This window comes from Gossypium hirsutum, chromosome A05, assembly GCF_007990345.1.
Source record: "Gossypium hirsutum isolate 1008001.06 chromosome A05, Gossypium_hirsutum_v2.1, whole genome shotgun sequence".
Classification (NCBI taxonomy): domain Eukaryota; kingdom Viridiplantae; phylum Streptophyta; class Magnoliopsida; order Malvales; family Malvaceae; genus Gossypium; species Gossypium hirsutum.
The window spans coordinates 41743318-41815406 of NC_053428.1; the positions used below are offsets into that span (position 1 = coordinate 41743318).

The window sequence follows — 72089 nt, forward strand, 5'->3', positions numbered from 1 at the left end:
AATTGCGGAGAAGCAATTTTACTTCAAAATCAGACAATAGCCTATATTTATGAAACAGTAATCATGATAAAAACAAAAACAGTGAGGTGCTAAGAAGAGGCATTTCCTAACCGGACATAATAATGCAGTTTAATCAGTGGTCAAAGCAACTGACGAAGCTGCTGGTTTTCTTTCCGGAGAGACTTAACCTCTTCCATCAGCTCAGCTTGGTTCTGTAAAATGGAGCGCATCACACAAGACATCTCCATCTGTTTGGAGATTCCACAAATTAGAGCTGCAGTTATTTATGAGAAAGCCAAAGCAATACAAAAACAAGAGATCATAGGAAGATACCTCCTGCATGTGGAATTGTCTTAAGATTTCAATATGAAGGTTCCTCATATCTCCATGAATGGATTTCTGAAATGAATCAAGGGTTTCTTCAAGAGTACGTTGAAATAGCTGAAGAGTGAAGTTACTTCCTTGCTGGGGATCAGGTTGAGGAGCCTTGTGGAGTTGTGTTCCTCCCTGTTATAGTTGGAATCAATGAATCATCATGACCAAAGAAAACTATGGAATCGTAGAAGTTCATTAAAAAACATTCATCATGGTTGACTTCACCATTTCAATGTGTAAATGACAGTAGAATATTGAAAACAGTGAAACCATCCATGGTAACCTGACCAAGCAGGAGGATTCCTCAAGCAAGACCTCCACTCTTAAAAGCAAACTGACATATAAGAAATTAAGTATAAAAGCCAACAATAATATAACCAAACCAGGTTTCATACATTCATAGCTGGAAGAATTCCTGATTCTGCTCCAGTAAATGAATCAGACCTCAATAACAAGCTATTCAACAGCTCTTCTCTGGTTTCAGCTCCTGTTTTCTTTGTTTTGGGGGAAACCACCAATTGGGAAGTTCCGTCACTGAAGGCAGATGTAGTACTAATTCTCTCAGCATATGTTGAAAACCTTCGAGGCAGCCCTAAAGATGCTAGTTTTGGTGAGTCGAGGCTGCCTGCTCCAGTAATGCCTTTTGAACCAAGAGACAAAGCAGACAAGGAGCTGGCTAAATGTTCAGGAAATCCTAGTGACGTCTCCTGACTTGAAGAGACATCTTTTGTGCGCAAGTTTTCATAGCTTATGTCATTACTTGTTAATGAGCTAATACTTGTCTGACTGAGCATTGAAGATTGAGTTTGTCCAGAATAAGTAGAGCTTGTTGTCAGACCACCAGAAGCCTCCATCCCAAATCGAGATGGCAGATGACGGAGGTGAGCAAATTTATCAGATATCTTATCACCACCCCACGCTTCAGGAGGAGTAATGGAGGCCTCTTCACTCTTGGATGATGGTGTAGGCATAGATCGTAATGACGTCAAAGATCTTGTGTCATCCTGCACTAGTACGTGGTATAAAAAAATCTTTATGTGGGACAGAGACTGGATTAAGCATGAACAACAGATCTATGGCTAAAGAGCGTCCGATATAATAGTCTGAAATAAGTAACTGATTACAAATGAACATTGCAGAAACAAGAGCTCTCTGCGGTGAATAACTAGTCTGACATTTTGTTCAGTAGCAGAAATTCTGTTTCTTGGATCATAAACTAACTCTATTCAAAAGAAAAAAGGTCTCATATTTTAAATCTTAGAAATACTTAAAACATGCCAACCCAATTTGTTAGCAAGTATTTAGAAAACGTGTGAGCTATTTTACTCAATGAAATGCACACTCAAAATGCTCCAAACATACAAAACAATGCACAAATGGACAATTCACATTCTATGCAAAAATGAGGACTAAATAGTATAAGCACACTAACTTAGAACATTAGCATGAAGATTTTAGACTAATATCCTGTACACCAAAACCAAAATAAATAAGCCATGCAGCAATGTAATGCATGGCAGAAGATGAAAAAGCCAAAAACCTGTTGAGATATTGAACTGGACTTCCAATCAAATATTGGGTGATCACCAGCTCCATCATCAGCAAAAGCAAACCTCCTGCTAGAGGGAAACAGAAGGGAGGAGGGCCTCTTATCAGCGAGTAGATGCTCTTTTTTTGCACCCTCATGAATATCCCACAACTTATCGAGTGAGGATGTAATCAGTTGAACATCCACAACAGGGGAAAACACATCCATATCATCCTTGAGACTGTACTTAGAGTGAGGAGCATGTAATCTCGTCAGTGTTCCACCAGGCCACAGATGGCTTCTATGTGGTGTTTCCATGGAAGAAGACAGATTGCCTGTGCTTGACACTGATTCACTCCTACTTGTAAGAAAAGATACTTCTGCAGGGCATGATCGGCCACCAGAAATTGCTGTGGATACTGAAAGGCTCGATGATGTCACAGATGGAAGTGGGTCAGGCATAAGAACTGAATCCTCCACTGGACCCCCCAAGAGAGCAGTCTCAGCAGCACAAGTAGTCTCATTAACAATTACTGGTTTTGATCTTTGCCAGCATAAACTTGAAACAGCCTGATGGATTCTATAAACACTTAGGATTTAAAATGAATAAACAAATAAAGGTTCTTAACTTTCAAACTTATAACCTAAAGATAAGATTATCACTAGTATGTTAAATTTACACAGCACTCTTTAAAGTTGGAGCACGAACAAGCAAGCAGTGAAAACCTATTAGAAATCACTTGTTCCATCATAGAACACGATCCTTGATAGCAATACGATTCATTATTATACATCAAGCTTAAAGTTCTTATGAAAAATAGAAAGAAAGTAAAAACTACGGAAACTTATCATGTCTGGACCATATATTAAAAGGTGTGATACATAGAGGAAAAGAGAACTGACCTCAGAACTGCTATAAGCACGAAGGAAAGTAAAAGGCTGTAGTTTTCCCCGAAGATCATAGAACGCTACTCTACCATTATTGGTGCCAGCTGCCAGTGTCCAACCATCATCTCTAAATGCCAATGAAGTGAAAGGTGCCTCATGAGAAATGAAAGTAGAGGGTCTTCTAGACCCAGTATCATAGGTGTATAGCTTCTTATCCAACCCAACACTAGCAATTACCTGTCAAAATGGAAAAAGAAACTTGAAGCATCAGAACATTTAGCAAACTTTTGAAAGATGTCCTAACCATAAAAACAGCTCACTTCATTTTGAAATCCCAGAAGTCCCAACCTTTTCCTTTAATTAAGCCTGGAAAAAGGAGGAGAAGAGAATGAAAAAGAAATAGAGACCTTATCATTGGATGGTGAGAAGCTAATGCCAGTTGTGGGTGCAGAGTGCTGCTTCAACCAGGAAACCTGTAAAAGGCAAATGGATTAATTATGTATTTGAAACAGCAAGAATATTGAGATAGAGAGAGAAGAAGAAGAAAAAAAACCTTTGGGCTACGACCAGTGGTATCCCATAAATGGATAGATCCATCGTCACCAGCAGTCACCAAAATGTGTCGGCTGATCCGAGAATAATCAAGTACACTCAGTACCTGGTCTTAAATTCCATCTTAGGATTAACTTGCAAACAAGAATTAGAACTTAACATAAGCACTCAAGTGCAACAAAATAAACAACCTGTTCATTAGGATCTTTTAGTTCAGCAGCCCTTGCCCCAGAAGCAAGGTTATGAAGAATGAGATCCCCACTTTGGCTGATGGAGGCCAAGTGCTCATCTTTGCAATTGTACATAACACCTGTAATTGTGCTAGTATGACCCCTTAACCATTTGATGCAACGCTTCCTTTGCAAATCCCATATCCGTACAACTTGACCACTTCCCCCTGAACATATGTATCTGGACCCCTTGTTGATAAAGCTAACAGCTAAAATAGACTCCTGCAAAAACATGGGAAATTTTACTTGATAAATTAGAGTGTGAAGGCCCATAGCAGTAATTGTATCAAACATCCGTAGCCTTGGAAACTGATTAAGGACAGGGATTACCGACGAAGCAAGTTGTGGTCTCATTAATAAATACTCAATTTAGGATGCGAATAGTAAAAACTCGAGGGACTTAATTTTGCAAATGAGAGCACAAGATTTTTTTTCGTACATCTAAGTTGACAGCCAATAAACAAAGGATGCACATCTCATAGGTAACTTCTATTTCATCATGTACATATCTGCAGTTAAAAATCTTATTGCATCGAAAAATGTAGTTAGAGACATAACATAAATAAATTTGGAATTTACAAATGATCTCAATAAACATTATATCCAAGTCCAAAAATTTATACTGCAAACAATCTATCTATACGTACTACCACAATATTCTATATTTTTTTTCTTTAACAATGTACCAAACCTAAAGGAGGATTACCTCAATGTTATCTCCACAATCAGTCCCAGCAACCGGAACTGTCCACATCCTCTGCCCATTTTTCCGCCACAAAGATATCTTCTTATCTTCTCCGGCACTCGCTACCACTAAGTCTGCCATAACATCAACTCAGCTGGAATCAATTCAAACAAGTATATAAAGAAAAAAGAAAAAGAACTGAAATTCTCTGCATAATTGCTAATTTAATAAAGTTCTAATAAGTAAAAATATGAAGTGAAAAAAAATCACAGCAACCGAACAGATCGTAGCGAAAGAAATGGGAAGAAAAACAATGTTAATTGAATAGAAAAAGAAAAACAGAGCTTACTAGTGTGGTTCCACCTAACCGAATTGACAAAGCAACTCGGAGAAGGTGAGTAACTTAAAACGCAAGGATCGTTCGGTTCGAGCTTAATGTCGAAGATTTTCACGGTGTCGCCGCCGCTCGCCGCTAGTAACTCCAGCGACGGATCCGGTCGATTCATCATAATACTCTTATATATATATAAAGAAAGAGTTTCCTCCAGGAGAACTTTGTGGATGATTAAAAATTAAAGGGAAATGAGAAATTAGAATATTAAGAAAAATCAATTAAAAATGATTTGATTTTAATCAGAATTCGATGGTTAGAGAAAGTGTAAGTAAACCCTATGGAAAGCAAAAGGAGAGGAGAGGAGAAGAGAAGAGAAGGGACGAATTCTTTTTTTTAAATTGTAAAGGAGTAGCCTACCCATGGCCGAGCCTGGCGATTCTGGTTCAGTTCGAGTTAAATTCAGATTAATAAAAAATTTATTTATTCATATTCTATTTTGATTAAATTAAAAAGGCAAAATTATTCCGTCGATGCTAATTTTTCTTTTATATTTTTCTCATTATATAGGGCAAATTTGGGTCATTTAAGAAGAAATTTCGTCATCCAAACAGCAGTTCCACCTTCATTTTTGTTACGCGATGACTCATGGTTACCCAATTTCTATTTCACTCTTATTTTGATTTTCAAAAAAAAAAATTGATCTAATGTTTCATTCATAAATTTTAAAATTGCTGCGAACTAAATCCAGGTTTATTTTTAGTTAATTTATGATGATTTTTTAATATAAAAATATTTTATATATTAAAATAATAAAATTAATTTAAAACTTGAATGTAAAATCTGATTGAGTTTTAACTCAATTGGCATGTATATTGATAGAAGAACGTGAGTTCGAATACGTTGAAACTTATTATCCTCTTAATTATGGGTTAAGAGGATTACAGGTAACTTTATGTATATTATGTTAAAAAAGAGTTCAAAACTTATGATAAATTATTATAAAATATTTTTTATATAAAATCTAAATTAAGAAAAATGGATAGAATTCAATTTGAATTGGATTGGTTATTTTTTAAATTCGATTTAATTTCTATTGAAAATCAAAATACTTTACGATAACTAAAATTTTTATTATTCAACTAAATTAATTCCAACTACGCACAAACCTTATTTATTATTATTTTTTACCCAAAATCCTTATTTATTATTAGAAATTCTATTATATCGGTAAAAACCACTAACATATAATTATGTTTGAAAATAATATATAATAAATAATAAAATATATAATTTTAAATTAATTAATAATATTATATCAAATATGTATAATAATAAAATAAAAATGATAAGATTAAATTTTGATTAAAATGAAATTTAAATATATAAATAGATCAAATGAATAATACTAAATAAATACAAATGTTTATCATATGTTATTTTTAATCTTGAATTGGTATTGAGTTAACTTATGACACTAACTCAACCAATAACATTATTAATATATACAACTGACAGGTGGAGACATTGGCCCTGGCCACCCTAAAATGGAAAATTTATATTTAGGCCTTAAATTTTTTTTAAAATTTTAAATTAATAAAGGTAAAATTGTACTTTAGCCCCTCTAAAATTATAAAAATTTGATTTAATCCTTTAAAAATTATAAATATATAGGCTATAAAAAATTAAAATTTTGTTCGGCCCCCCTAAAAATTTCTGGCTTTCCCCTTGACAATTGATAGAAGTAATAAATTGTACATATTAAAATAAAAATGTATAAAAAAGATTAAAACAAAGGTTTAATTAAGTAATAAATTTAAGGTTTTACAATTTCAATTGGGGTGGGTTTAAATTTCACTATATGTATATTTTTATTAATTTTTATTTAAATAAAAATTTTAAATATCCTTAAATAATAAATTTATTTTAATTATAGAAAGTTATTTTCGTAATTTTTTTAATTGAGTTACTGTCCAATTGACTCGCGACATCAAGTCAACGAAAGATTAAAATAACAATATGAATTTAAAAAATATATTTTTATAATAAAATATAAATTAACCAATTGATAATTGAACACCACCGTACCAAATCAAATCTAAAAGTACTCATACAAAGCCCGATCGTTTAGCGGCACGCAAGCAAAGGTTTTTTTTTTTGTCTTGACTCCTTTGTAGTTATTCTTTGTAAAAGTTGTTTTGGATGTATACAAAGAAACTGAGACGGCCTTCTAGTGTCAAAGGATGAAAAAGCCATATATATATATCAAGCTTAAATTCGATTATAATTATAATTGAGGTATCTCATTTACTTCGAATCCGAATTCAAGACACCATCTCTTAAATATAACTCGTATAATAACAAAACGATTAATCTCCGCAACTAATTAATAGTTGCCTATGGGCGTTGATTGCAATCAATCTATGAAGATCAAATCAGAGCAAATCACACGGTAAACCAGTGTCGGGAACGGCAGCAAAATGAGATAAGCTTCTGATTTGGTCAAGGCTTAGGGACACACAATATCTTATTGTCTATAAGAGCCAAGCTAATCTTTTTAACATTAATTTCATTATACCTTAATATATGTTTTTTTTATACAATGTCTAAAACTATCAATAGTCTCATTTTAACTCTTAAATAGGAGGATAATGTGCTATAACGTACTCGAACCTATAATCTCCTACACTGATAATAATATCAATACAAATCATAAAGCCTTTCCAAAGTTTTACATTAAAATCGTTGCTTGCATTCATAATAAAATCCATATACCCCAATAATAGATACGTGTTAATGGTTTTTAGTCTTATAAGCGGGTAAAAGACATATCGTTTCCAAACTCTACTTTCCATGCATGATCGACAATAGCCGCCAAAAAACAGGTCATTGGCATTTGGAGGAAAATCCTGTACTCGAACAACCTTAACAAATCACTATATTCATCGTCCATATATGTCACCTAAAAGCACACCAAATTTTTATATTCATCGTCCATGTATGTCACCTAAAAGCACACCAAATTTTTACATTGAGAAACAATCAAATGCAAGACACCGATACTACCCTAAATACATATGAAATACTTAACTTTCCCTCAAAACCCATAAAATATTTAATAATAGTCAACTTTGATGCAATTTGTTTAATAAACTTGTTGAGAGATATTTTTCTATTTGGTACAATGTGAAGGAAAAACTCCTAACTAGGTTAGATGAGTCCAAGCCATTCCAAAATAATAGTCATGCAGTAATTAAAGAATTTCATCTGGCGGTTGCATATATATTAGCTTGTTTAACGGTCTTGAGGATGCCATTTGTGCCAATCCATCTACTACCTTGTTACCTTCCCTAAACTCATGTTTAATCTGGATCATCCAATCAAGTTGCAAGAGACCTCTTATAGCTCGTAGCACCACAGAATGATGTTGTTCAGTTGAATTTGTTTGAATCAACTGAATTGCTTCAGTACTATCCATCTCAAGCAACAATTTTTCAATCCCTAAATTCCATGCTAAATAAAGCCTATCAAGATCACCCCAAGCTCTGCATTGATAATAAAGTAGCAACCAATATTTTTTGAAAACTCAACAATCCAAACTCCATACTGGTAACAAATTAATCCCCTTGTAGAAGCAATTATTGACACATTATTAATAGCACCATCAATATTTACCTTATGCCATTCATCCTCAAGTAGAATCCATTTGACTGATCTGCAAGTTTTGGAACATTTCTGTCTCAAATGATTCACCTTGATATAGTTGGATTGAAGATAGTTATCCATTATCTTCAACACACTCACCTTTAATGAATTCATCATTAAAAACAAAGTTATTTTGTAACACCCCTAGCCCCTCTCCGTCATGGATTAGGGTTACAGAGTATTACTGTTCAAACTGAACATTTAACATACATTTTAAATATAATCCAATACACATTATAAAACAATCATTCACATACATATCGTCCCTAAATTGAGCGCTTGGGGCCCAAAAATTACCTTAGAAATGATTCGGGACTAATTTGAAATAATTTAAAAAGTTTATGCAAAATTTACAAAATTTTAGAAACAGGGGTCACACAGCCATGTGCCTCACATGGCTGAGACACATGACTGTGTCTCAGGCCGTGTAACCTTCAAACTAGGGACACACAATTGTGTCCCAGCCCGTGTATCTCACTGAGTAGGGTCACACGGTCGTGTCACATGTTCATGTGCCAGGTCGTGTAACTCTAGAGATAGTCCCACACACAGGCCTTGTGCTAGGTTGTTTAACTAACTAACTTGCACCCTAAGCACTCAACAGATGACACACGGTCATGTCACCAAGCCGTGTGTCTTACACGGCCGTGTCACATGCCCATGTCTTTGGCCATATAGACCCAAAATATACATTAAATAACAAGTTTACTATTGCAAGCTTACTTGGGCTTTAAGCAACTCAAATACCAATCAATTAACCTATTCAAAATATGATAAAACCTACTAAAAACATGCTAAAACAATCATCTTAGGTGCCTAACCAATGTACCATCATTGGTATCACATTTTATATTATTAAAACGCATCAAAAATGCATCATCCAAATCAAAGTTTAAAGTATGCTAAAATCACTCAATTTAGCCTAACATATAGCTACCTAAGACATCAAGTTCAAAGTTGCACAAACATATCAAGCCTTGGGTCAAAACATCATACCAAACATATGGCTTCAAACACAAACATATACTTATATACAATGACTATCATTATACTTATAACTCATATTTACATCACATTCACAAAACATCTATCAACCAAAGACCTTCTAGGTACATTCCATTACAAAAATAAACATTACAACACTTGAGTTCGGGATTTTTGTTAGATGTTGAGTCAGCAATCAAAAAAGAAGTGCCTAACCTGCGCACGAAAAACAAAACCACACGCTAAGTAAAACTTAGTGATATTTCTATAATCTGAATATTTAAAGACATAATATGATACATGAATGCTCAAATTAAATTATACAATCATATAACTATCTAAGCATGCAATTACAAGATATCACCATTTCAATTTCATACATGTTACCACATTATTTCATACTATGCTCGATTTTCACAAGTATTCATACTTAGTTGGTTTTAACATATATATCAATTCACAACACTTGTTATATGAATAAATTTCATAGATAAATCAACAATTCACTTATATAATGGCAAACACCAATCCATGTTCAATTCATGAGTGCATCACTCATATATTTCATTTATGTTCACAACATAATTCACATTTCATTTTCCAATCCACTTTTTCATTTCCAGTTCACCTACTTTGACATTTTAATATAAAGTACATAACTTTATTGTTTAATTACCCCTATTAACATGATCCAGACTTGGACGGATACACGGATCCAACCAACACACCAGTTTGGCACCCAGTGCCTCATCGGATAAATCTAAAGTAATAACTGCACCCAGCGCTATATAAATTGACACCCAGTGTCTCATCGGTTAAATCAAAGAAAATTGGCACCTAGTGCCTCATCGACTCGAAGTCGAAAAAATCCCTGAACTCTTCCTATCCTACGGCATGCCATCTATATTCGACTTAGCCCGAAACAGTTAATAGGGTTCCATTTCACTTACAATTACATCCAATATCCAATTATCATATTTGCACATTACCGCATTTAAACATATATTCATTTCAAATTCTATATACTCAATACATTCATAATATATACCAAATCAATCTAATTCAATCAACTATAATTTCAATTCAATCTGAAAGTATTGAAGTATTTACCTCAACTACTTACCATAGGTAATAATTCAAAATACAATAATTAACAACTTAGTTTGGAATATAGAAATACAAACCGTGGATTCCGAGCTATTTGACATTGATTTTATCCTTCCCCTTTTTAGTTGAGGATTCTGGTACGACATTAGCTACGGAATTAAAACAATTAAAATACATTAATACTACATAATTCAATTCCACATTGAATATTTCAATTTTCACACAATATTTGCTTACATTTCAATTTACTCCCTAAATCGAGACTAATTTTTAATCTTCACATTTAACTCTATATTTTTATACTCATTTCACTTTAAACTAAATTTAACTCTCTATTTTCGATTATACCCTTAAATTTCTAAATTTTCACACTTTAGTCCCTATTATTCAAATTCAAAAATTAACTTCACTATTTAGTCCCTTTTCACTATAAACTTAAAAATCTATCAATTTAATCCCTAATATTTAAAATATTCAACAATAACAACATTTAAAATCTTAAGCAATACTAAAATTACAATATGGGTCGGGTAGCTCTAAGTACCGGGATTCTAAAAACATAAAAATTACAAGAAAAGAGACTAAATTGACTAACTAATTGAAGTTGAAAAGCTAAAATCCCTAGGTTTGATGTCCACTCTTCTCTTCTTTCTTTTCTTTCTTTCTTTTATTTTGCATGAAAAATGTTTCATCCTTTCCCAGTTTCTTTTCATTTATTTTACTTTAATCTTATTATTATATTATAATACATATATTCATACACTTAGTTTTTAAGTTATTAATTATTATAACATATATATATACATATATAAATATGATTAGTTTACATATATAATATATATTATTCCTTAATGCCATCCATTAAAAGAAAGTAAATGTATATTTGTCATTTTGGTCCCTTTAATTTCTTTAAACTATATTTCAACTTTTAACTCATATGCAATTTAATCCTAGTTCTTTAACAACTCTTAATTTCACAAAATTCACTTAGCTAAAATTTAATTCACTACTAAAATAACCTCGTAAATATTGAATAAAAATATTTACGGGTTTGTTTTACGGAAACGAAATCCTGAACTTTATTTTTTGACACCCTAACTATCAGGTCGTTACATATGCTTCTTGATCTAGAGCTGCCAGCAAATAACACCAAAGAGGGTTTGCTAATCATTTATACTTCTAGCAAAATAATCTAGATTTGTTAGGTTAATCTCAATCCACTCCTCTAGTTTGATAGTGAAGAATTCATGTCTCATCTCTTTCTTGATTACTGCCAACCATGTACTCACAGCTGGTGTGCATAATCCCAGGACATGGCTTATGCTCTCTATCAATAGTCCACAAACTTTGCATCTAGCATCAATAGTTAGATGCATTCTTGTTCTGCTCTCATTAGTAAGGACCCTATTTAAAAAATTTGACCTAAGAAAAACTTGTACCTTTTGAGGTCTTAGTAAATGCCAAAACCAATGCCAGTTTTTTCCACCCTAGCTGTTTCCACTCTATAAATGAAAGAATAAGCAGATTGAATTGAAAACTTGTTATTTTTATTCTTGCCCTATCCAACAAAATCACCCATATCACAAACAAAAAGAGGCTTATAAGATGTAATGCGTGAAACCATAGGTGGTAAAAACATATCTACTATCAACTCCCAGTTCTAATCTCCACTTGATGAAACCATTTCCATAACAGGAACATGTTCAATGGGTATAATTATAAGTTGTGTACAAACATTCATTAGAGGACCACATTCCTTCACCCAAGTATCTCTCCAAAAATCAACATCTAAACCCTTTCCAGCATTCCATACAACATTTTCCTGTACTTTGCTCCAGATCCTACAAATACCTTTCCAAAGTCGATAAGCATTACCAAGATGTAAGATAATTGGCACCTTGTCCATCCATTTATATTTCAAACGAAGAACCTAAACCCATATCTACTCAGGCTTTCTGATAAGATTATAACCAATCTTCATAAGGAACGCATCATTCTGGCAATCAATTTTCTTGAACCCAAGATCACCATTTTTTGTGCCTTTGTAGAGATCTTTCGACTTGACAAGGTTTATCCTTTACTTCTCATCAGTGTGCCCCCAAACAAAATTAAGGATAATTTTTCCATCTCAAAGAATAATCCTTTTGGAATGACCGTCGATTGCATGATATACATGGATATAACTGTTAAAATTAATTTCTCTAAAGTAATTCTTCCTGCCAGCAAGAGCAACTTAGCTTTTCACCCAGATAGTCTTTTCCTTATATTATCCACCATATAATAAGTATCTTTATTCACTCTCTAATGTAGAAGTGGGATAACTAGATACTTATCCAAATAATCTACATATGAATAACAAAGGCCACAACTAATGCTCCCTTTCAAGTCATTAGGAATATTTTTAGATGTTAAATACGACTCCTATTTTTAGTCAAATTTAAAAAATAATCTTTCAGTTAAACTCTGTTTACTTGTTTCAATCAAACACTAATTAGTTTAAATTATTTTATTATTATTTGACCTATGAATTTAGCCTATAAATAGGCTCTTTTATAATCTTAGAAAAATACACCCATTAGAGATTAGAACTCATAACACATTTAGAGAATTTTGTGTTTACGTTTTAAGGGTTCTTTGTTTTCAGGTTCTCGGGGTTTAATCTTTATCTCCATCTTTTGTACTCTTTTTTCTTTTTCCATTATAGTAAAATTATCTTTGCCCGTGGTTTTTTATCCTCTTTGGAGGGTTTTTTTCACGTTAAATTTGTGTGTTCAATTTATCAATTTATTCCACTATTTTTCTTGTTCGTTACTTAATCGGGTCGATTCTAACAAGTGGTATCAGAGCTCGTTCCATTTTCATAGATCAGCCAATTCACAACAACAAGGTTTGAAATTGATAAGTTCGATAGTGTGACAAATTTCAATCTGTGGCAAGTTCAGACGATGGCAATTTTAGTTTAATCCGGTTTGAAAAAGGTTGTTACAGGGAAAAAGCCTGGGAATCTAAATAAAACAGAATGGCAAGAGCTTGATGAAAAGGCTTTGTCTGCAATCCATTTGTGCCTTGTGAATACGGTATTGCAGGAGGTATTGATGGAGAAAACCTCATCTGCCTTATGGAAAAGGTTAGAAACTCTTTCTGCGACTAAGTCTCTCTGGCTAACAGTTTAGTGTTGAAACAACGTCTATTTACGTTTCGCATGAGCGAAGGTAAGCTTCTTAGAGATCACATCAGTCAATTCATTACACTTTTAAATGATTTAAAGAAAGTTGAGGTTCATATTGATGATGAAGATCAAGCTATGCTATTATTGTGCTCTTTACCTCCTTCATACAAGTCTTTCAAGGAGATCCTGATTTATGGAAGAGACAAACTCTCGTTCGAAGATATGAAGGGTCATTTGTTGAGTAGAGACAAACTCAACAATGAGCTTCATTTGGATAGCAAGATAGATAGGCAAGCTTTCGTTTTGGTAGCATCAAAGAAACGAGAAAAAAGGTGTCGCTATTGTAAAAAGTTAGGTCACGTCAAAGTAGATTGTTATAAACTGCGAAATAAAAGAGTTGCTGAGAGTAACGAGGAAGATGTTTCTGGTGCTAATTTGGCCGGTGAAAATGGTGATGATTTCTTGTTAATGTCAACAAGCGATAACTCCAAGTCACGTCCGAGTTGATCCTAAATTCAGGATGTTCTTTCCACATATGTCCCAATGGAGAATGGTTCTCCACATACAGTTCGGTTGAAGGTGAAGTTGTACGCATGGGAAACGATTCATCTAGTAAGGTAATTGGTATTGGTACTGATGTGATCCGACTCAGTTGGTTGAGTCGAATTTACGTAGTTGCCCGATCGTAGACGAGAAGAGTCGTTCGTGCCTCAGTTTTGGAAGTAGAAGTGAATGGATAGGTTTGAATAAGCGGAAGGTTTCAATAAGTGTAAGAATAGTGATAGGTTCGGCTAAGGGTAGAAAAGATGGTTGTTTGAAGGGTGGTTCAGTTTTGGTAATGAAAGAAAGAATTTGGGAAAATGGGGATGGATTAACGAACTTAACGTCAGGAATGATTCAACACTAAAAAGTGTCACCCTGGTTCCTATATTGTTAAGATGGAAAGATGGATAGAAGGATATGTGAACGCCACATCAAGAATGGTGATAAGTTCAAACAAGGTCAATTGACGCCACTAGCACAAACTAGATAAGTCTTTCGAAACTTGTACGAGATATGAGAGGAAGCAACCTCACAAGAACAATGTTCATTAACAAATTGGCAAAAAGTCCTTTTACAATGAAATAAACAAACTATTTATAGACTATCATATAGTAGCCGAATGGACAAATTAGCTATCTTAAAGACTAAGCAAATTCGGCCATGAACTAACTAGAATGTTCTAGAATGAAAACATTAATTAGCTAAGTCTTGATTCGGCTGATGGGAGTGTATTGAACAGCTTCATCTATAAGTAAAAGTACTTGAATGTATGTGAAGCTTTGGAAGCTAAATAGATTGTCTAGGTTCGGCCATGAGATGCATGTAGCTTCCAAGAGGTGTCTCTTGGCCAAATAGGTGCATAGAAACTCTAAAGGTCCTCCCACATTCATTCGGCTATTCATGGAACTTGAAAGGGAGCTTGAATCTGGCCACACATGAACTTGTATTAAATGGCATGCATACATGCATGTGTGCCGTCCAAAGGAGATGTATTCTTCATATCTATTGCATGCAATTAATTCTCCATGTACATGAATATAATTCCTCCAAGCATTGAACTGAACCATGCATGAACCTTCTCATTCAATGAACAAACCCGTACATGCACTTAGCCATTAATGTACCTCTACATTCGGCTGAACCTAAAAAGAAATAAAAACACAATTAAATAAAATATAATTATTCATATAATCATAATTTAAACAGCAACTAGACAACTTAAATGACACTAACTAAATTCGAACATATTAATTAAAAGTCAACTAGCATATTAAATTCGGCTAGCTCAAATAATCAAAAATACTTAATGAACTAATTTGAGCTAGGGAAATCGACATGAGCTGTAGAATATTTAATTAAAAACAAAGTTAAAACTTAGTTTATTGAAATGAAAAAGAAATGAGCTGAAACTAGCTAAAATCAAGCTCAAACGAGCTAAAACGAGCTCAAATGAGTTGGTTGGAGCTGAATTGAGCTGGGGGAGCTGGAGAAGAGCTAAAGTTGGCTTGCAAAAGAGTGCATTGGGTCTTCAAAAGAGTGTCCGTAGCCTTTCCAACGTCTAGGGCCTTGTTCTCTTCCAAAATGCGCATCACCAAGGCTGATAAAGCGTTTTGAAATTGCTTGGTTCGAGCTCGAGTCATGGGGCCTTTTGGAAGCTCGATTAGTTCTTAATTTGCATTTGAGGATGCCTCGAGCGTGCTTACATTAGGTACTGTTAAATTAAGATGCACGATGGGACGATTAGGACACTCTCAGATGTCAGGTATGTATCTGATTTACAAAAGAATCTCATCTCCTTGAGTATTTTAGACTTGAAAAGATGCAGAATTAACATCAAGTCGAGTGGTATTAAAGTATCTCGTGGAGCTCTCGTTTTGTTAAAAGGTAAAATAACCAACAGTTTTTATATTCTGGAAGGTTCTACAGTGACCAGTGAAATCGGACGTCCCTCGTCCGTTACGGAGTTGAAGTCAACTATTTTGGAGCAGAGGCAACTTGGTCATAAGAGGGAGAAAGGTATGACCGTTTCGTTGAAGAGAGGTTTTCTTTTGAATGTAGGTTTTAAAAAGTTAAGGCACTGTGTTCTTGAAAATCAGACCCAGGTTAGTTTTGATTTGACAGTGTACAAGTCGAAGGCTAGAAGTCTTCCAGTTTCTAAGCATAAATTCAACTCAGTTAATTCACTGCATAGTTCAAGATAGGCTCGTGGTGGGCTTTGGCAAAGGTGGCATTGTGGAAATAAGAGTCAAGGTGGAGATTTGTTAAATATGACTCCTATTTTCAGTCAAATTTGAAAAATAATTTTTCAGTTAAACTCTGTTTACTTGTTTCAATAAAACACTGATTAGTTTAAATTATTTTATTATTATTTGACCTATGAATTTAGCCTATAAATAGGCTCTTTTACATCCTTATAAAAATACACCCATTAGAGATTAGAACTCATAACACATTTAGAGAATTTTGTGTTTACGTTTTGAGGGTTCTCTGTTTTCGGGGTTTAGTCTTTATCTCTATCTTTTGTACTCTTTGTTCTTTTTCCATTATAGTAAAATTATCTTTGCCCGTGGTTTTTTATCCTCTTTGGAGGGGTTTTTCCACGTTAAATTTGTGTGTTCAATTTCTTAATTTATTCCGCTATTTTTCTTGTTCGTTACTTAATCGGGTTGATCCTAACATTAGAGGCGCTTTTAGTATTAATGTTTGGTTCATAGTATTAATGTTGGAGTCAAGAAAGGGGGTGGAAACCTATAAAAGTACTCTCAAGAAATGGACCTTGTATCTCTCATTTGTTCTTTGTTGATAACTTGGTCTTATTTAGTGAGGCGTCCTTTGACCAGATGTTGATTATGAAAAAAATGATTGAAAGTTTTTGAAGCAGTTTTGGGCACCAAGTCAATGCACAAAAAATCTAATTTTTTTCTTCTAATGTTAGGATCGACCCGATTAAGTAACGAAAAAGAAAAATAGCGGAATAAATTGAGAAATTGAACACACAAATTTAACGTGGAAAAACCCCTCCAAAGAGGATAAAAAACCACGGGCACAGATAATTTTACTATAATGGCAAAAGAACAAAGAGTACAAAAGATGGAGATAAAGACTAAACCCCGAAAACCTGAAAACAGAGAACCCTCAAAACGTAAACATAAAATTATCTAAATGTGTTATGAGTTCTAATCTCTATGAGCCAAACGCACCATATACTAAAATTGACTTTTAGCGGCGTTTTTTAAGGTCTTTAGCGGTGCTTTTAAGTGTCGCTAAAACTATTTGCGGCATTTTTACAAACGCCGTAAAAAACGCCGCTATAGACAGCGCCACTAAAGTTTGTGGCGTTTATTTAAAAAACGTCGCTAAAGGTCATGACCATTTTCCCACAAACGCCGCTAAAGGTCATGACCTTTAGCGGCGCTTTACCCAAAAACACCACCAAAGGTAATGAAATTTTTTTAAAAAATAAAATATTATAAAAGTCATAAAAATATAAAAAAATTAAAATTCATTATCAAAATATTGAGAAGAATAATATCCATGATATAAATATAAAAATTTTCTATTAAAATTCATTATCAAATTAAATTTTCTATTAAAATTTTAACTAAAAATATTAAAATAAAAATAAAAATTTAGAATCAAAACTAAAATAAATAATAAAAATTAGATTGAATATAAAGATATCAATGAAATAAGGACTTAAATCATAACCATGTAAAATATAAGATATTATCATCAAGATTTACATCCTCATCTTGCTCAAATTTTGGTGGCTTGTACCCTTTATTGAACCATTCTTCTTGTAGAATTTCAAGAATAGTTATACGCTGCCAAAAAGAACATGCAGAATTTCAACCAAAATGCACGCGCTAAAGCTTATACTGTGATCAAAGATTGCATGTGTAACTCCCCATATCCGAGACCGTTGCCGGAGTCGGACATAAGGGGTTCACAGACTAAATTCGCTTACTATCGCAGTCCATTTAAAAAATTTCTAGGCAGTTGGCTAACTGCGTCATTGTCACCTTAAAAATCATATCTTGAGTTTCACAACTCGAAAATCAATTTCGTAATTTTTCCCTGAAACTAGACTCATATGCCCATCTACATATTTTTACAGCAAGATCATTCATTCCCAAATCACGTACCTTCGGAATTTAACCAGATATAGCTACTCGTTCAAATGCCTTCGGGACATAGCCCGATTATAGTGACTCGCACAAATACCTTCGGGACTTAGCCCGGTTATAGTAACTCGCACAAATGCCTTCGAGACTTAACCCGGATTTAGTAACTCGCACCAATGCCTTCGGGCTTAGCCCGGAATTAGTAACTCACACAAATGCCTTCAGATCTTAGTCCAGATATGGTCACTTAGCACAAAGCCTTCGGGACTTAGCCCGGACATCATTCAAATAACCATGCACATTTAACAATAAATCATGACACATTCGTATTTCATTTTCATTAGCAAAACTGAAACACAAGACACTTATCATTCTTGCAATTTCGGCTCAATAGCCACACACAAAGAGCATGATTTTGATTTGCTTAAAACATGATATAATCAAATCATAATTTAAGCTCTATTACTCAAGAACTTACCTCGGATGTTGTCGAACGATTTCGATGGCTATTCGACCACTTTTTCCTTCCCTTTATCGGATTTAGATCCCATTTGCTCTTGAGCTTAATTAAACAAATAAATTGATTTAATCATTTGAGCATCGAAAAGAGGAACACTAGGCACTTAGCCCATATTTATACATTAGACATTAAAGTCACATACATGTGAAATCATGCATCAACTCAACATATTAACCCACACTCCCTTTTAGCCGATTGTCCTAACCAAGATATAGGCATCAATATGTTTGCCTCTAACCGAATGCATGCAACACAAATCTTCTTATGTGGCCGAGTATGCATGTATATGTTAAGGCCAATTATATGCTTAATACTTCCCACAAGTATGGTTACTTGTATTAGTTATATACCGTTTCGTTTCAAATTCAAAACTCGGCTAATACGCATTTATACACTAGTAATTAAATACTAACATTTTGCATTTTATCTTACTACCATTTCACTTCTACTTTCTACCATGGCCGAATGCATCAAGACACCATTTACCCTTGCAAGGCATAAATTTCATCATCAAAACTAATAAGCTTATAATCCCATGACCGAAACTTCTAACAACACCAATTAAAATACTTCATGGGTTTGAGGTAAAACCAAGAAAGAAACTCATGAATATCGAGATATAAGCACTAACATTGTTTATCTAGATTTAGCATGACACAACATCCATCACCCTTATATTTACCATAGTCGAAAACCTTACTCATTCCAAAAATTCAAATTTCAACTTGGTCACAAAAATAACTTGGTATCTCACCAACACAACATCAACACCAAGCAAGAATGATGCATCCATGGCCGAGTGTCATTTCCATCACATAGCAAGATTTAGACCATGGGCTAGGTAGAACTCAAGCTAACAACTAAAACATGCATGCATCTCATGGAACATCATCAAACATACCTTAGCCTAGTTACATGCATGGCCGAACCTCTTCAACCTTTCTTCTTCCTTCCTCCTTAAAATTTTCGGCCAAGGATGAACCAAAGGATGAACACTTTTTTTTTGTTTTTCTCTCTAGTTTCGGCAAAATGGGGGAACAACCACACACTTTTTGCTTTTTTTGTTTTCATCATATTCCCTTTCATTATTTTATTCCCATGCTCCTTATTTTATCATACTTCCCATGAAACACTAACTTAACATGTTTATGACATGTTCTTGCCCATCACACTTGGTCTACCATACTTGTCATGGCCGGCCACTACTAATTAGGGGGGAAATTGACATGCAAGTCCCCCTTTTTATTTCATGCACTAATAGATCCTTATGCTTTGACCTACCACATTTCAAAATTTTCTCACATAAATCCTATTTACTAAAATTCACCTACAATTAAACAAAATTCAAATATGAAATTTTCACACATGCATATATACATATAATAAGCATCAAATATGACAGCTAATTATTTTTGACTCGGTTTAGCGGTCCCGAAACCACTTCCCGACTAGGGTCAATTTTGGGCTGTCACAACTCTCCCCCACTTAAGAAATTTTCGTCCTCGAAAATCTTACCAGTAAATAAGTTTGGATATCGTTCTTTCATGACATTCTCGGTTTCCCAAGTAGCTTATTCGACTCTGTGTTTGAGCCATAACACCTTTACTAACGGAACCCTTTTGTTTCGCAACTCCTTCACTTCACGAGCTAGGATACGCATCGGTTCTTCTTCATAACTTATATCGGCTTGAATTTCAACCTCTGATGGGCTAATTATGTGCGATGAATCAGATCTATAACGTCGAAGCATCGAAACATGAAAGACGTCGTCAATCTTTTCAAGTTCAGGGGGCAAAATTATTCTATACGCAACCAGACCAACTCGTTCGGAGATTTCGTACGGCCCAATGAATTTCGGGCTCAACTTGCCCTTACGGCCAAATCTGAGTATCTTTTTCCAAGGCGAAACTTTAAGAAACACTTTATCTCCCACTTGATATTCAACGTCTTTTCGTTTCAAATTCGCATATGATTTCTGACGATCTGTGGTTGCCTTCAGACTTTCACGGATTACCTTTACTTTCTGTTCGGCATCTTTAATCAAATCAACTCCGAAAATTTTACTTTCACCGAGCTCGGTCCAAAACAATGGTGTACGGCATTTACGACCGTACAAAGCCTCGTAAGGTGCCATCTTAATACTTGATTGAAAACTATTGTTGTAAGCGAATTCAATCAAAGATAAATACCGTTCCCATGAACTACTGAACTCGAGGATGCAACATCTCAACATATCCTCAAGTATCTGAACTATCCGCTCGGATTGACCATCTGTTTGGGGGTGAAAAGCAGTGCTAAAATGCAGCTTGGTACCCAAAGCTTCTTGCAATTTCTTCCAAAATCGTGAGGTGAATCTCGGATCTCTATCCGACACGATAGAAATAGGTACCCCGTGTAATCTCACAATCTGAGAAACGTACAATTCAGCTAGTTTATCCAATGAAAAATTCGTACGCACGGGGATAAAGTGAGCCGACTTAGTCAGTCTATCAATAACCCAAATCGCATCCTTCTTACTTGCTGACAATGGCAGTCCGGACACAAAGTCCATTGTGACTCAATCCCATTTCCACTCAGGTATCATGATCGGCTGAAGTAATCCTGAAGGCACTTGATGTTCCGCTTTCACTTGTTGACATATTAAACATCTCGAAACAAAGTCGGAGATGTCTCGTTTCATACCATGCCACCAAAACCGACGTTTCAAATCGTAATACATTTTCGTACTCCCCGGGTGAATTGACATTCGGCTACAATGAGCTTCGTTCAGAATCATCGAAATGAGTTCTGAATTTCTTGGAACACACAACCGACTTCTGAACCTCAAACAATCGTCATCATTAATTTGAAATTCGGATTCCATATTCGAAACACATTCAGCCCGTTTTGCAACCAATTCATCGTCGACTTTCTGAGCCTCACGAATTTGACGAATCAATAATGGTTTGGCCTTTAATTCAGCTACTAACACATTGTCGAGTAGAACAGACAAGTGCACATTCATCGCTCGTAAAGCAAACAGTGATTTCCGGCTTAAGGCGTCCGCAACCACATTAGCCTGTCCCGGGTGGTAATCAATGACAAGCTCGTAATCTTTCAACAACTCAAGTCAACGTCTTTGTCGCAGATTTAAGTCTCTTTGAGTCATCAAATATTTGAGACTTTTGTGATCCGAAAATACATGGCACTTTTCACCAAATAAGTAATGTCGCCATATTTTTAAAGCGAATACGATGGCAGCTAGTTCGAGATCATGGGTCGGATAATTTTTCTCATGTGGCTTTAATTGTTTCGACGCATAGGCCACCACTCGACCTTCTTGCATCAATACGCAACCCAACCCAAGGAGGGATGCGTCACTATAAATGACAAACTCTTTATCTGATTCGGGTTGCACTAAAATTGGAGCTTCAGTCAAATAAGTTTTCAGTTGATCGAAACTTTTCTGACATTTCTCCGTCCATTCGAACTTAACATCCTTTTGAAGTAGCTTCGTCATTGGTGTGGCCATCATCGAGAAACCTTTGACAAATCGTCGGTAATAACCGGCGAGTCCCAAAAAGCTCCAAACCTCAGTAATATTTCTCGGAGGCTTCCAGTTAAGTATGGCTAAAATTTTGTTCGGGTCAACTCGAATACCCGATGAGGATACCACATGACCCAAGAAGCTAACCTCTCTTAACCAGAACTCACACTTACTGAACTTAGCATATAACTGCTTATCCCGCAAAATTTGTAACACTAGTCTCAGGTGCTCAGTATGTTCGGTCTCATCTCTTGAATAGACCAAGATGTCATCAATGAACACAACTACGAACCGATCCAAATATGGTCTGAAGATCCGATTCATCAAATCCATAAATACCGCAGGGGCATTAGTGAGCCCAAACGGCATCACTAAGAACTCGTAGTGACCATATCTCGTTCTGAAGGCAGTTTTGGGTATGTCCGAATCTCGAATTCGCAACTGATAATAGCCCGATCTCAAATCTATTTTTGAGAACACGGAAGCTCCCTTCAGTTGGTCGAACAAATCATCAATACGCGGTAACGGATATTTGTTCTTTATTGTCACTTTATTCAGCTGACGATAGTCAATGCGCAACCTCATGGTTCCGTCCTTTTTCACGAACAATACTGGTGCACCCCAAGGTGAGAAACTTGGTCGAGCGAAACCTCTATCCGTCAATTCTTGCAACTGAGCTTTCAACTCTTTTAACTCGGTTGGTGCCATACGATACGGAGCTATCGAAATCGACGTAGTCCCAGGTACAAGCTCAATACCAAACTCTATCTCCCGAACAGGTGGTAAACCCGGTAATTCTTCAGGAAAAACATTCGGGTATTCAGAAACCACTGGCACAGATTCGGGTTTATTTTCTAATTCTTTGTCATCAAGTACATACGCAAAGTATGCTTCGCACCCTTTTCTTACATATTTCTGGGCCAACATTGAGGATATTACAGCTGGCAACCCATCCAAGTCCGTAGACTCAACTCGGATTACTTCGTTATTTGCGCACCTCAAATCAATAGTCTTGCTTTTGCAATTCACAACCGCATCATGCACGGTCAACCAATCCAACCCGAGAATAACATCAAATTCATCAAACGGCAAAAGCATCAAGTCCGCCGGAAAACAGGAACCTCGAATTACTAGGGGACATTTCTTACACACTTTGTCAACAAGCACGTAACGACCCAAGGGATTTGACACCCGAATTACGAACTCAGTAGACTCAATAGGTAAAGTCTTACTGGATGCTAAGGTTTCACATATGTAAGAATGAGTAGAACCGGGGTCAATCAAAGCAATTACATTAGTATCAAAGAGAGTAAAAGTACCGGTAATAACATCAGGCGAAGAAGCATCCTCGCGGGCACGTATAGCATAAGCTCTAGCAGGCGCACGAGCCTCGAATCTGGTCGTAGCATCTCTAGATCCTCTCTGACCACCACTAGCATTGCCCGTATTTCTAGATGGTCTACCTCGAGCAGTGGTAGCACCCGGTTTCCCACTCTGATTTACATTCTGTTCAGACAACCTCGGGCAATCTTTAATAAAGTGGTCAACTGATCCGCACTTGTAACAGGAGCGGTCATGGAATCAACAACTCCCCGAATGCCATTTACCGCAATATCGACATTCCGTTCTGTCTCGACGTTCATTCCCAACACTGGCGACCGAAGTGCCTCGTGTACCCACAGGGGGTCGATCACGATCTCGTCTAAAAAGGCCCGAAGTGCCTCTAGACCAGCCCACATCATCTCGAAATTTCTTCGATACCTGTTGAAGAGACTTTCCCGAGGATCTTTTACGAAACTCTCCAATTCTCACATCAACTTTTTGTTTTTCATTTCTAAGCTCTTCGGCTTTACAAGCTCGCTCGACAAGTACTACGAACTCTCGTATTTCAAAAATGCCAACGAACATTTTTATATCTTCATTCAGCCCATCCTTGAAGCGTTTACACATGATAGCCTCGAACAAAACACATTCCCGAGCGTATCTACTAAGTCTAACAAATTTTCGCTCGTAATCAGTAACTGACATAGAACCTTGCTTAAGCTCAAGAAATTCCTTCCGTTTTTGATCAACAAATCTCTGACTGATATACTTTTTTTGAAACTCAGTTTGGAAAAACTCCCAAGTTACTTGCTCTCGGGGCACAATAGAAGTCAGAGTACTCCACCAATAGTAGGCAGAATCACGTAGCAAGGAGATAGTACACTTTAGGCACTCATCGGGTGTGCAAGATAGCTCGTCGAGTACCCGGATAGTGTTGTCCAACCAAAATTCAGCTTGCTCGGCATCATCGCTGTCCGTAGCTTTAAATTCAGTAGCCCCATGTTTTCGAATTCTGTCAACTGGGGGCTTATTTGACCTTATTTGGTCAGTTTCCGGAGGTATTGTAGGTGCGGGGGTTGTATTAGTCGGGAATGGAGGTTGTGGAACAGCCGTATTAGTTCGAATGTATTGGTTGAACCAATCATTCATCACGCTATAGAAAGCTTGTCTAGCTTTATCATTCGGATTACTAGCATTAGGTTGAGAGTACGCCGGCGCTGTCCCTTGTGCGGGAGCAGGCATTACACTCTTAAGATCATCAGCTACCGCTCGGTCGGGATCGGGATCCATTACTATAAATAAACACATTTACAAATGTCAGAAATCACCACACTATCAAATAATCACATAAAATGGCATGTATAGCTAGACCCAACGCATTACGGTAGTCCTAAAATCGACTAAACCGTAGCTCTGATACCAATAAAATTGTAACACCCCGTACCCGATACCGTTGCCGGAGTCGGACACAAGGGGTTCACAGACTAAATTCGATTACTATCGCAGTCCATTTAAAAAATTTCCAGGCAGTTGGCTAACTGCGTCACTGTCACCTTAAAAATCATATCTTAAGTTTCACAACTCGAAAATCAATTTTGTAATTTTTCCCTGAAACTAGACTCATATACCCATCTACATATTTTTTTTCTAAAATTTTTAGTCGGGCCAATTAGTACAGTTTATTAGTCAAAGTCTCCCATGTTACAGGGATCGACTACACTGACCTTTGCGCATTACGACTTGGATATCTCCCTGTACAGGGCTTCAATACTGATGTCGTTTGTTTCTATAGAAACTAGACTCAGATAGGAATCTATACATATATGGCATGACTCCTAATTATCTCTGGTTAATTTATAATGAATTTCCAAAGTCGGAACAGGGAATCCAGAAACCGTTCTGGTCCTGTCTCACGAGAACCTTAATATCTCTTAACATACTGTCCATATGATCATTTCGTTACTTTCCTATGAAAATAGATTCATCAAGGTTCGTTTACATAATTTATTCACTATTTAATTCCATTCCTACTATTTTTAGTGATTTTCCAAATCTACATCACTGCTGCTGTCAGCATCTGCCTTTAAGGTAGACTTTACCTATTTCTTAGTTTCCATGATTCAACTAGCCCTTTTAGCATAAATAGCACAAATTATGATAGTGATTAACCATTCCAATGGCCAATCCTTGTTAAGCATATCCACACCTCTCAATAACCATATCCATACCAAATGATTATAATATTATGCTCAAACATATATAAGCCATTTTCGCATGGCTATCCAAAATTATACAAATCCAAAGGGTCCATGACCCACAACAAAAAGGGTAGTCCTATACATGCCATTTTCAGAGTTCAACCAAAAGTGTACCAAAAGGGCTTTGATAGTGTGGGAGACTTCGACTTCCAAAAATCCCGAATCCGATAGCTGACGAGCTAAAATCTATAAAACAGAGAAACAAAGAAACGGAGTAAGCAATTTATGCTTAGTAAGTTTTGAGCAAAGGATTCCAGCACAACAAAAGTATAGCATTCATATAGTTAAAGGGATAATTTCATATGCACAAATTTTTAATATCATACTTACTTCACATTACCAACCCTTATGTTCATACACAAAAGATCAACTTAGCCAAAGGCCGGTAGCTCATTTATCAACTGAGCGAATACTTATTTGTAAGGGCTCAACTAATTCAAAGCACATACGAAACATACCTCAATGTTAGGATGTTACAAGCGTATTAACTGAAATTTTTATAGCAAGATCATTCATTCCCAAATCACGTACCTTCAAAATTTAACCAGATATAGCTACTCGTTCAAATACCTTCGGGACATAGCCCGGTTATAGTGACTCGCACAAATACCTTCGGGACTTAGCCCGGTTATAGTAACTCGCACAAATGCCTTCGAGACTTAACCCGGATTTAGTAACTCGAATTTAGATCCCCTTTACTCTTGAGCTTAATTAAACAAATAAATTGATTTAATCATTTGAGCATCGAAAAGAGGAACACTAGGCACTTAGCCCATATTTATACATTAGACATTAAAGTCACATACATGTGAAATCATGCATCAACTCAACATATTAACCCACACTCCCTTTTAGCCGATTGTCCTAACCAAGATATAGGCATCAATATGTTTGCCTCTAACCGAATGCATGCAACACAAATCTTCTTATGTGGCCGAGTATGCATGTATATATTGAGGCCAATTATATGCTTAATACTTCACACAAGTATGGTTACTTGTATTAGTTATATACCGTTTCGTTTCAAATTCAAAACTCGGCTAATACGCATTTATACACTAGTAATCAAATACTAACATTTTGCATTTTATCTTACTACCATTTCACTTCTACTTTCTACCATGGCCGAATGCATCAAGACACCATTTACTCTTGCAAGGCATAAATTTCATCATCAAAACTAATAAGCTTATAATCCCATGACTGAAACTTCTAACAACACCAATTAAAATACTTCATGGGTTTGAGGTAAAACCAAGAAAGAAACTCATGAATATCGAGATATAAGCACTAACATTGTTCATCTAGATTTAGCATGACACAACATCCATCACCCTTATATTTACCATAGCCGAAAACCTTACTCATTCCAAAAATTCAAATCTTAACTTGGTCACAAAAATAACTTAGTATCTCACCAACACAACATCAACACCAAGCAAGAATGATGCATCCATGGCCGAGTATCATTTCCATCACATAACAAGATTTAGACCATGGGCTAGGTAGAATTCAAGCTAATAACTAAAACATGCATGCATCTCATGAAACATTATCAAACATACCTTAGCCTAGTTACATGCATGGCCGAGCCTTTTCAACCTTTCTTCTTTCTTCCTCCTTAAAATTTTCGGCTAAGGATGAACCAAAGGATGAACACTTTTTTTTTGTTTTTCTTTCTAGTTTCGGCAAAATGGGAGAACAACCACACACTTTTTGTTTTTTTTGTTTTCATCATTCTCTTTCATTATTTTATTCCCATGCTCCTTATTTTATCATACTTCCCATGAAACACTAACTTAACATGTTTATGACATGTTCTTGCCCATCACACTTGGTCTACCATACTTGTCATGGCCGGCCACTACTAATTAGGGGGGAAAATTGACATGCAAGTCCCCCTTTTTATTTCATGCACTAATAGATCCTTATGCTTTGACCTACCACATTTCAAAATTTTCTCACATAAATCCTATTTACTAAAATTCACCTACAATTAAACAAAATTCAAATATGAAATTTTCACACATGCATATATACATATAATAAGCATCAAATATGACAGCTAATTATTTTTATGACTCGGTTTAGCGGTCCCGAAACCACTTCTCGACTAGGGTCAATTTTGGGCTGTCACAGCATGTAATCACAAATTTTCATAGGATGAATTGAATTTGAAACTTACGTAAGAGGGTTTGGATCAAGAATACGCTTAATCAAATTCCTAGCACCAGATGAAAACCATGATGGACAGCTGAAAGAAGCCTCCCAGATCTGAAATTTATCAAGGTACAAACAATTTTAATGAAGTTCTCATCTAAAAAGACTAGCCAAATCTGTAGGGTACTTACTTTCTTATAGAAGCCTATAAGGCTTGGCTCATCAAAAGGCAAATAACCAGCCATGAGAACAAAGAGAATAACTCCGCAAGACCAAATATCAGATGATGTACCATCATAACCTTTATCTTTGAACACCTGAAAATAAAAATATCAGATACCAGAATGAAAAGGCAAAAAAAAAAGAAGAGTTGCAGCAATACAGCTAATTATTTCCTGAGTTCATGAGTGAAAACCTCCGGAGCAACATAATTTGGATTCCCGCAAGCAGTGTGAAGCAACCCATCCTCCTACATTTTCAACGTGTCAAAGAAAATAAAAGATTACACTACTAGACATGGAGCTTTCTATCTTTTCCTCCATTATTGATAGTTAACATTTATAAGATGTTACTGCCAACTAAATACCTTGACCATTTGTTTCAACCATTTTCCCATACAAATTATTGGTTTATAACTGGATTTTACCGTTTCGCCATACGAATTCCATCATATCTTCTTAATATGGAAATTTTACCATTTTCGCCATACAAATTATTGTTTGAGATGTTCATATCATGCTGTATTTTAATCGTTTTTCTTATATATCATATCCAAAATTATCAAATATAATGTTTACTACAATGTTAAATTAGATTGCCTATAATATTAACTCTGAAATTCATGATGACTACAAAATTCCGCTTCGCGGTCCAGAACTGACAGAACATGTCGCAGAGCACTGAATGGTGGAAAAGAAAGAAGGAAAGAAATACGTTTTCTACTAATTTTCTTCCTATCAGGCCATGGTGGATGGTTTAGACAAACTGGAGGTTACCTTGTGTCTGCGCATTAGATTTGGCGACCTTTTCTCTCCACCCTTTCTGACGAGCTCTTATTTCCCACATTGCTGTCAATAAAGTTGACACCTAAATGAAAGCGATAGCAACAACAATGGTGAAAAAACCTAGCAGAGAGGGCTTTTGTCATGCTAAAATTAAAGGTGATCTAAAAGGCATAGAAAAATATATGTAAAATTTCTTTGTATTAAGTTACTTAGTCCTATATTCCAATAAATACATCAATCCATGACAAAGAAACAAGAAACTGACCTGTAAAAGAAGCATTGCTCAGTCCTGCATTAATTAAAGATAGAAGTAAAAAGAAGCATACATCTTAAACTAAAAATAGAGACAAAAAGGCAATAAGGAATAAAACAGTGATTCTCTAACCACTAACATCTATCGTTTCCAATAAGGAATGAAACAGTGATTCTCTAAAGGTGAAACCGAAAACCATGACAAAAACACACTAAAAATAGAAGTAAAAAGAAGCATACATCTTAAACTAAAAACAGAGATGAAAAGGCAAAGACAAAGGATTTATAAAGCAGAAAAAAAAATCACAAAAATACCCACTGACATACAAGTAAAAGAGCATCAACCAATAAGCAAATTTATCTTCTAACTTATTATAATCAATAATGTCTCACTGCTCATTATAGTAGCAAGCCCCATGACCCATTGGTTTGGCCCATAGAAATACTAAGAACCACCAAAACAGTGAGTAGCATATTTTATAAAAAAACAAATATAGATAATCTCATATAAGATTTACAAGTTTAGTTGATTTAAAAGTTCAACTGAAGATGTAACAATACAGAATCATTAGTCATTCACACTTTATTTGCTAAATTATAGTAGATATATAGATAATAGCACTAACCAAACCATCATTATCATTTGGGACATTCTCAAATCATCAAAACTAGTTTCAACCACCTAAGGTTGATGAATGAGATTACTACCTAAGGTCAGTAATGTTAGTTCCATTTTAGTCTACGTAGGTAAGGTAGAAGAAAAAAAAGGAGGAAACTGCTAAAAGGAATTTATGACTGATTATCGGTACATATTAATCTATAAGCTTCTTTAGCTTCCATAAGATCTCTACTTGCTTCATCATGGGCAAATTCATCAGCCCAAGAAGCACCTGCAGTGTATTGTTGCTGATATTCTGTTGCCCGGTTCTCTGATCCTAGTTTGACCTGATTATCATCAATGATAAGTTCGCCACTACTCATCTTGGATACAAATTGAAGAAATTTTGAATTCTGCATGCCCTAAAACATACAGCACATAAGTGCATATATTAACTCATGCATAGTAACGATTATATCATTAAGAGCTATCTTTGACACATTGCAAGTATTCAGCCAAACAGTTTTAAATAACCCAAAACTTAGGATCACCGTTTTGAGAGAGTGTATGTGCAAGCATCTTAGTCTGCTGAATTGCAACCAAACTTTCTATATTTCCCCCTCTCATTTGATCTACAGATGTTAACTGAGCTTGTTCCTGTATGTTTTAGCTCATTATTTGTGTTATGCAAGAAAAACAGGGTAAAAGGTGACATGTATGTAAAGACTACTCAAAGCATGAGATAGTAGCAGAAAGAAAAGGAAAGATAAAACCAAAATTGGAAGGTATATCCATTTGCAATAGCACAAGGAGTTAGATCTACTTCCTTGGTAAAAACACATTAGCATGTCCTTTCAAATTTGCACATGATGCATTCGTAGAGAAACCTACATATCGAATAAAGCAGTGATAAATAAATATATCTAAAATGAAAAAATAAAGATGAACAGGCAAAGACAAAGGATTTATAAAGAAGAAAACAAAAAAAATCATAACAAAAACCAACTGAAATACAAGTAATAATGAATAGATCTGAAACTAAAACAAAATAAAATGGCAAAGACAAAGACAAAGTACAAGTGATGATTCATACCTCAAAGCAGTTCCGATGAAGCAAAGAATTTCAAAAAATCATAAAAACCAGCAACGGCAGAGAAAACCTAGTGTAGCGTCTTTCTGTGTTTTTTTTTTGGCATTCGGTGACCCAAAACTAGAAAAAAATGAGAGGAAGAAATTCAAAACAGACACAGAGAGAGAGAGGGAGTCGGCGAATAAATGGGGTACCATGGATAGAAGAGATAGACTTGAGGATTCAAATTTCGAATAATGGAAGGAAATAGACCTTTGATCGGAGGTAAGACGCCCGAAGGTGTTGATGGCGCGGAAGTGTCTAGGGTTTGTTACGAAAGGACAAGAAAGGGAAAGAGAATAAATAAAACGAAAGAGAGGATTAACAGAGATCAAAGAATGGAAAAACAACAGAGAATAAAAGGGGAAATAAATAAAGGAAAATAAATTGCTAATATTGATTAATTTTAAATTTTTAAGTTTTTTAGTTTTTTAGTTTTTAAATTTTAATTTTTTATTTTTAAATTTTAATATTTTAATATTTTAATTTTAATTTTTTGAGTTTATTTTTATTTCGGTTTAATGTGTAATTGTAGACATGAAATTCTAATTGTGGTTTAAATGTATAGTTAAAACTTTAATTTTGATTTAATCATACACATTTAAAAAAATAAATACATCAATATATTTTTATATTGAATAAATATAAATATTTATGTATCCATGTAATATATAAATATAAAATGATGTTATGTCAATAATTGTGTAAAAGAAAATGAAAAAACGTGGAGACACAAATATATATTTTAAAAAGAAAATGAGTTACAATTAAAAAACGTGGAGACACAAATGAGTGCAGAGAATTTTCGTTTGTATAAATAAATATATTTTTTAATTAATCAGTATAGATAAATATTAAAATAGTATAAACAAAAAACTATTAATAAAATTTAAAGGTAAACTTATCATTTAAAACATTTTTCACAAAATATCCCTTCAATCCGTTAAACAATATAACACCTTATTAATATATAAAAAATATTTTTTTATCAAAATCAAGATATCTATTATTGATAACAATAATTAATTATAGGGTTTAGGATTTAATTATTGAATATGATTCACTTGAGATTAACATACTATATACCCATGGCCATTAAACCTTAAACCATAAAACCCTAAATTATAGACCTTAAACCTTAAATATTAAACCGTAAACCAAAAATAAATTTAATCAATATTAAGTACTGCTTCCATAATTTATTATGAACATAAGCTTTTACATTAATATGTATGTATATACACATCAACATCCATGTGATGTTTTTTGGGGTTTAGGGTTTTAGAAGTTATAGTTTAGGGTTTAGGGTTTAGGGGTTTAGTATTTTAGGGGTTATAGATTAGTGTTCATGATTTTTTTGGGGTTTAGGGATTTTAGGGATTATATGACTTTTAGCGGCATTGTACCAAAAGCGCCACTATTGCTCCGACTTTTAGTGGTTTTTTAGCAAAAGCGCCGCTATTGCTCCGACTTTTAGCGGCGTTTTACCAAAACACCACTATTGCTCTGACTTTTAGCAGCGTTTTAACAAAAAACGCCGCTATTGCTCTGTTTTTAGCGGCGTTTTTGGTAGAACACCGCTATTGCTCTGTGTTTTACAATTTTTGCAGCGTTTTTTGATAAAACGCCGCTAAAAACGCCGCTAAAACCCTATTTTCCTGTAGTGATACAAAGAACAAATAGGTAAGGTGATAATGGGTTACCTTGTCTAATTTCTCGAGAAGGAGTAAACACATTAGACAGATTCCCATTCCAAATAACCTGCATTGAAGATGAACAAACACAGTGCATGATAAGTTGTTTCATGGTACCTGGAATTCGGATATCCGATAAAGTGTCCTCAATGAAATCCCAATCAAGTCTGTCATAGGCCTTTTCCAAATCTATTTAACAACCATCCACCCTTGCTTACCAGCTTTCCTGCGCATGGAGTGAATGATTTCTTGTACACCAATAATATTATTCGTTATGCTCCTGCTGGGCATAAAGCTTGACTAACTCGGATGAACCCATTTTTGCATCAACAACTTCAATCTATTAACTATGGATTTAGTTACAATTTTGTACAGCACTGTGCAGAGACTGATTGGTCAAAATTGTACAGGAGACTCGAGATTCTCCACCTTTGGGATCAACACCAGCAAAGTACGATTAAGCCAACCTTCAAGTCGACCACCATTCCAGATACTCTTCACAAATTCACAGACACTTTGTCCAACCACATTCCATTTTTCCATATATTTGATTCTTGTGAAAGGTACGCAAAGTGTTGCCTTTTAAATTCGTATCCCTCATCATATCAGTATTATCACTAATAGGGGTTTCGTTTTCCAACCTTACAAAAAGCTCAAACATTTGAAGAGGTGTCTTGAATAAAGTTGGGATCGCCTTGTTTGCTTGTACATATAATTATGTGTGTTATGTATGATTTTATTTACCCTATAATATATAGTTTAAGTGGTAACATGCTCATCCGGTATGGAATATTCGAGTCAGACCATATCACCAATACTGATGAGTTGGTTTAGAGCATGAATATAGTGAACAACAAAATTTATTGCAATTAAAAGAATTCATAGTCAACAAAATTTTTTATTTGAACAATATTGTCAACACAAACAATGCTGGGAAAAAAAATAAAAAGAAAAGAAAACAGAATCAAGTTCTACATTTTACAAATCCTTCGATCTGCTAGTAAATATTTCCCATGAAACAACCCTCTTCTGAATCCCAAAATCGAAACATATGAGACTGATACATACAATCCTCATTTTGTCATCATCTTAATCCATGGTTCTTAATTATGAACCGAAAACCCTCTATATATACGTTCAAACAATGTGTTTTCATGTCTGTCCCACAGTTGGCATGCACTAAAATGGTCGACAACTGCAACATTTCCGAAACCTCTTGTCTGAAAAAAGAAAACATTTTCTAGGTTGAACAACAAGGTTTCTTGTTTGCATTATCTGACATATTGTTGACATTAATGGTGGTGCCTTGTGGTACACCAGTACCGGAAGCTGATTCCTGTGCTGCCAATGCCTTTTTCCTTATTATCTGATAAATGTCCAACAATACTGTCTGAAATGCTTTCTCAATGTTGAAAGCTTCCAAAGCTGATGTCTCCATGAACGACAGGCCTTCACTCTCGGCCAAGCTTTGAGCATCTTCCGTCGAGACGGCTCGAAGATGGTTGAGGTCGGACTTATTTCCGGCCATCATTATGACGATGTTTGAATCGGCGTGGTCTCGAAGTTCACGAAGCCATCTCAGGACATTGTCGAAGGTTTGCCTTTTAGTTATGTCGTAAACCAACAATGCCCCAACTGCACCTCTATAGTATGCACTGGTAATGGCTCGATACCTCTCTTGACCGGCTGTGTCCCATATCTGTGCCTTAACTGTCTTTCCTTCTACCTGAAATGCGAGAAAAGAACCATGGTTTAATTTTTCATTTTTTTTTTGTCTTTAGAGGGAATATCTTGTACCTAATCCAAATATGCCATGGATACGCGTATTGACCATAGATAATTAATACTAGCTAAGGTAACTAAATTATTATTAAATTTATAATTTAACCATTCAACTTCAAAAAATTACAAAATAGTCACTTCATTTAAATTATTGAATTATTCGAAAGTTTTTATTTAAGTCACAGGTATGTTAACTTTTTTTTTAAAAGTCCAGTTAACAAGCTCTAAATGATGATTTGATGATTAGTACAGTGACTTAGCAACTATCGACAAGTAAAAAAATATACCTTAGATCCAAGTCGATCTGACAGTCAGTATCAAATAATAGAGAAAAAAGCTATATGAATTTTGATTCACACATTTGTGGCTTTCAAATCTATTTTATGAAAAACACTAAATTGTAAAGGAAGAGCTTTTGATTAGTACAAAAGATGCAAACAAAGAAGGCTATATAACAACAGTTTTAATAGTCCAATGACTAAAATGAAAAATTTTAAATAATTTAATGATAATTTTATAATTTTTTAAAGTTGAGTGACCAAAAGATAAAACTTAATTATAATCTAGTCACCTTTAAAAAAAAAAACAAAACTAAGCAGTCTTGGGAAAGAAAAGGCTTTGAAAAACTGCATATATCTTTCCATTTAATTCAATTTCATTAGCATTGTTCTGCCATTTGATTCACAAATTTAGTGTTTGAAGAATAGAAAAGCTCTGGTTATTAAGGTGAAAGGCAAATTGAAAAGATTGAAGATTGAAATACTTGAAAAAGTATAAAGATAATATATATATTGATTAATTTTTTGGTAAGAATGTTGAAAAAATAAAAATAAAAAAATATTTTTTTCATCTAATATTTGGTAAAATTGAAATTTTTTAGAAATGAATAATTTTATAACTTACGATGTACTTGATAAAATGGAAAATTGGTGGTATAGATCGAAAAGACTGAAAAGTGAAAAAAAATCAATTCTAAAAGCATGCTTGATAAACTGAGACGTATGAAATGAAAAGACAGAAATGTAAAAAGAAAATCAATTTTAAGTAGATTTAATAAGAAAAAAAATTAAAAAAATAAGAAAGATAATCATTTTCAAATTGTATGAGAGATGTAAGTTAAGTGTTCAAAATTATGCTTTTTTTTTAATTTTAATTATTTTTCCTTTCATTTTTCAATTATGTTTTTGAATGATTCATTTTTCAATTATACTAGACATTAAATGGGAAGAAAATTTCTTTCTCAAATTTTTTCCCCTCATTCCTATCTAGCAAAAGCCTTAAATCTCTTGCACTTTCTCTTATTTTTTGATTCCAAATCCAAATGATTTGTTTTTTATTTATAGATAAAAAATAATTTTTAAATTTTTTTATCAACCACACTTAAAATTAATTTTTAAAATTTTTTTATTCTTTTTAACTCCAATTTTCCATTCTACCAAGTAGTTTGAGAATATCATAATTATAGCAATATTCAATAATATACTCATAAAATAAGTCTTAAATAAGATAAAATATAAAAAACCGACCTGAAGAGTCCTGGTTGCGAATTCAACACCAATGGTGGATTTAGACTCCAAGCAAAACTCATTTCTTGTAAATCTTGAAAGAATATTTGATTTTCCAACACCCGAATCTCCTATTAATACAATTTTAAATAAATAATCATATTCATGATCCACTTTATATGCCATTTACACTTACAATTTCCAAAACCTGCTAAACCGGAAAAAAAAATCAAAGAATTAGGTTTTTTATTTATCAAACATTAATCCAAAATATAACTCAATCTCTTAATTCTAATGAACATGTAGAGAGACGAAAGATATGCATTGTAGCTTTTTTTTTAATAATTAATGAGAAACAAACAAGGTGTCAAGGGAGGAAGAAATTAATGAAATGAACTAACCATAAAATGAGGATTGAATATTAGTATTCAGATGATTGATAGGAAAGGGGTGATTAGTGAAATTAATGAAATTTGGGATTGTTTTGGGTGAAAGTTCTTGCATGGAGTGAGAAAAAGGTCCTGAGAAGAAGAGAAAGGGAAACATTGGTTCCCATAGCCAAAGAGGGAAAACTGAATAACGTATGATCAGGCACTTAAAACGCTCTTTCACTGGGATTTTAATCTACCTAAATTCGGCTGCTTTAAATTATTTTTTAATTACTTATCTTAAATAATTATAAAAAATTGAATTATATATTACTTGGCTTCGGAATATTCATTATAAGTTAAAATATGTTGTAGGTTGTTGATTAAATCTTTAACTTGATTGACATATGTTATCAATATAGGAGGACTTATGTTCGAGCGCTCTCAATTGGGTTTATATATATATATACACACGCTATAAGTTCACATACACTTCACAAAATTAGAATTTAGTCATTATATTTTTATTTTTAAGAACCTAGTCTTGGTTGAACCTAAATCTGAAATTTAAAAAATAAAATAAAATATTTAAAAAATAAAAGTATAGGGATTAAATTTTAAATAAAAAAATACGGAGACTTATGATATATTTTAACCATTTTTATATATATCCGCTATAATTATCAACATGAATATAATTGATTTTTTTTCTTTTGAGAAAAAAAGAATTTTATACACTTAAAAATTTGTAACAGAATTTATATAAGACATAAACATGAAACATGCATATTTATTCCAGAGAAAATGGAATTCGATTAATATAGTTTCAAACAAAAGGAATAACATCAAACAAGTTTCATGTAAGAATCAACCAAAGATTAATTTTATGTTTTGTTATAATTCTAAAGTTATATGCATGTTCCATTATGTTAGTGAATGATTTAGAATTTCACCTTTTATATATTATCCGTAACCTAAACACAATGGTTAAGAATTAAAAATTTAGAAAACATAGAGGCATTCTTGCCAAAGAGATGGCAGCTGTAGAGAATTCAATTGGCAGAACCCTAGCTCTCTCTAAAGAGGAGAAAGAGGGGCTCCGTAGGAACACAAAGAGGATTAAAACGACAGATGGGTCCTCTGAAGTTGGTCCCGGGAGCTGTATTTTGTACAGAGGCACTCTGATAGGTGCTGAGTTCGGTAGCTATGAGTGCCTACTAGGAAACAAGGTTGAAGATATGAATGAGGAGGATGACGAAAATATCAAAGAGAAAGACTTGGTAAATGTGGAAGAAGGTATTATCACTATTTCCTTTCCTAAAGAAGAGAAACAACGTATTAGGAATACATGGGAAAAAAAAACCCTTATTATCAAGCTATTTGGTAAAATCCTATGTACCAATACTTGATGTTTAAATAAACCATCTTAGGAGACCCTTGAGAGCTATGCAGCTAGTTGACTTGGGCTATGGATATTTCGTAGTTAAACTTAGCTTTAAAGAGGATTATGAAATGGTTGTAAAAGGTGGTTCGTGGTTTATCAACTATTTCTTCCTCACTATGCCACGATGGCTGCCACACTTTAGAGAGTCGGAGGCTTCCTTCAACTCAGTGGCAATGTGGGTTTGGTTACCCAAGCTTCTATTGGATACTATAACCTTGTGATGCTGATGGTCACTAAATTAATTATAATTACGATAAAGGCAAACGCATCTATCGAACAATAGTATAGCTATAGTGAGTAGGGAATATCGTATCCACGAGGACTAAAAGTACTAGTAATTACCATTTTCCTATTATTTAGCCGATAAATTGAAATGATTGTATTTAATCTAAATTTACTAATCTAATTTAACTATGAACGCAACAAAGAATGAAATGGGAAAATAATCGAAGATAACCAATGAGAAAGACAATACTCAGGAAAGAATCCACCTAGACTTCCCCTATTACTCTGAACCTGAATTAAACGATTTATTCACTTGTGTCTTGATCCGTAGAAATCCCTAAATAATATTAATATCTTTCGAGAGTAAGAACAACTGACTCTAGGTTGATTAATTGAAATCTCTTTCTAATTAAAACTCCTATCGTCCCATTAACTCGATCTATGGATTCTCCTATTAGATTTGACTCTAATCTGGTAGATTTATGTCGTCCTATTTTTAGAATTGCATGCACTCCACTTAATTATACCAGATCTACTCTTAAATAGGGACTTTTACTACACTGAAATAAGCACATTAAACATGAATTAATATCCTAAAAATATTAAAACATGAAATAAGCATACATAAATGAGAACAAGAATCAAGTATCTATCGCGTAAAAACAGAAAGTAAATAATAGGATTCATCGTAGTTTTCATCTTCCTTAAGTATCTAGGGAATTTAGTTCATAATTCTGAATAGAAACATCTCCAAGTTAGGATAACCACAAGACATAAAGAAATTCAATAAAACTTTGAAAGAACTTAAAAGGAGATCTTCAATCTTGAAGGTGATCTACTTTTGAGTTAGCTCCTATGGTGTTCTTCGAGTGTTTTCTTCAATCTTCTCTTCGTTCTTTTCTTCTAATTGGTATTTATAGACTTTAGAATGCTTAGAAAGCCTAAAAATTGAGTTTTTTTTTGTGTGTGTATATAGGAAGTAGGGTGCGATACCGACATGGGCTGACACATGGGCGTGTGGCCAGCTTGTGTGGAAATGTCTAGGCCCTGTGGATCTTAGAAACAGCTCTATTTGTCTGATTTTGGCTCGTTTTTCTCTCCTTTCACTCCCCTATGCTTACCTAAGTATAGAAACATGAATTTAGAGGATTAAGAGCATCAAATTTACTAATTTACACAATAAATCATCCAAAATCGCATCAAGAATGGGATTAAACATATGTTACTTTTATAGCTTATCAAATATTCCCACACTTAAGCGTTTGTTTGTCCTCAAGCAAAATCTTCCACTCACAATTAAAATTAATCTTTTTTAACTTATAATTCTCATCAATAATATTTCGACATAATTCACAAATAATCATACATTGATAATTCAATTAAAAGAGCACTAAAGATTTAAACAATCCAAGTCGAACATTTTTAAAGCATTAAAACATAGGTATTTCCCCTTATCTAAGTAATTATCTTTAATTCAAAATCGACAAGAATTGACATCCTCACTAAAGATTCACTCAAATCACTCAAAGTGTTTAAGGTTCAAGAATAAGCATTCAGTAGTCAAATATGAAAAGTTATTATTATAGGCTTGCATGAAAATCAAATCTCTATCACTATAAAATGATATGGTATACAAATCAAAAGGTCTTTGAGAGGTTGTAATGGAGCTTAGGTTAAAGGTGTGGAGAAAGGCTGAAAAAGTTGGTTAAAATCGAGATCGAATTGATAAATTACCAAACTAGAAACATAAACAAATGTTGAATTAAAAACAATTACATCAATTGAAAACTGTTCAAGAATAAAAACGAGCTTCTTCTCAAAATATGAATTTAACTGTTCAAACTCAATTAACATAGAACTAAATAATAATCAATTTATATATATATTTGATTTTCTTCTTCTTCTTCTTCTTTTAAACAATAAGAAAAAATTCAGCAAATCAAACAAAAGAACACAATTAGACAACTAACCAAATCAAATCTAAACAAAAAAAAAAGAGTCAATAAAACCAGAAAAAGTTTCAACAAAAAAAATGAGTTATGGGTTAACATTATTGGGTAAATCAAGAAACAATGTGTTAGGCTCAACGAGGTTCACTAAGGGTTAATTATTTATGTAGGCTTTTTATGGGATAAGTGGGTTAAAACCTAAGTGCCTTTATCATCTCAGTATATCAAATCAAAATGTGTGGTCTCTACATATATAATCGACGCAAGTTCTAGAATAACAAATCAAGTTGACACACTCATAACCAATAATAAAATGAGAAAGAAAAATGTATGCTCTAAAGGCTCAAAATCTCACACAAGAAATTATGGTTTTTGATGTCAAACTTATAAATTTAAAACTTCAAGATAATACTTCAATTCAGGGAAACAAGCTAAAATTTTTAATTCTGAAAATAAACTTATCATGCTTGATTCTCTCATGTCTTAAAGTTTAAAACAACCAATGCACAACTATCTATGAATTTAATCCAAAACACATTAATAAAAATCACAAATCGATAAAAATTCATTCTAATAGAAGTATGAGAAAACTACTTAAACACAAGACATAATTCAGGGGGTTTCTAATAATTATATAAATAACCTCCTTACACTTAAGATGTAAATTATCCTCAATGTACAAACAGATATAATCACAGTATAAACAAAATATCATAAGGAAGAAAACTAAAACTGCCCTGAATATTGGATGAAATCCCCAGCATAGTGAAAAGCTAAATTATAGTCAAATCTAAATGTAATGCATGATTCTGAGCAAACTAATAAGAAAATAAACACAAATAATGAAGAAGATTAAGGGGTTATAACTCGAGTAGAAACAACCATAAAAATATAGTTCAAAAGATAATAATTAAAAGAAGTACAAGAAAATAAAATAAAACAAAACAACTAAAAAGAGAAATAAACATTAAATTAAATTAAAAAGAAAAATCAATGATCTTCATCGTTGGAGGCATCAATAAGGTGAGTCATTAGTACGAAGAAGAGAAATGGAGATGTTGATAGATTTGCTGCAATGTCGCGTTAATATTGTCGAACCTTTGAAAGTAGTGTTGCTCGAAGCGAGTGAACTGCTTGGAGAGATCCACTAAAGTAGTAGCAGAAGAAATAGGATGGTGAATCAAAGGTAGAGGATGAGGTGGGTTCCCGTGAAGGAAAGGGACATCACCAGTAAAGTCTCGGGTTCATTCTGAGAGTCAGAATGAAATAATCTGTACTGAGGAGGATCTACTCCACGAAGTTGCTTGATCATCCTCATATGAGTCATGCTCGATATTCCCTGTTGGAACATCTGCCAGCGAGTGTAAGCGTAGAGGATTTCTCTGGTGTGTCTAGGAGATCAAACTGTCGAGCAAGTCGTGTAACACCCTACACCCATAACCCACGCCGGGGCGGAGTACAAGGCATTACGTAACTTGATCTCAAGCTTACAACAAATCTCAAGTCACCGAGACTCGGTCCAAATTAAAACTTTTTCTATTTCTACTTAATCTTCATATTATGGACCTAAGAGCCCCAAATCAATCCTTGAAAACTATTCAGAGCTATTCTGGCTCCTTAAACCAACCTTAAAAAGTTTTCCTTTAAAATAGAACACATGCCTATGTGGAACGGTAACATGCCTGTGTGACCATTTCGACTTGGTCGTGCTGATGGCCCGTGTGGCTCGCACGGCTTAAGCACCCAGGGACATGCCCATGTCCCATAGTCGTGTAAAATTAATTTCTAATTTACACATATAGAGGTTTTCACACAGCCAGACACATGCCCGTATCAATGGCCCATGTCCCTCACACGGCCATGACAAGCCCGTGTCCTAGCCTGTGTGCAAAAACATGGATATTCTGTTTCTGACGTCAGCATGCTCAAAATGTCACACGGCCAAGGCACACGCTCGTGTGCTAGGCCGTGTCTTTCACATGGCTGAGACAAACGGCCGTATCTCTGCCCATGTGTTTATTATCATGCATACTGACTTGAAATTTTACGTGTAGGAGACACACGGTTAGACTACACACTCATGTGATAGGCTGTGTGTCGTACACGGCCTAGACACATGCCTGTGTGCCTGCCCTTGTGGACAATATAAGGCTATTTTCCAAGCCTCAATGCCACCTTGAAATACCTAGTTTCTTATAAATACTAACCAATACCAAAACAAGCACAATTCATGCAACTAGATAGTCACAATAGACATTGATTCAACTATGAAAATGCATCTTTTATAAACTCAAAATGAATATTAGCCATCAGTCAAGGCTTAATAAAAAATGGAGGGTTTCCAACCCAAGCCAACACATTTGGCCAATTCTCCAAGTCACAAAATAATAAAGCCTAAGCCCTATACATGCTATATTCAAAAATATAAATCCTACTATACCGAATGCTTCGGTTGATACTGTGATCGATATCTCTGACTTCCGGTGATCTTTGAGCTAGTTAGGCGGCACTGTAAGAAAAATGGAAAGAAAAGGAAGTAAGCATAAAAACTTAGTAAGTTGCATATAAATAAATATACAACAACAATTTTTCAATGATCAACATGTTCATAACACAAAAGTGGGCATAACCACAACTTATTCGTCACCATAAACATAAGTCACATGTTATATAATGAACTCATATCTCATACGTATCAAATAGGTACCTGTACCACTCACCACAAGGTTATACTTTTCTTCATTAACCAAAATTCATGACTCTCACCGATGAACCATTCGGAACACTATCGGATATTCTATAAGCCTCAAACATGGGGTAAGTTACCGATGCCATGTGCCAGACATGGTCTTACACTGGATATCATCATCGAGGCCGATGCCATGTCCCAGACATGGTCTTACACTAGCTCTCGCATATCTGTGCCGATGCCACGTCCTAGACATGGTCTTACACTGACACATCTCATAGCCGATGCATGTCCCAAACATGTCTTACATTGGCTTATGTGTCGAGGCCGATGCATTTCCCAGACATGTCTTACACTAGCACTCGTCTCAATGCCGATGCCATGTCCTAGACATGGCCTTACACTAAATTTCATAATGTGGCCAATGCATGTCCCAGACATGTCTTACACTAGCCCACAATAACCCATATGTCATGGCAAAAATATCCGAGTTACTTCCTAATGTTCCAACGGAAATTCTACTATCTCCTTTATCGTTACACATTCACAATTCCAAAATCAAGCAATTTATGCTCTAATATTTCAAACACATATAATAACAATGTAGTTGTATTACATACAACTTACCTCGGATTGCAAAATGTAGACAACTCGTTAATTAATCTACTTGCTTGGCCTTCCCTCGGTTTAGGGTCAAATTTGGCAATTCTTGATCTATAATAGCAAGATGCACTCATTTAGTCACTAAACACAATTTGGAAAGTCTAAAATTCAGATCTTAGGTAAATGACCATTTTACCCTTAGACTTTGACAATGACCATTTTACCCTTATGCTCGAAAATCAATTTTTATCAAATTTCTTCGTATCACAAGCCTATTTGAACCCCTTTCACTCTTATAGAAACCTCAAATTTTCACTATTTCGCACACTTATCACTTATTTTTCAACTTATGCAAAATAGTCCCTTTAGGTGTTTTCATGCTAACATATTCCATAAAAGTTGTTTATTATACAGCCCTAACTCCTATTCTTCCATAAAAACTCAGAAACATCACAAGTCCCTTCATGATAAAACCCTAAAATCTTAACCATTTTGCAAAATAGACCCGTCATTTGAAAGCGCATGCTTCAAGGGTCTAAAAAATGTAAAAATCTTTAAGAGAAACTATTAAAATCACTTACTTAAGAGGGCTCAAAGTTGCTGAAATTTTTAAAGCTTTCAAACCTCTACAATGGCTGATATTTTTGGCTAAGAAGAAGAGAGGATGAAGAGGTGAAACCTTTTTGTTATTTTAAAATAAAGCTAGTCAAAATTGGTGACCAAATTTTCACCTAATTTTGAAAATTACTCCATGGCTAGCTATGCCCTCTCCCAAGGGTCTATTTTCCTTTTAAAGACCCCAAATTTATTTTCTAGCTACTTGACACCTTTAGTTATCAATTTAGGACTTTTGCAATTTATGCGATTTAGCCCTTTTTCACAATTGGGCTCGCAAACGTTAAAATTAACTCACCAAAGTTTTTATGCACTATTTTAAACATACTATAAATCTATTTTGATAATAAAATAATTTCTCTGACTTCAAATTTAAGGTCTCGAGATTACTATTCTGACTAGCTCCCAAAATTAGGCTGTTACATTTCTCTCCACTTAGGGATTTTCGTCCTCGAAAATCTTACCGGTGAATAAGTTCGGGTACTAATATTTCATAGTCCCCTAAGGTTCCATGTGGCTTCCTCGACTCCATGTCTATGCCAAAAAACCTTCACAAGTGCTATATTCTTATTCCTTAACTGTTTGACTTCCCGGTCCAAAATCTTGACCGACTTTTCGCCATAAGTCTTGTCTGGATGAATCTCGACTTTTGTTGGTGCAATCACATGCGAAGGGTCTGATCTATATCGACATAGCATGGAAACATGAAAAATGTCATGAATCTTTTCCAATTCTGGTGGCAAATCCAATCGGTAGGCAACTGGCCCTACTCTCTTGGTAACCACATAAGGTCCTATAAAATGAGGACTCAACTTTCCTTTTCTACAAAACCTGAGGACTTTCATCCATGGAGATACGTTTAAAAATACCTTATCACCGACTTGAAACTCAATTTCCTTTCGTTTCAAATCAGTATAGGATTTCTGTCTATCCGAGGCAGCTCTCAAGCAGTCATGAATCACTCTAACTTTCTTTTTAGCCTCCATGACTAATTCAACCCTGTGAATTTGACCTTCTCTAAGCTCGGTCTAAGATAAGGGCGTTCGACACTTTCGCCCAAACAAAGCCTTATAAGGCGCCATTTTCAGACTTGTCTGATAACTGTTATTATTGGTGAATTTTACCAACGATAGATACTTTTCCCACCTGCCTTGGAATTCAAGGACGCAACACCGTAACATGTCCTCTAATATCTGAATTACTCTCTCTGACTGACCGTTGGTTTGCGGATGGAAAGTAGTGCTAAAACTCAACTTTGTTCCCAAATGCCTCTTGTAAGTTTTTCCAAAACCTCGAGGTAAATCTCGGGTCTCTATCTGAAATAATGGATATGGGCACCCCATGTAGCCTCACAATTTCGGAGATGTATAAGTCGGCTAATCTCTCAAGGGCGTAATCGGTACGCATAGGTATGAAGTGTGTCAACTTTGTTAGCCTATCCACGATAATCCAAACAGCATCCTTTTTCTTCGGGGTTATCGACAAACCTGTCACAAAATCCATAGTGATCCGATTCCACTTCCACTCGGGGACCATGATAGGCTGAAGTAGACCCGAAGGTACTTGGTGTTCAGCCTTCACTTGCTGACACACTAGGCACTTAGACACAAACTCTGAAATATCTCTTTTCATTCCTAACCACCAATACATTTTCTTAAGGTCGTTGTACATTTTCACACTGCCCGGGTGGACGGACAAACAACCACTATGTGCCTCTCTCAAAATCTTCTGAATAAGTTCATTGTCCTTATGTACACAACCTCTGTCTTTGAACATCATACATCCATCGTTACCAATAAGAAAATTTGATTCAATTCCCGACTCACACAGAGTTCTCTTGGCTTGCAACTTCTCATCACCTTTTTGAGCTTCTCGGATCTCCTGAAGAAACATCGGTCTAACTCTCATCTCTCTTAAAACTGAACCATCACCAAACAAAGCCGTATTGACATTTATTGCTCTCAACACAAATAACAATTTTCTACTTAATGCATCAGCGATGATGTTCGCTTTTCCCGGATGGTAATCTATTACGAACTCGTAATCCTTTAACAGCTCTAACCATCAACTTTGCCACAAATTCAACTCCTTTTGAGTCATCAAGTACTTTAAGCTCTTATGGTTGGTGAATACCCGACATTTCTCACCATATAAATGGTGTCTCCAAATTTTCAACGCGAATATGATGGCAGCTAACTCTAAATCATGTGTCGGATAGTTCTTCTCATGTGGCTTCAGTTGTCTTGAAGCGTAGGCTATGGCCTTACCTTCTTGCATAAGCACACACACCCCAAACCATTCAAGGAGGCGTCCCTATATACCACAAACTCCTTGCCCAACTCCGGTTGCACTAACACTGGGGCTTCGATCAACAAAGCCTTTAATTTCTCGAAACTCTATTGACACTTTTCTGACTATTGAAACTTGACATCTTTCTGTAGCAGTCTCATCATCGGGGTAGCTATCATAGAAAACCTGTTTACAAACCGTCTATAGTACCCGACCAAGCCCAAGAAGCTTCGAACCTCAACCACATTTCTCGGCGATTTCCACTCCATAATAGTCGAGATCTTGCTTGGGTCAACTCGGATCCTGGCACTCGAAACAAGGTGTCCTAGGAATCCGACCTCTTTAAGCCAAAATTCACTCTTACTGAACTTGCTGTATAATTGCTTGTCTCTCAAGGTTTGCAACACAACTCTCAGATGCTCTGCGTGCTTGCTCTCATCACGCGAATAAACTAATATGTCATCAATAAAGACGACGACAAACTTATATAGATACGGTAAAAAAAAAAACGGTTCATTAAATCCATAAACACCGCTGGGGCATTAGTCAAACCAAAAGGCATAACAAGGAACTCATAATGCCTGTATCTTGTCCGAAACGCAGTCTTTAGCACATCTAGCTCCTTTACTCTCAACTGGAAGTATCCTGACCTCAGGTCAATCTTGGAAAATACAGTGACTCCCTTTAATTGATCAAATAGGTTGTCAATCCTTAGCAAAGGGTACTTGTTCTTCACTGTTACTTTATTGAGCTGTCTATAATCAATACATAGTCTTATCGACCCATCTTTCTTTTTCACGAAGAGTACCGGAGCACTCCATGGTGAAAAATTCGGTTCGCAAAGCCCTTGTCTGATAGTTCTTGCAACTGTGCCTTTAACTCTTTTAACTCCGTTGGAGCCATCCTATACGGAGCAATCAAGATGGGTGTCATATTGGGGACCAATTCAATTCCAAACTCAACTTCTCTCACCGGAGGCAATCCTGGTAATTCTTCCAGAAACACATTTGTAAACTCACAAACCACTCGTACCAATTCAATCTTCAACTCAGACACTTGAGTATTCAACACAAAAGCTAGATAAGCCTCATATCCTTTCCTCAAATATTTCTTGACAGTTAAAAATGATATTACTACAGGCAGATTATCTAACCTATATGGTCTGTAATACCCCAAAAATTTCTACGTAAGATATTATCTTTGATATAGTAAAATAAGGAAATAAAGTGACAAAAAGGAAAATTTTGAGTTATGACAACATTGAGAAGTAAATTATGATATCTTGATTCAAGAAAGGGCTAATAGTGCAAATATTTTAAGGGTGGAATAATCTAGAAACCAAGGAAAATTGATGAATTAGGACTACATTGAATAGGTGAATAATTATGAGGGACTAAATTGTAATTTTACCAAATTAAGTGATGACTCAAGAATAGAATTTTAAAAGATCACAAAAGGAAAAATGGTCAATTGGAAGAGAGAGAATTCTAGAAGGCAATAATGATACTAGAGATATTTTGATATTTTATAATTATAAATGTAACACCCCTAACCTGTATCCTTTGCCGGAACAGGGTTTCGGGGCATTAACAAGATTTATATATCATTTAACAAAAATTTCAATTAAATACTTACCGATTCAATGTATCATAAAAATAAACATGTTATCGTTCAATCAATAGCTTGGCACTTGTCTAAGTATCAAACATCAATGTTGTTAGTATACTTATACATATTTCATATAATTTCAACATTAATATACCTATTTTCTCGACATATCACATTTGAGTTTAATAATAGTCTCAACTTACATAATTTCCTTGTATCAACATATCAAAGATAATCATATATGTACATGTCACGAAACATATTATTCTCTTACCGTTTTTTCATTAGCATATATCATTCATTTCGTTATATTAATATTTCATGCACCATCATTTCCTTATATCTTATGTATATTTATTTCGGTAATAGTTCATATTAAAGTTAACATAAATTAAATTCCATTTACCTATACTTATTTCATTTATCTATCTTCTTAATTATTTCATACAACTATTTTGTACATATATTTCCATATAACCATTCATCATCAGATACATATTACTTGTATATCAATTGTTTAACTGATGTCATAGCATCTCCCATCCACAGTCTTATTTATCTTCGACATGATGCCATAGTGTCTGTCAACTATGGTCTTACTCATTTTCTGTCATATTGCCATGGTATCTTTCAACCATGGTCTTGTGCATTGCCATGGTATTTTTCAACCATGGTCTTATTCATTCTCGTCATGTTGCCATGGTATCTTTCAACCATGGTCTTATTCTTTTCATGTCACGTTGCCATGATATCTTTCAACCATGGTCTTATTCTTTTCATGTCATGTTGCCATGGTATCTTTCAACCATGGTCTTACACATTTCATATCATGTTGCCATGGTATCTTTCAACCATGGTCTTACACATTTCATTTCAGAAAGCACACTCCCGCGAACCTCATCCTTATAGCGGGATTACCAATCTAGGCTAAATCCCCCATAGTATAAACTCATAGAGTATTGTCGGGATTACCAGTCCAGGCTAAATCCCCTGCAACGACAATTACTTTAATGAGCTTGGATCTGAATTACCAGTCTAGGCTAAATTCAGACTCTAATTCGGATTACCCGTCTGGGCTAAATCCATTTTCCACATATTCTTCGGGAGAGATATATCAGAATAGGATCACCCGTTTGAGCTAGATCCTTTTTATCATCAATTTCTTTTCAGAGATCCATCAAATTTTTCTTTCATTCAACCTGGATTTCTTTCATTTTTTATCAAATATATCAATGTTTCATCAATTTTCATACAATGAACATTCAAATCATATTCACATCAATAACATACATTTCAAGCATTTAAGAATATAATTCAAGTTACACAAACTTACCTGGCGAAATTTCAAAAATATCAAGATTTAGGGGCATTTTGGTAAATTTTTCATTTTCCCCGATTTTCACCCAATCTTGATCCAAATTAATAATTTCATTCAATATATTAATTTAATCAATAAAACAACTCATTTCCTTCATTTTGGTCACTTTTGTCATTTTTAGTAAATTGCCCCTACAGTTCTTCTTTTATTCAATTTAGTCCCTGAGTCTAAAACATACAAATTAACCATTTAACAAACAGTAGTATGTATGTTACCCAGATGAAATACTTCTCTCAATTTTTTATCCCTTTTGCTTCTGTTCGTTTGGTTGCAACTCCCAAGTCTTTCAATCTCAAACTTACTTCATACTTCATCTGAAATTATTACTTTGTTGCTCTAGCTTCAACAAGAGCTTCATATTTCATCTGGAATTATTACTTTATTGCTCTAGCTTCAACAAGAGTTTCATATTTCATCCAGATAACTTGGTTTTGTTTTTCTTCCTGTGTGAAAAACCCAACAAAACCCTTGCTAGCTGAAAATTCATATATTTATTTTTCCTCCTCCTCTTATTCATTCCACATCCTTAATTTATATAACATGCTACAAGTAACATTATCAATAATTTCATTATTTACTTATATGTATATTCAAAACGACCCATTTGCATCATAGTCACTAAATTATTTATATCTTGAGCTACAGAACTCGAAATTAAGATCCGCTAATTTTTCATGAAACTAGGCTCACATATCTTCTTATCATAAAATTTTCAAAATTTTTGATTTTAGCCAATAAGTACAGTTTATTCTTTAAATCCACCCCTGTTCTGCTGTCTGACAGTTCTGACCCTTCTTCACTAAAAATTAATTATCTCATCGTACAAGATTCAAATGATGTTTCCATTTATTTCTTTTAAAAATAGACTCATTCAAAATTCTAGGCATATAAATTTAATTCCTTAATTATTTTTATCCAATTTTTTTATGATTTTCCAAAGTCAAAATAGGGGAACCCGAAATCATTCTAACCTTGTCTAAATAAATTTGTTATATCTCACAATTTACAATTTCATTGCTTACATCATTTCTTCCATGAAAAACTAGACGCATAAAATTTAATTTCATATTTTATTCAACTTATAATTCTATTTCCAAAAAAATTTGTGATTTTTCAAATTTAGACCACTGTTGCTACCAAAAACTGTTTTAGTGCAAGATATTAATTACCATGTTTATAACACTCTTATTTTCTTTCTCTACACTATTTCCCTTCATTTTCTCTTATATCCTCTTCACTAACTTATCAAGAACAGAGGATCATATGTAAGGAAACTCTACATTAACATCAATCACATGCTTTTTCAATAATATCAAACTTAAAAATATATTGAAATGATGATGTTCTTACCTTATTCTATTGGTTTCAATCTTCATCTTGATTTTCTCTCTCCTTCAACTTCCATTTCTTGAATCTAACTTGATATTCTAACTTCCCATTGTCTCCTTAACATTTTTCTCTCTTGGTAGATATGGAAATTCTTTTGATTTTTGGGTGAAAATGGTAAATTTTTGTTAAAATGACCAAATTATAAAGAAATGAAAAATTCATTTCTCTCTCTTCCAATTGACCATTTTGTCCTTTGTGATCTTTTAAAATTCTATTCTTGAGTCATCACTTAATTTGGTAAAATTGAAATTTAGTCCCTCATAATTCTTCACCTATTCAATGTGGTCTTAATTCATCAATTTTCCTTGGTTTCTAGATCATTCCACCCTTAAAATATTTGCACTATTAGTCTTTTCTTGAATCAAGATATCATAATTTACTTCTCAATGTTGTCATAACTCAAAATTTCTCTTTTTTTCACTTTATTTCCTTATTTTACTATATCAAAGATAATATCTTACGTAGAAATTTTTGGGGTATTACATGGTCCAACTCGAATAACATTCCCGTCTTCACATTTCAACTCAATTATCTTTTTCCCGCAGTCCACTACAATACTATGAGCAGTCAACCAATCCATCCCGAGGATTACATCAAACTCATTAAACGACAATAACATCAAGTTAGCTGGAAAACAATGACCTCTAATTGTTAAAAGGCAATTCCTACATACTTGGTCCACTAATACATGTCTGCCTAAAGGATTGGACACTTTTATTACAAACTCAGTGGACTCTACTAGCATACTCATACGAGGTATCAATTCCATACAAATATAAGAGTGAGTAGATCCTGGGTCAATTAAAGCAACAACAGATATTTCATGGATAGAAAAGGTACCCGTGATCACGTCGGGAGACTCTGCCTCTTCCCGAGCTCGAATAGCATAAGTCCTTGCAGGCGCTCTGCCCTCGGACCTCACCGCAACATCTCTTGGTATGCTTCTACTGCTAACCTCACTTTTGGGGTTCTGCTGTGGCTTACCCCTCAAATGAGCACTACTCGCTTTCACATTTTGTTTTCTCTCTCTCTTATCCAATTCAGGACAATCGCGGATGAAGTGTTCCAAAGATCCGTACTTGAAACAGCCCCTTTCATTCCCTCGACACTCGCCAAAATGATGCCTACCACATTGCGAACATTCTGGCCTATTTGGCCGAGCACTACCGACACTCGCGATAGAAGTGATTTGGGTTCTAGAAGTTGCGTTCTGTCTGTTCTTGTTGCATTCTGTCGGTTCTTGTTCTATTTGAAAACCATACCGAAATAGTTTATCGGGTAGCAAAATTTCTTGATCTTTTAGACGAGGACTGATATGATTTCCCCATCTGTCTCTTCTTTGAATCCCGTGACTCAATAACTGCTTTCCTCCTTTCTTTTACTAGCTCCTCAGCTTTGCATGCTCTCTCGACGAGTACTATAAACTCTCTTATCTCTAAAATACCAACAAATACTTTGATATCTGCATTGAGACCATCCTCAAACCTCTTGCATATGGTGGCTTTAGTAGATATACATTCCCGCGCATACTTGCTAAGTTTCACAAACTCACATTCATACTCCGTCACAGTCTTATTACCTTGCTGTAACTCTAAAAATTCTTTCATTTTTTGGTCTATAAACCTCTGGCTAATATACTTCTTTCGAAATTCTTTTGAAATTCTTCTTGGAAAAATTCCCAAGTTACTCTTTCTCTCGGTACCACGGACACTAGAGTATTCCACCACTGATACACCGAATCTCGTAGAAGTGACACGGCACAGTTCACTCATTCCTCAGGTGTGGATGACAATTCATCGAATACTCTAATGGCATTCTCTAGCCAAAACACTACTCTCTCTGGGTCATCGTCTATGTTAGCCCGAAATTCTTCGGCCCCTTATTTCTGGATCTTGTCTAGAGGAGGCTTTTCTTTCCTAAACATATCTGCACCTTGCGGAGCTACCCGGGCATACTGAGGAACAAGAGGAGGTGGAGGAGGTGGGGGAGGTGGAGTGTTTGGATTCGCACAAACAAACTCCATGTACCAAGTGTCCATCATTCGGAGGTAGGTTTCTCTAGCCCCTCCGCCCTGGCCCATAGTTACGTGTTCACTCTCGACTAGCACAGTCCCTTCGAAGGGAGCCGGCACATTACTTTCCACGTCATCCGCCGTGGCTCTATCAGGATCCATTTACTATATAAAAATATAATTTATAATTGTCAGAAATCGTCACACTATCAATATACAATTATGACATGTATGGCTAGACTCGTACTCTCGCTAGGTTAGTCCTAGAATCGACTAAATCATAGCTCTGATACCACTAAATGTAACACCTTACACTCGTAACCCACGCCGGGGTAGAGTACAAGGCATTACCTAACTCTGTCTCAAGCTTACCACAAATCTCAAGTCATCGAGACTCGGTTCAAATTAAAAATTTTTCTATTTCTACTTAATCTTCTTATTATGGGCCTACGAGCCCAAATCGATCATTGAAAACTATTCAAAACTATTCTGGGTCCTTAAACCAACCTTAAGAAATTTGCCTTTAAAACAGGACACACGTCAGCTTGGAAGGGTAACACGCCCGTGTGACCATTTTGACTTGGTCGTGCTGATGGCCCGTGTGGCTCGCACGGCCTAAGCACCCTAATACATGCCCGTGTCCAATGCCCGTGTAGAATTAATTTCTAATTCACACCTATAGGGGTTTTCACATGGCCAGGCACACGCCCGTGTCAATGGCTCGTGTCCCTCACACGGTCACGACACGCTCGTGTGCAAAAACAAGGACATTCTGTTTCTGACAACAGCATGCTCAAAATGTCACACGGCCAAGGCACATGCCCGTGTGCTAGGTTGTATCCTTCACATAGCTGAGACACACGGCCGTGTCTCTGCCTGTGTGTTTATTATCATGCATACTAACTTGAAATTTTTACGTGCAAAGGACACACGGCCTAGACACACGCCCGTGTGTCTGACCGTGTGGATAATATAAGGCTATTTACTAAGCCTCAAAGCCACCCTGACATACCTAGTTTCTTACATACTAACCAATAACAAAACAAGCACAATTCATGCAACTAGATCAGTCACAATAGACATTCATTCAACTATGAAAATGCATCTTTTATAAACTCAAAATGAATATTAGCCATCAGTCAAGGCTTAATACAAAATAGAGGGTTTCCAACCCAAGCCAACACATTTGACCAATTCTCCAAGTCACAAAATAATAAAGTCTAAGCCCTATACATGCCATATTCAAAAATATAAATCCAACTATACCGAATGCTTCAGTTGATAGTGTGATCGATATCTCTGACTTCCGGTGATCTTTGAGCTAGTTAGGCGGCACTATAAGAAAAATGGAAAGGAAAGGAAGTAAGCATAAAAACTTAGTAAGTTGCATATAAGTAGATATACAACAACAATTTTTCAATGATTAACATGTTCAAAACACAAAAGTGGGCATAAGCACAACTTATTCGTCACCATGAACATAAGTCACATGTTATATAATAAACTCATATCTCATACGTATCAAATAGGTACCTGTACCACTCACCACAAGGTTATACTTTTCTTCATTAACAAAAAATCATGACTCTCACCGATGAACCATTCAGAACACTATCGGATATTCCATAAGCCTCAAGAATGGGGTAAGTTACCGATGCCATGTGCCAGACATGGTCTTACACTGGCTATCATCATCGAGGCCGATGCCATGTCCCAGACATGGTCTTACACTGACACATCTCGTAGCTGATGCATGTCCCAGACATGACTTACACTGGCTTACGTCTTGAGGCAGATGCATGTCCCAGACATGTCTTGCACTAGCACTCCTCTCAATGTCGATGCCATGTCCCAGACATGGTCTTACACTGGCTCTCATAATGCAGCCGATGCATGTCCCAGACATGTCTTACACTAGCCCAAAATAGCCCATATGTCATGGCATGAATATTCGAGTTACTTCCTAAGGCTCCAACGAAAATTCTACTATCTCCTTTATTGTTACACATTCACAATTCCAAAATCAAGCAATTCACGCTCTAATATTTCAAACACATATAATAACAATGTAGTTGTATTATTTACATACAACTTACCTCGGATTGCAAAATGTAGACAACTCGTCAATTAATCTACTTGCTTGGCCTTCCCCCGGTTTAGGGTCAGATTTGGAAATTCTTGATCTATAATAGAAAAATGCACTCATTTAGTCACTAAAAACAATTTGAAAAATCTAAAATTCACATATTAGGTAAATGGCCATTTTTCCCCTAAACTTTATAAAATGACCATTTTACCCCTACAGTCGAAAATCAATTTTTATTGAATTTCTTTGTATCACAATCCTATCCGAACCCCTTTCAATCTTATAGCAACCTCCAATTCTCACTATTTCGCACACTTATCACTTATTTTGCAAATTATGCAAAATAGTCCTTTTAGGTGGTTTCATGCTAACACTTTCCACAAATGTTGTTTATGATACAACCCTAACTCCTATTCTCCCATAAAAATTCAGCAAAAATCACAAATCTATTCATGTTAAAACCTAAAACTCTTAATCATTTTGCAAAATAGACCCCTCATTTGAAAGCTCATGCTTCAAGGGTCTCAAAAATGCAAAAATCATTAAGAGAAACAATCGAAATCACTTACTTGAGAGGGCTCAAAGTTGCTGAAATTTTTGAAGCTTTCAAACCCACACAATGGTTGATATTTGGCTAAGAAGAAGAGAGGATGAAGAGGTGAAACCTTTTTTTTTAAATAAAGCTAGTCAAAATTGGTGATCAAATTTAACCAAATTTTGACACGTTTGTCTCCTCTAGACTCTAGACTCTAGACCCCAAAATTTATTTTCTAGCTACTTGAGACCTTTAGTTATGAATTTAGGACTTTTTCACTTTATGCGATTTAGTCATTTTTCGCAATTGGGCTCATAAACATTAAAATTAACTTACCAAATTTTTTATGCACTATTTTAAACATACTATAACTCTATTTTGATAATAAAATAATTTCTCTAACTTTTGATTTGTGGTCTTGAGACCACTATTCTGGCTAGCCCCCAAAATTAGACTGTTACAAGTCGAGTCACATAAGGGCCTAAACAGATAAGGCCCTTCCTGTTGCTGTCTATCTGATGGCGGAAAACGAGAGCGATGGAATAGACTAAATAAAAAATATGCCCTATGGCCATGCTTCATAAAAAAATGCATCGATAGTACTAACGACTTCGGTGCTCTCTCTCTTACTGGTCAAATATGAGTTAAAAGGGCATGAATATACCGTAAAGCCAAAGGGAGAGAAGTCGCCTTCGGGCGATTCACATCATAAAGTGTCGTACTCGCCTACGATCTACCCAACAACTAGACGGTGAGTAGTGGATGTGCCGATGTAGGTGGAGAAAGTTCTTGACACTCATAAATTCCTTCATGTATAGTCCCAATGCAGCGTTGAACTCAGGGACACTCATATGGCGCACCAGGCCACCAAGTTGGAAAGTGATGGTGCCCGGCTCGTCATGAGTCATCATCACATACTGGAGAGTAAATGTAGAGCAGAACTCCAAAGGCAGCTCCGTGTATGTGGGCTCAATGATAAAGAACAATCGATCCCACAAGGTTATAGCAAGAAAGGCTCGAACATGATCAGTTAACTTGACTAGCTCCAAAGCGGCCCAATTAATACATCAGCCTAAGCTGAGTGGTCACAGTCAAAGAAGCTCAAATAAGTCTTCTTGGGGATTCGTTGAAAATTGAAAATAGAGATAGCGGGCCTCGGTGGAAGCGCTTGAGGAGGAGCTCGCGCCAGGTTTCTTTCACTTTTTCAAAGCGGGGCTGGTGACCTTAGACTTGCTTCGTGTGTTCGTCATGATGAATCTACAATAAAGCAATCAAATAAATTAAATGGATGAACCAACATAATAGATACAAGCTAATAGGAAATAAAAATCTAAGTTAAGCTCAACAATTGGATTAATAAAGAAATTGACTTTGAACATAATAAAACTAATAAGTAGAATGCTAATACCAAACAAAAACATAGGAAGAATAACAAGAATAGCAAGAATAGTAGAACGCAAAAGAATAAGGACATAAGAAAAAAAGAAAATGAAAAGAATAAGGGCACAAGAAAAAAAAAGGGAAAACAAAACACTAAAACAATGGTAAAATAAAAAATAAAATCAACTAAAAAAATGCATAATACTGCTTAATGCAAAAAATGATAAGAATAACAATAAAAAATGAGAACTACCAAAATAAAATAAAATAAAAACAAATAAACAAAATAATAAAAGATAAAGAAATAAATAAATAAATAAAGAAAAAGAAATGATAAAAGGGGGAACGACAGTGGGGCAATAGTGGGTACGGAGGCGCGACGATCGATGGGCGTGGTGGTGTGCAACGAGGCTCGGGAAGGGTGGAGGTTGTAGCGCGAGGGTGGATTGCGGTTTGAATGATAGGAAAGAAAAAAAGGAAGAAAGGGAATTGAGCTGTTGAGGGAAGGAAAAGGGCCGGGTTGGGGAAAAAGGGATGGGGCGGGGGGCAGTTGGGATTCGAAGGGGGTGGAGGGGAGATGGGAAAGGAAAGGCCGGGGTGGTTGCGTGGTAGTGCAGGGGCAAAAGCTGAGATTAGGTGATTCGGGTGCGATGGAAGAAGGTACAACGATGGAGAGGAGAGGAAAGGACAGTGTGGAGGTGAACGATGGCCGAAAAGGGGGTGATTGTAGGGAGCAGCTACTCAAGTTTGTGGGTAAAATTTTTAGGGAAGATAAAGGTAAAAAATTAGGGTTTAAGGTTATAAAGGGGGACACGATAGTGGAAGGCCCGTGTTGGGCCACACGGCCGTGTGGTTCCTTTTTAGCCCGTGCGTTATAAAAATATAGGCCCAGTCTTCACATGGCCTCAGACACGCCCGTGTGTCCAAGTTGTGTGGCACACATGGCTGTGTGCAACCTCCTTCGCTTCTCCCACACTTGTGTAAAAGCCCACACAACTGTGTGCCTGACTCATGTAACTCTTTGACTTGATTTTGAAAAATGAAAAAAAATTAGCTCTAGGTTTCACACAGCCTAGGACACACCCGTGTTGCACGGCTGTGTGGACAATTTCAGGCCATGTAACTGTCAATTTTTTGAAAAATTAAATCCTAGGATCCACATGGCCAAGTACACGCCCGTGTGTCCAGGCCGTGTAACTCATTGTTGAACCCTTTATAGTGCACACGGCCTGGGACACACTTGTGTGTCCAGGCTGTAACACCCGAAACCCGGCCTAGACGTTATGGCTGAATCCAGAAGTGTCACAAAGAATGAGTTTTGTTAACGAAGTTTATATGAGAAGGCTATTTTGGTTTTTCAACTCTTATTTGATTTTATCCATTGACAAAATGTTTATTTCATTAATTATTTTCCCTTAAAATTGTTATATAACGGAAGCTTATGAAAATCTTTGTATTTTAATAAGGCAATTCTTATATTTTAGAAAACCTTAGTTTTAGTAAAAATCGTGTTTTTAGCCTGATGTCCAAACAAAATATTAAACAAAAATCCAAATCCCAAAAATTTAATAAATAGTTCAGAGAGTCCATTTAATACAAAACTCCTAGAAATATCCTTTAAGTAAATAAAATCTTTAAATAAGTTCAGTTTGTAGACTAGTGGTCACCACAAGACTCCGTCGCACTGATCCGTCTAAGTCTGTGTATTACCTGAATAAAACAGACAAATAGAGGTGAGTTTACGTAAACTTAATGTGTAACCTAACAGAAATAAGCATGCTAACATGCAGAAAACTCACATACAATTAGATAAAATTCGGGCTCATGCCTATTTCAGATACAGATAATAGGGTCAAATATATAGATCAGATAATTAGGATCCTACCCCCATCCTCTATACATAAACTCTAACCATCCCATCACACCATTTGGAGGTTAAAAACACCCACCCAACCCGACACACCATATCATGCCATTATGACACATATAAGATAGTATGTAGTCGAGCTGCCAGAATATAGGTGATGATTGCCATACAGAACACTTCCTCCACATATACAAATCCCATCCCAAAACAGATACAGTAATAAAAGACTAAACATGCTCAACATGCTTATATATAGATTACGAAATAATCAGACATGCATAACATTATCATACTCAGAACAAAACATCAGTCTATCAGATCTACAGTTTTAGGATTGGTTAGCCCTTATCGACCCTACGGTAGACCGACAATCGATCGAAATGACCCATGCGACCCTAGGGAAAATTTCAAAAATATGGGCCCACACACCCAGATTGGCCTTGCACGTGTGGGCCCACACGCCCAACTTGGCCTAGCCCATATGGCCCATACGGCCACACTCTGGCCACCATATGATTGTGTCTTATGTACGGCCATGCCTTTGTTGGCCACACGACCATGTCGCGTACATGGCCAACCACACGGGTGACCACACTCTCGTGTGGCGTCAACAGTGGGGTTTTTCGGCCTTCATTGAAGCTCGTTTTTCTATGTTTCAGGTACAAACCTGGTACGAATTTGATGTCAAAACACTCCTGAGACCGCCAGCACCTAAAATTGACCAATTAAACCCCAAATTAAACGCTTAAAATGATATTAAATCAAAATGTACTGTGATGAACAACCCTTAAATCGACTAAAATCTTTACCTTAGGATAAGCGACGATGATTTCACATAATTAAGGCACCGATTAGAAAACCTCAGTACCTTGATCTTCTCCTAAACAAAAAACTAACTCCATTAACCACTGTTTCATTAGTCAAAGCAAGAGACGCATCTACCACACTTACCGGTAACACAAAAGCATCGAGATAACGAGATACAAGAGTTCAACCACAGATAGGAAAATAGAACAAAATCACCAGTAATGAGAGGAAGAAGAAAACGACAAAGAGCAAAAAGAGAAAAGGAATTAACGTAAGATTCTTTTTGGGGATTTTGGAAGAGAGATTTTTGAAAAAAAATAAAATAAAAGATATCCACAGTCCCTCAAATCCCTCCCTACTATCCCACTAACAACAACTTTTCAGAATCCTAATTCCACCGAAACTCCTTCACACAGCAGAGCAAAAAACCAACATCCATGCTGACGTAGAGATTCGAACACAAGACCTCCAACCCACCAATTACCTTACCACTTGATCCAGCAGGCTTATTCTGATATGAGTTTACAAGCAATTTAACATAAGCCCACTTACAAGGATAAAACTTGGATCCAAAAATAATAAAAATTGCCAAAGATGAGACTTGAACCTAAAACCCCTCACACACACCTAGAACACTAAACCACTGAAGTAGATACAGAGTTGTGTTAGGTTTTACAGGAGCAGAAATAAATTAATTGGGGTGTCACACAGGCCATGTGGGTCTAAATTTTTTTTTAAAATTTGAAAATTAATTAATTTTAAAAGTATCATGAAATAAAATTAAGAAAATTAGTAGTGTTAACATTTAGGTTACCTCTCGAGGAGCGCTTATTTAAAGTCTAAGCTCGACTTAGCTCGTATTCGCACGGTCATGGTGGTTCGTAGAGTCGAAACTACTCTTTCTCGCTATCAATTCTATTATCAAAGTAAGGTTTAAGTCGAGTACTATTTACCTAAAATGTACCAAATTTAGAATGAATTACCTTGACTGTATCGTATGGGAAGACATTTAGTACTGTAAAGGGATTTGATCCATTTGCATCAAACTCCGAAGTGGCAATTTTAGGATCCGTTTTATCTAGCAGTACCCTGTCCCTAACCTTAAATTGGTTCGTTCCATCCACATGCTTGTCAGTGCATCGTTTTGGCTCTTCATCGTGCTTTCTCAGTTTCTCCTAGACAGGTGTCCGCCACTCATCTAGTTCATCTTAATAGAATCACGAGCTTGGAGAGTAATCATTTCATCACCTACACAAAGTATTAACTCACCCATACCAACCTCAGGTATAGTTCTAGTAGTTACTAAATAGGGTCGACCTAGAATAAAAGGCACATCACTATCCTCACCCTTGTCTAAAAGAACAAAATTAGCTGGGAATATGAATTTATCAATTTTTACAAAAACATCTTAGATAATACCACTAGGAAATCTAATGGTTCTATCTACTAATTGAATATTCATCCTAGTTTGTTTGGGTTTTCTAAGACCTAATTGCTTAAACATTTTATAGGGCATAACATTAATACTAGCCTCTAAATTATCCAAAGCATTTTTAATATTCAAACTACCAATTAAACAAGGAATAGTAAAACTCCCAAAATCTTTCAATTTGTTGGGTTGTTTATTTTGCAAAATGGTTGAGCAAACTGCATTTAGCTCCACATGTGAAAAATCATCTAACTTCCTCTTGTTTGCCAAAAAATCCTTTAAAAATTTAACAGAATTGGGCATATGCAAAAGAGCTTCAATAAAAGGTAAGTTAATATGTAACTTTTTTAGAAGTTTAAGAAATTTACCAAATTGTTCGTTCGTGTGGTCTCTCTTCGTCATGTTAGGATATGACACTTGAGGTTTATATTATTTACCAACCAGTTTTTGCTCATTTTGTCTTACCTCAACCTTACTGTTACTTACCGTATTTTCTTTCCTTGGTTCTGGTTCAGATTCAACTAACCTTTCTTCATCTCACACAGTAATTGTGTAATAGCCCATTTTTAGGGAAATCAGAATAGTGGTTTTGGAACCACAAATCTGAGTCAAAAATAAAATTTATTTTAATTTTATTGCATGGTTTGTATTATTATAGAGATGTCATGTGGAAATTTTGATAAGAAAATTTTACCGATTTAGTGCTTAATTTCGAGAAGGACCAAATCGCATAAAATGCGAAAGCTGAATTCTAGTAGCTGGAAGGATTAAATAGCTATGGAATTCAAAACTTGAGGTCCTTATGTGGTAATTAGATTATTAATTAAAACTTAGAGATATTTTTGATGATTCATCCTTGGAAATTGTAACATCCCTTACCCGTATTTGACGCCGTAATAGGGTATGAGGTATTACCAAACTCACATAACTAGCAATTATACAATTCCAAATCGTAAATTTGCGTCCAAATTAAAAAAATTTGTAATTAATCATAAAGTCCCTAATACGAGCCTACGAGGCCCAAAACATGCTTTGGAAGTGGTTCGAGACTAAACCGAGAACTTTAGAAATTTTTACAAAACTTAGAAAATTTTCCACTATACAGGTGTCACACGCCGTGTGAATATAGGACACGCTCGTGTGGGTAGGCCGTGTGGTCACACACGCCTATGTCCCGACCCCGTGTAACTCTCTAACTTGTAACTCCTAAACAAATTGAGATCACCACGCCAAGTCACACACCCGTGTGATACGCCGTGTGGTTAATTAATTTAATTTGAATTAGATGTAGGTTTCACATGGCCAAGACACACACCTATGTTCTAGGCCGACTGGCACACACGACTGAGACACACGCCCGTGTCCCTATGTGTGTGCTCAACTCTGAGCATTCTATTTCTCAAAATTAAGGTGTCGGGGACACACAGCCTAAGCACATACCTATGTTACTAGGCCGCGTGTCACACACGGTTTAAACACACGCCTATGTGTCTGCCCATGTGGACAAAATCAGGCCATTTCCTAGCTTCATTTCTCACCCAAAATCACCCAAAAACCTGCACATGAAACACTCAACAATTCCAACCATTTCAAGCATTCAAATTTGGCAATTCCATATTTATTAAGGCGTACCATTTCATGCATACATGGTTACAAACTCACCTTCGCTTAACTTAGGCATTAATAACATTTGATCACATGAACTTAGCATAACACATATGTATATATATATCACAATAGCTTACTAAATCATACCCAAAATGAACCATCACTAGCCATTCCAATGGCTAGGTTACAAAATACTATTTTAAGCCACCACTGGACAAGTTGTCCTATACATGCCATTATACCAAAATGATTCTACTATATATAACCAAGATAGCTAGCTGATAGTGTGACAATGCTCCAATGATCTCCCAACCTTCAGGAGCTTCCGAGCATTATAAAACAGGGGAAAAAATAAAAGGAGTAAGCATTATATGCTTAGTAAGTTCGTATAAAGGAAATTAAACTTACCAGTCTTTATTATTAAATCTAAACATACAATATCATGTTTCCATCCATTTGGCTAAATTTGCTTAAGCACATAAATTCAATCAAACATGTTAGTCACCAAAATTTTCATATAAATGAAGTAACATAGATGAGCTCATCAAGCAATATTCTATCTAGTCATTTCTATTTCATCTCAAGGTTTTCATGCCAAGTTAAGAGTTATATGTCCTTTGAATCATTAGATTCCAATGAATGCTCAAGTAGTACACTCGATGTGTACGATTTAACAATTTTCAATTTCTTATTCAAGGGTACCCATTAGGGCACTTAACCAAGAAACACTCTCTTGAGCCACGTATCGTTTAACAGGATTACTAGTCCAGACTAAATCCTTTACATAACGAATGCTCAGGGAAGCTTAATTAGTATTAGCAGTCCAGGCTAAACCCTAATCATAACGTATGCTCGAGAGGTATTATATCGGGATTACCCATCTGGGCTAAATCCTTTTTATAACAAGGTCAATGGGATTATTCGTCTGAGCTAAATCCCGTCTGCAACAAATGCAGGACCTTATCAGTTTTGGGAAAACAGATATAATCATCGGAATTCAACATTCATTTGGGACTAACCATTTATCATCATTTCAAACACTTATAAATTTCTCATCATAACATACATATAAGGAACATTATATAAATCACATTACATACAATATAACATTCAATTAACACAATTGCATATCCGATTAAGTTACACGAATTTACCTTGACACTTGGTCGCGTAAAAGTCTACAAATCTGAAATCTTTTCTTTTTCTCGATCTAGCCTCGAGTTTCTATTTTTCAGATCTATATAAATGAATTTAATCATCAATTTCATACATTTAATACTTAAACTGACTCAATTTATGTCCTAGGAAAAATTACCATTTTCCCCTTAACTTTTCCAAAAATTCCATTTTCTTCCCTAGACTCGAACAATGAAACTTTTGCAAATTACTCCATATTCCAAGCCTAACCAAGGCCCCATTACAAATTTTCCAGCATATGTATTTAGAAAATTTCAGAATTTTTCATGAAATTTTATAACTTTTCATTTTAGTCTCTAAATCATGTTTTCATCAAAAATCACTTTGTAAAAGTTGTTTATCTATTAATAATATTTCATTTTCTACGATAAATTTCTAATTTCCACCATAATACATCCATGAACCATTTTCATACTTTGATAACTTTTCAAATTAATCCCTCAAATAGAGAGAATAAGCTATCCTGGTTTCAAAAATACCAAAATTACTAAAAACGGGACAAGAGAACTTTCCAATTAGGCCTTGAAAGTTTCTTTTCTCTCTCCTAGGGTTTCCATGTGTTTTTAGGTTGAAGATGATGAAAATAAGATGATATAATTTCTTTTCATCTTTTAATTAATTAAGTATTTTGGTACTTCCAATTTAGTCCCTTGTCTTTTTCTATAATTCCATGGATGAGTCACCAAGAAAAATATACATACTTTTCTTAATGGTATAATTACCATATAAGGACCTCTAGTTTTGAATTCCATAGCTATTTAAATCCTCATAGCTACTAGAATTTAACTTTCTCATTTTATGCGATTTAGTCCTTCTCGTAATTAAACACTTAATCGATAAAATTTTCATATCAAAATTTTCATACGTCATTCCTAAAATTTTATGGGCCATATGATAAAATAAAAATAAAATATATTTTGGGTCAGATTTGTGGTCCCGAAACCACTATTCTAATTTCATTGAAAAATGGGCTGTTACAACTCTCCACCCTTTAGGGATTTTCCTCCTCGAAAATATTACCAGTAAAAATATTCGGGTATTTCTTCCTCATAGTATCCTCCGGTTCCCAAGTAACTTCCTCTATACCATGTCGTTGCCAAAGAACTTTTACCAAAGCTACCTTTTTTTATTTCTTAACTCTTTTGTTTCCCGAGCTATGATTTTGATTAGTTCCTCACCATATGTCATATTAGGTTGGATCTCTACCTTTGTTGGAGAGATAACATGTGAAGGATTAGATAAATACCATTGTAACATAGACACATGAAAAACATTATGAATTTGATCAAGCACTAGTGGTAAAGCTAACTGATATGCGACCGGTCCAATTCTTTTAGTAATCTCATATGGTCCAATAAACCGTGGACTTAGTTTTCCTTTGCGCCCAAACTGGAGTACTTTTTTCAAGGCAACACTTTCAAGAATACCTTGTCACTAACCTGAAATTCTATTTATTTTATCTTCAAATCAAAATAATACTTTTGTCGATCTAAGGCTGCTTTCAAGCTCTCTGGAATTACTTTCACCTTTTCCTCAGTCTCTTGGACCGAGTCAACTCCGTGTAACTTTTTCTCACTGAGTTCTGTCCAATACAATGGATTTCTACATTTGCGTCCATACAAGGTTTCATATGGTGCCATTTTAATACTAGACTGATAACTATTATTATAAGCAAGTTCAACAAAAGGCAAATACTTTTCCCAGTTACCTTCGGACTCAGGTGTACAATATCAAAGCATATCTTCCAAGATCTGTATTACCAGTTCAGATTGACCATCTATTTGGGGATGAAATGCAGTGCTAAAGTGTATCTGAGTACCCAGAGCTTCTTGCAATTTGCTCTAGAATCGAGATGTAAACGAGGGTCTCTATCTAAAATAATGGAGACAGGCATTCCATGCAATCTAAATATCTCAGAAACATATAACTCAGCCAATCTATCCAAGGAAAAATCTATACAAACCAGAATAAAGTGTGCAGACTTTGTCAACCGATCAATAATTACCAAAATGGCATCTTTCTTCTTTGGAGACAGGGGCAATCCCGTTACAAAGTCCATAGTAATTCTTTCCCATTTCCATTCCGATATCGTAACTGGCCGTAATAGTCTAGAAGGCAACTGATGTTCAACTTTTACTTGCTGACATATTAAGTACTTAGATACAAACTCAGAAATATCTCATTTCATTCCCGACCACTAGTACATCTTTTTCAGATAGTTATATATTTTATTACTACGAGGATGAGCAGGCATGTTACCATTATGGGCTTCAAATCTTCTATACTAGTTCAGAACCTTTCTGTACACATACTCTGCCTGAATAACAAACAACCATCAGTCCCGATCTAAAATCCAGAATCAGGAGTCGGTTCAGTTTGTGCTCGTCTTGCTTGCAGCTTGCTATCATTTTTTTGAGCTTTAGAAATTTGCTGTAAAAATATTGGTCTAGCTTTTAACTCAGCTATGATTGAATCATCATCAGACAACGACAATCGAGTATTCATTGCTCGCAGAGCATACAGGGATTTTCTACTCAAAGTATCTACCACTACATTGGCTTTCCCCGAATGGTAGTCAATAACAAGATCATAATCTTTTAGCAATTGATGCCATCTACATTGTCTCAAATTCAAATCTTTCTGTGACATCAAATATTTCAGACTTTTATGATCAGTGAATATGTGACATTTTTCACTAAACAAGTAATGTCACCAGATTATCAATGCAAACACTAATGGCTGCCAATTCAAGATCATGTATCGGGTAGTTCTTTTCATGTGGCTTTAGCTGTCGTGAAGCATAGGCTACTACCTTACCATCTTGCATCAAAACATAGCCTAAACCATTCAATGAAGCATCACTATAAACTGTAAATTCCTTACCCAATTCAAGCTGGATAACATAGGTGCTTCTGTTAATAAAGTTTTTAATTTGTCAAAACTCTGCTAGCATTTATTAGTCCAATCGAATTTTACATCTTTCTACAATAATCGGGTCATCGGGGAAGTATCATCGAAAAACTTTTTACAAATCTCCAATAATAACCAGCTAGTCCTAGAAAACTTTGGACTTCGGACACATTCTTCGATGGCTTCCAGTTAACAATGGCTAAAAGTTTATTCAGGTCTACTCTGACACCTTCAGCAGATACTACATGCCTAAGGAAGCTAACTTCCCTTAGCCAAAATTCACATTTATTGAATTTGGCATACAGTTGTTTCTTTTGCAGAGTTTGTAACACTATTCTCAAATGTTCAGCATGCTCAATTCCATTTCAAGAGTAAACCAAAATATCATCTATAAATACCACCACAAACCTGTCTAAATACGGGCTGAAAATTCTGTTCATCAAGTCCATAAACACTGCAGGTGCATTTGTCAAACCAAATGGCATCACAAGAAACTCATAGTGTCCATACCTGGCTCTAAAAACTATCTTTGGCACATTCGATTCTTTTACCCGTAATTGATAATATCTAGAACAAAAGTCAATCTTTAGAAATATAGTAGCACACTTTAACTGGTTAAACAAGTCATCAATACGAGGCAATGGATACTTGTTCTTTATTGTAACTTTGTTGAGCTGTCTATAATCAATGCACAGCCTTAACGATCCATTCTTCTTCTTTACAAATAGAATCGACGCACCCCAAGGTGAGAAACTAGGTCGATCAAAACCTCTATCAATCAAATCTTGTAACTATACTTTCAATTCTTTCAATTCAGTAGGAGCCATTCTGTAAGGTGCTATAGATATTGGTGTTGTACCCGGAACAAGATCTATAGAGAATTCCACTTTTCTATCCGGTGGCAAACTAGGTAATTCTTTTGGGAATACATCAGGAAATTTAGATGCTACATGCACTGATTGAATCTTTGACTCCATTACTTTTGTATCCATCACATATGCAAGATAAGCATCATACCCCTTTCTGACATATTTCTATGCTGTTATTGCTGAAATTACATTAGGCAATCCATCCAGTTTATCAGATTCAACATAAAGCAATTGACTATTCTGACATTTCAATACAATATATTTCTGTTTACAGTTTACCACTGCATCATATCGAGTTAACCAATCCATTCCCAAAATCACATAAAATTCATCAAATTGCAATAATATCGAGTTAGCTGAAAAACAGTAACATTTTACCATCAACGGATAGTTATTACCAACTTTATCCACCATAACATACTGGTCTGGGGGGTTTGAAACTTTGACCACAAATTCAGCGAATTCAATAGGTAAATTTTTAACAGACACCAAGTTCATGCATATATATAAATGTGCGGAACCAAGACCAATCAATGCAGTAATATCAGTGTCAAATGTCGGGCGCAAAAGTAATTTCTCTAGCACGAATATCATATGTCCTCGCAGGTGCTCGTGCCTCAGATCTAATTATTGTATCCTTAGTAGTACCTCGACTACCACTAACATTACTGGGGTGACGGGGTGGTCTACCTCTTGCAACAGGATTGCTCGGCCATGGAGTGGGTTCTATCTTCTTTTCAACTCTTTTGGGACAATCCTTGAAAAAATGGTCAAGTGAATCACATCCGAAACAAGCTCCACTTCGAGACTGACATTCCCCATGTTGAAACTTGTTACAATGTTTACATTTCAATTTGGGATTATCGACACTACCCACACTGGCCACAGATGGAGTTGAAGACCTCGGGTTAGATCATTGAGGGCTCTGCTCCCTTCCAGAATATCTCGTGAAAGTGGTTACACGATCATAATATTTCTTTAATTTTTTAAATACAAATGATTGTGACTTACTCATAGGTTTTTTACCAGAAATCTGAGCCCCTCTTTCGGCTTGTTTCTTTTCTTTACTTAGTTCCCCAGCTATGTGAGCTCGGTAGGCTAAAGCCGCAAATTCCCTTATCTCGAGAATCTCAATCAATAACTTGATATCTCCATTTAGGCCCTCTTTAAAATGTTTACACATTTCAGCCTCGGTTAAAACCAATTCTCTGGTATACTTACTCAATCGAACAAATTCCAGCTCATATTCAGATATAGTCATGCTTCCTTGCTTGAGTTCCAGAAATTCTTTCTTTTTCTGATCCATGAACCTCTGACTAACATATTTCTTTCTAAATTCAGTCTAGAAGAATTCCCATGTAATAATCTCTTTCGATACAACTGAAGTTATGGTATTCCACCAATGATAAGTCGTATCTTTCAGTAGAGATACTGCACATTTCAGGCACTCAACAGGTGTGCAGGACAATTCATCCAAAACGCGGATAGTGTTTTCAAGCCAAAACTCAGCCCTTTTTGGATCATTTGCCGTTGCCCTAAATTCTTTTGCCCCATGTTTGTGGATTTTATCTATCAGAGGCTTACCAATCCTAAGAGGTTCAGCACCCTGCACTACCTTAGGAACTGGTTGAGGAGCAAGTGGGGGAGGTGTTATACAGCGGGGTTTGTTCTTAAGTACTGGGTAAACTATTCATTCATCATTTGGAAGAAGACTTATTTTGCCTCTTCACTTTGGCCCTCAAAAATGGGCCTTTCACTACCAAACCCAAAGGCGACTCTTTGCATTGAAGGTGAAGCACTGCTCAGCTTCCTCGGATTCAGCAATAGCTCGGTTGGATGACATTAGTATATGTAAAACACATTTAAAAATGATCAGGAGTCATCACATTATCACAATTTATATAATGGCATGTATAGCTAGACTCATATTTGCTACATCAAATCTGAGAGTCGACTAAGTCATAGCTCTGATACCATTAAATGTAATACCCTTTACCCATATACGATGCAAGAATAGGTTACGAGGCATTACCAGACTCACATAATTAGCAATCGTACAATTCCAAACCGTAAATTTGCGTCCAAATTAAAACCATTTGTAATTAATCATAAAGTCCCTAATACGAGCCTACGAGGCCCAAAACATGCTTTTGAAGTGGTTCAGGACTAAATTGAGAACTTCAGAATTTTTACAAAACTTAGAAAATTTTCCACTATACAGGGGTCACACGCCCATGTGAATATGTGACACACCCATGTCCCGACCCCATGTAACTCTCTGACTTGTAACTCATGAACAAATTGAGATCACATGGCCAAGTCACACACCCGTGTTCTAGTCCATGTGGCACACATGGCTGAGACACACGACCATACCCTTGCCCGTGTGCTCAATTCTGAGCATTCTGTTTCTCAAAATTAAGGTCAGGGGACACATGACCTAGCCACAACCCATGTTACCAGGCCGTGTGTCACACATGGTCTAGACATACGCCCGTATAAATTTTCCATCATAACATACATATAAGGCACATTATATAAATCACATTACATACAATATAACATTCAATTAATAAAATTGCATATCTGATTAAGTTACACGAACTTACCTCGACACTTGTTCACGTAAAAGTCTACTAATACAGAATCTTTTCTTTTCCTCAATCTAGCCTCAAGTTTGTGTTCTTCAGATCTATATAAATGAATTTAATCATCAATTTCATACATTTAATACTTAAACGGACTCAATTTATGTCCTAGACAAAATTACCATTTTGCCCCTAACTTTTCCAAAAATTCCATTTTTGTCCCTAGGCTCGGAAAATGAAACTTTTGCAAATTACCCTCTATTCCAAGCCTAACCAAAGCCCCATTACAAATTTTCCAGCACATGTATTCAGAAAATTTCAAAATTTTTCATGAAATTTTACAACTTTTTATTTTAGTCCCTAAATCATGTTTTCATCAAAAATCACTTTGTAAAAGTTGTTTATCTATCGATAATATTTTATTTTCTACCATAAATTTCTAATTTCTAGCATAATACATCGATGAACCATTTTCATACTTTGATAACTTTTCAAATTAATCCCTCAAATAGAGAGATTAAACTATCTCGATTTCAAAAATACCAAAATTACTAAAAACGGGATAAGAGAACATACCCAATTAGGCCTTGAAAGTTCACTTTCTCTCTCTTAGGATTTCCATGTGTTTTTAGGTTGAAGATGATGAAAATAAGATGATATAATTTCTTTTCATCTTTTAATTAATTAAGTATTTTGGTATTTTCAATTTAGTCCCTTATCTTTTTCTATAATTCCATGAATGAGTCACCAAGAAAAATCTGCATACTTTTCTTAATGGTCTAATTACCATATAAAGACCTCTAGTTTTGAATTCCATAGCTATTTAATCCTCATAGTTACTAGAATTGAACTTTCACATCTTATGCGATTTAGTCCTTCTCGTAATTAAACACTTAATCGATAAAATTTTCATATCAAAATTTTCATACGTCATTCCTAAAATTTTACGGGCCATATGATAAAATAAAAACAAAATATATTTTGGGTCAGATTTATGGTCTCGAAACCACTATTCCGATTTCACTGAAAAATGGGCTGTTACAGAAATTTATAAAAAGGAAAGGACTAAATTTCAAATAGAAATAATTAAAGATGATAAATAATTAAACTAGAATTAAAACCATTTTATATCATTTTCTTCCCCAAAATATTCCATGGGAACCTTAGGAAAGAGAAAACAAGCTTTCTTGGCATAAAATGGTAAGTATTGAAGTCCTATTCTTTGTAATTTTTATATTTTTAAGATCGGGATAGTCCAATCTATCTATTTAGAAGATCAATTTGAAAATTTATTAAAGTATAGAAGTTATGTATAGATGAATATACTGAAAATTAAAAATTTATGGTAGAAAATGAAAGATTGTTGATAGATAAACAACTTTTACAAAGTGATTTTTTGATAAAAACATGATTTAGGGATTAATTTGTAAAGTTGTGAAAATTAAAGAAAAATTCTGAATTTTATAGAATATATGTGATGTAAATTTTATATTGAAATTTTGGTTAGGTTTGGAAAAAGGAGTAAATTGCATTAATTTCATTTTCCGAGCCTAAGGACGAAATTGGAATTTATGGAAAGTTTAGGGGAAAAATAGTAATTTTGCCTAGGATGTAAATTAAGTCCAAATAAATATGAAATGTGATAAATTGATGATTAAATTCATTTATATAGATTCAAATAACACAAATTCGAGGTTAGATCAAGGAAAAGAAAAAGTTTCGGATTAGTAGATTTATATACGCGAACAAGTGTCGAGGTAAGTTTGTGTAACTTAATTGAGAATGTAAAATGTTGAATTGGAAGTTGTATTTGTATAGAATGTGACTTATTTGTATGTGAATTGTTTGGGTGTTACAATATAGGAAATAAATACATGCTTGAAATTGTATGAAAAGGGTTAAGTTCCATTTGAATATTGAATTTCGATGGGTAAATGTGATTTCTCTTATTGAATGAGGTCCTACATTTGTTGCTAACGAGATTAGCTCGGACGAGTAATCCTATTGACCTCATTATAGATAGGATTTAGCTCGAATGGGTAATCCTATTATAATTCCTCTCGAGCATATGATATAATTAGGATTTAATCTGGACTGGTAATCCTAATTGAGCTCTTCTGAGCATATGTCAGTGGTAGCCGAGGTACTACAAGGGATACAACAGTTAAATCTGAGGCACGAGCACTGAAAAGGACATATGCTATTCATGCCAAAGAAGATGCCTTTGCATCAGACATTATTACTGGTACATTTTCTCTATTTGATACTGATGC

At 35.2% G+C, this 72089-nt stretch overlaps 3 protein-coding genes across 22 annotated transcripts in view; all 3 read right to left on the reverse strand.

Moving 5' to 3' along the window:
- The window catches only part of LOC107897311 (protein NEDD1), a 5194-nt gene extending 142 nt beyond the window's left edge, over positions 1 to 5052 (reverse strand). Inside the window, exons 1-10 of the mRNA XM_016822726.2 lie at positions 4608 to 5052; positions 4280 to 4392; positions 3535 to 3795; positions 3345 to 3449; positions 3199 to 3264; positions 2807 to 3028; positions 1916 to 2473; positions 771 to 1379; positions 334 to 507; positions 1 to 248 (exon numbers count right to left, since the gene is read on the reverse strand). The exon at positions 1 to 248 is cut by the window's left edge and continues 142 nt beyond it. Coding sequence (XP_016678215.2) covers positions 141 to 248; positions 334 to 507; positions 771 to 1379; positions 1916 to 2473; positions 2807 to 3028; positions 3199 to 3264; positions 3345 to 3449; positions 3535 to 3795; positions 4280 to 4392; positions 4608 to 4767 — 2376 coding nt within the window. The 5' untranslated portion in view covers positions 4768 to 5052 and the 3' untranslated portion in view covers positions 1 to 140. The remainder of the gene's footprint in view (positions 249 to 333; positions 508 to 770; positions 1380 to 1915; positions 2474 to 2806; positions 3029 to 3198; positions 3265 to 3344; positions 3450 to 3534; positions 3796 to 4279; positions 4393 to 4607) is intronic.
- A 4246-nt stretch (positions 5053 to 9298) lies between these two features.
- On the reverse strand, positions 9299 to 31361 carry LOC107897313 (CBL-interacting serine/threonine-protein kinase 9). 19 transcript variants are annotated; one of them, XR_005926663.1, is made up of 9 exons: positions 31205 to 31361; positions 30956 to 31072; positions 30414 to 30749; positions 29278 to 30284; positions 29004 to 29094; positions 28424 to 28477; positions 28200 to 28325; positions 28034 to 28122; positions 25729 to 26034 (listed from the first exon to the last, which is right to left on the reverse strand). XR_005926663.1 is itself a non-coding variant. In XM_041112419.1 (9 exons), exons 5-9 carry the CDS (start codon positions 29016 to 29018, stop codon positions 26028 to 26030), a joined length of 291 nt encoding a protein of 96 aa, XP_040968353.1. In that variant the 5' UTR covers positions 29019 to 29094; positions 29278 to 29301; positions 30414 to 30749; positions 30956 to 31072; positions 31205 to 31360; the 3' UTR covers positions 25729 to 26027. The 19 variants fall into 19 exon arrangements, 11 of the variants coding, with proteins under 11 accessions (XP_040968349.1, XP_040968356.1, XP_040968355.1 ...); XR_005926665.1 differs by having other exon boundaries at positions 29278 to 29301; positions 30155 to 30284; positions 30956 to 31334; XM_041112419.1 differs by having other exon boundaries at positions 29278 to 29301; positions 31205 to 31360.
- Positions 31362 to 33567: 2206 nt separating this feature from the next.
- Positions 33568 to 36512, reverse strand: LOC107896098 (ras-related protein Rab11C). 2 transcript variants are annotated; one of them, XM_016821237.2, is made up of 3 exons: positions 36374 to 36512; positions 35994 to 36180; positions 33568 to 34411 (listed from the first exon to the last, which is right to left on the reverse strand). In XM_016821237.2, exons 2-3 carry the CDS (start codon positions 36156 to 36158, stop codon positions 33926 to 33928), a joined length of 651 nt encoding a protein of 216 aa, XP_016676726.1. In that variant the 5' UTR covers positions 36159 to 36180; positions 36374 to 36512; the 3' UTR covers positions 33568 to 33925. The 2 variants fall into 2 exon arrangements, with proteins under 2 accessions (XP_016676726.1, XP_040968357.1); XM_041112423.1 differs by having other exon boundaries at positions 35994 to 36183; positions 36374 to 36486.
- Between the last annotated feature and the right edge of the window lie 35577 nt (positions 36513 to 72089).

Bases quoted from the DNA above. Each gene is read 5' to 3' on its own strand.
- LOC107897313 (XM_041112415.1), bottom strand. The intron at 28,326-28,423 runs GTTTTCACTCAT...TTTTATTTTCAG, and splicing joins CAAATTATGTTGCTCCGGAG to GTGTTCAAAGATAAAGGTTA. The intron at 28,123-28,199 runs GTAAGTACCCTA...GATAAATTTCAG, and splicing joins TTATAGGCTTCTATAAGAAA to ATCTGGGAGGCTTCTTTCAG.
- LOC107896098 (XM_016821237.2), bottom strand. From the start codon at position 36,158: ATGGCATATAAAGTGGATCATGAATATGATTATTTATTTAAAATTGTA. The intron at 34,412-35,993 runs GTCGGTTTTTTA...CTCGCATTTCAG, and splicing joins TCGCAACCAGGACTCTTCAG to GTAGAAGGAAAGACAGTTAA.